Source organism: Amblyomma mixtum, chromosome 2 (genome assembly GCF_055824585.1).
Source record: "Amblyomma mixtum isolate Tamu chromosome 2, ASM5582458v1, whole genome shotgun sequence".
Classification (NCBI taxonomy): Eukaryota; Metazoa; Arthropoda; class Arachnida; order Ixodida; family Ixodidae; genus Amblyomma; species Amblyomma mixtum.
Genome location: NC_143013.1, coordinates 143,978,965 through 144,051,053, shown reverse-complemented (window position 1 = coordinate 144,051,053; position 72,089 = coordinate 143,978,965). Strand labels below are relative to the sequence as shown.

Sequence of the window (72,089 nt, the reverse complement as noted above, 5' to 3'; positions counted from 1 at the left end):
TACATGCAATACTGACACTAAACACACCTTTGCGAACTCGTTTCGTCGCGCTTTTTTTTTCTTTTTTAAGCCATGCGCTCGCTCAGCGGCACGACGTTTATGCGGCCCAACGGCGAATTTTTTTCATCAAAGAAAAAACGTTTTTCTAGTGAATCCAGGACCTCCAGCGACCAAGTAAATCTGCTTACAGGCACAATGCACACATTCACTTATAAACACGTAACCTGAGCGGCATCAAACACATCAATGGGCGCAAGTGAGGTTCGAACCCGGGGCCACGCGGTGAGAGCGGGAGCACTTAGCAGTATACATCACAAACTGACGGACTGAATGAGGTTGTTATTAGTTTTATATATGTTCTCTAGGGTCGAAGAATCACACGATGTGTGAAATGGAAAAGTCATCATCATCATCAGCCTGACTACGCCCACTGCAGGGCTAAGGCCTCTCCCATGTCTTTCAAATTAACCCTGTCCTTTACCAGCTGCGGCCACCGTATTGCCTTCGCGTAACATGCCCTGCGCAAGCCCATTTCTTCCTTTTGAATTTGACCAGGATGTAATTAATCCGCGTTTGTTCTCTCATCCACTGCGCCCGCTACCCGGATACCGTTACCCCGATAATTTTTCTTTCCATAGCTCTTTGCGTTGTCCTTAACTTAAGCTGAACCCTCTTGGTTCGCCTCCACGTTTCTGCCCCATAGGTGAGTATCGGTAATATACAGCGGTTGCATACTCTTCTCTTGAGGGAAATTGGTAAACTGCCATTCATGATCTGAGAGAACCTGCCATATGCGCTCCACCGCATTCTTATTCTTCTAGTTATTTCCTTCACATGACCAGGATCAGCAGCCACTACCTGCCCTAAGTACCCATATTCCCTTACAGCTTCCAGCACCTCGCTACCAACTGCCAAATGCTGTTCTCTTGCGAATCTGTTGAACATTACTTTGGTCTTCTGCATGTTAATTTTAAGACCTACCGTTCTGCTCTGCCTGTCTAACTCATTGATTATGCTTTGCAGCTCATCTCCTGAGTGACTTGATCGCAAATTACTCAGGTATTCTCCACCTACAATGGAAATGTATGAGCACCTTTAATGCTCTAGCATGAATCTAATTCCATGACGTCAATGACGATGCATACCGTGCGTCATGCTCCGTCCATTGGAATATTTGGCGGCATAAACATGGTAGTTGACACAAATCGCATTTTCAACAGCTTTGTGTGCAAATTTTCCTATAGCGGTCGAATGTATTCCACTGCTGATTTCGCCGATGCATACGGAAATGTAAATAAAACGTAAACTCAAGTTATACCGAAAGCGTATTTCTCACGTGAGTTAGGTGAGTTAGCAAAAAAACGCAGATCACAATTTTTTACCGCAATCGCTCCCGCCGCATTCTCCTTCAGTACTGCGCGACATTGTCCACATCTTGTATTTATGAATCAGCGCGCTGTGATGGCATAGCGATGAAAGGGACTCGACTATTAATAACGCATGTATCTTGTGGCGTCATGGGGGGGGGGTGGTGTAAAACATTTATTTATACTATGTACAGGAGACGTATTGCTTGGACCGGGCCTGAAAGACCCGGCCCTCAAAATCACCAAGTGGGATCCCTAGTCCGGGCCTCGACTATTAATAACGCATGTATCGTGTGGCGTCATGGGGGTGGTGGTGGTGTAAAACATTTATTTATACTATGTACAGGAGACGCATTGCTTGGACCGGCCCTGAAGGACCCGGCCCTCACAATCACCAAGAGGGATCCCTAGTCCGGGATTCGGCTATTAATAACGCATGTATCGTGTGGCGTCATGGGGGTGGTGGTGGTGTAAAACATTTATTTATACTATGTACAGGAGACGTATTGCTTGGACCGGGCCTGAAGGGCACGGCCCTCACAATCACCAAGAGGGATCCCTAGTCCGGGACTCGACTATTAATAACGCATGTATCGTGTGGCGTCATGCTGGTGGTGGTGGTGGTGTAAAACTTTTATTTATACTATGTACAGGAGACGTATTGCTTGGACCGGGCCTGAAAGGCCCGGCCCTCACAATCACCAAGAGGGATCCCTAGTCCGGGACTCGACTATTAATAACGCATGTATCGTGTGGCGTCATGGGGGTGGTGGTGGTGTAAAACATTTATTTATACTATGTACAGGAGACGTGTTGCTTGGACTGGGCCTGAACGGCCCGGCTCTCACAATCACTAGGAGGGATCCCTAGTCCGGGACCCCTGTGGTCTCCGCGGCGGCCCGGGCTCTTGTCACCAGGGCTCGTTGGTCCTGGAGAGTTGAGCAGCCGAGCAGGGCAGCCTCCCAGTCCTCTCGGGTGGGGTGGGGGTGGGGTGTGAAAGCAGGATTGACAGGACATGCCCACACCATGTGATACGTGTCCGCAGACACTTCTCCGCAGTGTGGACACTCGCCCGAAAAGGCCGAATTGAAATGTTTGAGCACTGCCGGGCACAGTACCGTGTTTGTGCTGAGGCGAAGAAGCCAACGCTCCTCTGCCTTCTTGAGGCCTTTACAGGGGGGGTGGGTATCGGCAGTGAGCTCTTTGATACAGGAGAGAGATCTCTCGAAAAGTAATAGCCGGCTTAAAATTAGTAGGCGGATCAGGCGGCGAGAGAGGTGATGCCCGGTGGTTAAGCGCGCGGGCGTGGATACCCGCTTCTCCTCTTGGGTTGTGTAATTGATGTGGACGCGGGTGAGTAGGCGGCTACCCGCACGCACGTGTTTTGCTTAACCGCAAGTATTGATTGCTGAGATGAGCGTCGCGCTGATCTGAGCAGCTCCCGAAAGGTGTTCGTCATCCCCAGGCCGAGGAGACGTAGGTTGGATGTTGCAATTGGAAGGTCGAGAGCTCACTTATAGATTTTGCGGAGAATCACTTTGAGAGCGTTCTCATCGCATTTGCGCAGGTGCAGGTACGGTGCCGAATACAGGATTCGGCTGGCTACGAATGCATTGGCCAGCCGCAGGGCGTCTTTGCATCGCAACCTCCCTCGTTTGTTTGATTCCCGGCGGACCATACTGCCCACCTGACACCCCACCTTGCGGAGCTTTTTCAGCGTGGTGTCGATCTTGTGGTTCATTTGTATGCAAAGTCCCAATACTCTGATTTCATCGTGTTCAGGTGTCGGGCCACTAAGCAGGGAGAGGGCAATTTTAGTTGTGCACCTTGGATTAGGACGTAAGTGCACGAATTCCGATTTGCTCAGGGAGCACTCAAGGCCGTAGCGGTGTGCATAATCGTCCACAATAGCCGCCGCTTGCTGCAGGTTTGGCCTCGATTTCTCCAACCGAACAGTGTGTTGTACAGAGGGTGATGTCGTCCGCGTACAGGGCATGCTGCACACCAGGGACCTCACCCAGTAAGGTAGTGAGCTTCATCATGGCCAGATTGAAGAGAAGAGGTGAGAAGACTGCTTCCTGTGGAGTCCCTCGCGTACCAAGTTGGTACGGACCATGTTCACTGTCTTGAAGTCGGATATATGATTGCCTAATTAAAAGCGTACGTTGTTGGGCTAGTCGGTCAATCATGGTGAATACAAGGGGGGTACTGCGCACAAAAAGACAAGGACAAGAAGATAACACAACAAGCGCAGACTCGCGACTAACTTTATTTGAAAACACGACACTCCTTTTATAGTTTCAAAACTGTCACATCACACACATGATGAAACCAAAAACCTGTCTTCATTGTGATACAGTTTGATAGAAGGGTCACTTACGCAATCTGTATCCTTCTGTTTGATGCAAAACGCCTCCGCCAACTCACGCGCCACCTGGTCACGGCTCCTCCTCAAAACTTTTGTATCTGTCAGCAAAGGCAGGCAAGGGTTATTGCGCGTAGCATCCGGGCATGCGCCACAATGCAGGGGTAAATTCGACCCTGTCCCTGATTTCATGGAAAGCTGGTGTTCTCTTAAGCGCTCATTCAGACATCGGCCTGTCTGACCGATGTATACCCTGCCACAGGTGAGGGGAATCTGGTAAACGACACCCGTCTGGCACCTGACAAAACGAGTGGCATGACGCTTCTCGCAGTCCGCTCGCCTCTTCCCTCCGGACATGACCTGAGGGCACAATGAGGCCAACTTGCATGGGGCGGTAAAAACTACCGGCACGCCGTACCGTTTCGCCACGTTCTTCAAGTTGTGGGAAAATCTGTGAATATACGGTAGAACCGCTAGCCTCATTTCCTTAGAACGGCCACTATCCCGGCACGTCCTATTTTTCAGTTTGCGCAGAAGCTTCTCTGCCACTGCAACAATGATTGAAGCAGGAAAACCAGCCTTCGTCATCCTAATTACCTGATTATTGAGGCTCTCGTGCACCAGGTGAGCGCAAGACTTAGACAAGGCGCCCTGCAGGCAATAGGTTCCGATAGCCCGTTTAACATTCTTGGAATGTGCTGACCTGAACGGCAACAGGTCTTTCCGTGCACGTGGTAAGTACATCCAGCAAACGTGATCTGGTGTTAAAGTCAGGTTAATATCTAAAAACTGTAGCTTGTCATGTTCCGGTAACTATAAAAGGAGTGTCGTGTTTTCAAATAAAGTTAGTCGCGAGTCTGCGCTTGTTGTGTTATCTTCTTGTCCTTGTCTTTTTGTGCGCAGTACCCCCTTGTATTCACCATATGATTGCCTATCTATGAGTAATTGCTTAATGTATTGGAATGTGTTGTACCCACAGTTCACTTGGGACAGGTGGGAGAGGATGAAATCACGCGTCACTTTGTCGAAAGCACCCCGCAAGTCTCATGCGAGGACCACCTTGTCGTCGCTAGGGTGCTCGACGGGATCAAGGATATCTCTATGCAGTTGCAGCAGCATATGTTGTGCGGACCGGTGGGGGCGGAACCCGTACATGGTGTCTGCAAAGGCGTTGTGCGTTTCTAGGTAGGTGGATAGTATGTCACGGACCATGGTCTCCATCAACTTCCCCACACAAGAAGTGAGAGATATGGTCCGGAGGTTGTCGGTGTTGAGAGGTTTGCCTGGTTTGGGCATGAATATGACGACAGCCGTCTTCCAATCCACTGGGAGAAGCGTACCTCCCGTACAGATGGCATTGAAGTATTCGAGCAGCCGCTCGTAGGCCGGTTCGGGTAGGTTACCGAGAAGTTTCACCGTTACCATGTCCCTGCCCGGGGTAGTCCCTCGTTTCATTATGGCCAGGGCCGCTTTGAGGACGTGAAGCTGGAACGTTCGATCCAGCTCTGCGTTGTCACAACCTGCATACGAGTACGCCAGACCATGCGAATCCTGGTTTGTGTACAGATATTTGTCTCGGAGTGCGTCAGCCAGTTTGGCTGTGTCTCCATTGAAGGTGTGAATTGCTCGTGGAAGATGTTTTTGTGTTTCGATGCGGGCTTGGGTCGGATCAATGAGGGCGTGGAAAAGGCGCTACGTGCTCCGGTTTGACAGTTGTCTAGCAGCGGTGTTGCATGGGTCTACCCAGTTCGAGTTCGGCGAGTTGGGCAGCACACTCTGCCGCTTGTTGGGTGAGTTCCGCGATGCGGATTTTGAGTTGCCGATTATGCTTCAGCCGGCGCCATCGGCGGACGTGGCTGTGCCGGGCCTCCCGGAGGTGAAGGAAGTGGTTGTCCACCGCCGGGTTCGCCTGTGAGAGCTGAGCGTGATGTTCAGTATTCTTTGAGTTGGCAGATAAGGTGTTGTAACTAGGTAGTGTAACCTTGATCCGCTATAGGGGTAGGTTTAGTGTAGTTGAATCTCAATTTGGTCCAGTCAGGAAGGGTTGCTTTAGTTTGAGGTCTTGTAAGGGGTTTGGTGCGGATTGTGGTCGCAAGAATTCAGTGGTCTCTACCCAGGGTTTCCTTGGTGTTGTGCCATTCTGCATATCTAATATTTTTGGTAAAGGTGAGATCTCGGCACGTGTCGCGTGCCACGGAGTTCCCAATGCGAGTGGGTTGTGTAGGAAGAGTGAGGCCCAACGTTGACGCAAGTTCCGCCAGCTTGCGTCCTCGTTTTTCTTCACGTACGTATCCCCATAAGGGGCTGGGGGCATTAAAGTCCCCAACGATTATGAGCGGGTCCCTGTTCGGCAACCTTGACGCCCGACTGAATAAGTCTGCAGATGTGACGTTTGGAAGTTTGGGAGAGCTGTAAACGTTGAGTACGTGTAATGGGGGGTCCTGTTTGCGTAGCGGAACGATCGTCACCATCACATACTTCATGGGGAGCGGCAGGTTTTGCCGATCTAATTTGTAGACCGTGCGCGTTTTGTAAGAAATATTTATGGAAATGTGCTTTGAAAAAGCGACTGCAACAACGTTGCGACCCAAGGTTCGCAATGCTCTCAGCGCCAAAGTAGTGCCGCATTCAGGCTCTTGTTAAACAAGCATAAAAAGGCGTCTTCGTTGTATCAGCGTGCGTCGCAGAACTCGAGCTAAGAAACATGTTAGACAGTTCTCTTAGGTGATCATTGCGTCCTCCAGGGTAGCTGAGTAGTGGCGGTGCTTACTACTGAGCAAGAGTTAGACGTATCTGGCGCAGGCGCCACGAGAAATTTCGATTGAGGCAGAAGAAAAAAGAATGTGTTCAGGCTTTAGTATGTGGGGAAATAAAAGACCCATGGTGAATGTTTACCGGCATCCCGAAGTGTTTAGCGACTGAAACTCGTGAACGACTCATAACTAGCGAGGAATAAGGCAGCATTTTTGCCATAATCTCAAAACATGCCACAGTAATTTGTACGTATGCTGGCTGCACATAATAATTCACGCCCCTAACCTGCAACCCACCATACTTAGAAAAAAGGATGCATATACAGCAACCGCATGCACATACTGTTTTGCGTCGGTTACGGTTCGCTGTACATCCCTACTGGCAATGCTTCACATTTCATTGGCCCCGAGGCTCAAAACTAAACACTTATATTCACCGGCATTAGCGCCTTAAGGAAACAGTGCCGTTCAACCATATGTAGACATTTTCCACTGTTTACCCAACGAAACACAGGACTTATTCAGACATGTAAGGTTTAGTTACAAATATTATACTTCCATATGCTGCCACCTGTGATTCCTTAAAGGCGTACACTTGACCGAATGTTTACATCGGCTAATCATGCGATCCGTATAGTGCGCATGCTTTGAGGAATATTTATTTTCAATATCAGGGCTGTGAAGCATCTAGCAGTTTAGTTAGAAGAGTTCAAACACCTCTGTAGCGGACGACGCAGTCCCCTAGCGCTGTGATCGACAACTAACAAACCGGACCGGAAATGACGCGCCATTGAGACACCAGCATCGCCGCCTTGCCACTTTCAGGTGTTCTCAACTGAGTGAGCGCCCCTTGTAAGCCTTTTTTCTGGCTCTTTTCTGCCTGTTTTCATCGCGAAGCTCGATGGTCTCCGAGAAACATTAACTGCTGGAAGAATGTCGACGTAATGCGTGACAGCGTAAAGGAATGCGGAAAGCACCAATGTACCCTTTCGGCTACTACCCTTTACACCCGATCTCGAAAGCTGGTGTCAACTCTCTGGAGCTCAGGTTTCAACGTGAATTGCTATCTCTTTTTCAAAAAAGCGATAACATTAGTGAGCGACTGACGCTTCTGCCTCTCGCTAACCCCGTTTTTGGGTAGGCCTTTGTCAATAGACCCTTCCGGTCTACATCATCAGAGCATGTACTGGTACATGCCACGCCACGTACCGAAATGGCTATAATTGGGAGAAGACTGCGAGGCGTCTCTGATCGGGAGAACATAGACGACGAGGGAACGCTAGCCACAAGCCATTTTAGCCTATTCAGAAGATAAACTTCATGGCATTGCTCATCGAAACACGCCCTATTGACGTCACGTTGTTTACACTAGGCAGAAGTCTTAGGAGAGGTCTGATTCATATGAGAAGGAATCAGCATACACGCGTTTATTGCAAGGGCAGCTTTACCCGATGCGCAGTAATGCCTTCGTGCACCGAGTGTATCTGGTGCCACGAGGACTCGCAGGCTGGGCTGAGAATCCTGCAAGGCCACGCGAGCGTTACTGAAAACGCCGAATTTCTTACTTAAGGAAAATAGCGCAAAAAACGAGGACGGAAAGAAAGGACACAACAGGACCAGCGCTTCATAAGCGCTGGTCCTGTTGTGCCTTTTTTTTCTGTCCTCGTGTCTTGCTCTATTTTCCTTAAGTATGTATCACCAACTTGCCCGTTTCGTCACTGCGTTGAATTTCTTACCTACTGCCTCACGCCGTTCATACTTGAGGTCGATTAGAGGAAGCTTCAGCATTACCATCCGAGGCGCATCTCCACGACTTCAATTACCTGAACGCATAAGTTATTTGAATGATGATATTTTCAAAGGAAGACAGCATGTAATGTTGATTTTATGTTTTGCATTATTACTCAGTCGATTCAGATACACTGCCTATTGGCAATTTGTGTTTTGGTCGTATCGTCGACTGGGGTCCGGCAACCACGCCGTTCTGCCAAACTGTGGGGCTGAAGAGATTAAAAAATTCGCTGTGGCTCACCTTGGTTAAGCCCGGTAATTGCGAAAGCAATATCCGTTCCTACGCCATGGTTCAGCTGGTAGTGTAGCTGGTGGTGGTGCTTGTGGTTAGACTTGTGGCGATGCATCTGTTATACAATCCAATCCAATGCAATGCAATGCAATGCAATGCAATCCAATCCAATCCAATGTAATCTAATGTAATCTAATATAATATAATCTATTCTAATCCAATCCAATCCAGTTCAGTCAGGCCGCCGCGTTCATGTGCAAGGCCGTCGCACACGGACGGCGCGAGATCGCGAAGCAATGTTAAGCCGCTGGTGGTTGGCACAGCTGCTGCTTTCTAGCGACGTGAGTCGAGCCTAATCTCTTCAGCGTAACGCCACAATCGCGCTCCTAGCGGAGAGCGCAGGAGTTAGGCGCCGGTGGTGGCACCGCAGCGGCTTGCGACGACACGAGTCGGTAGCCCTTCTCTTCGGCGTGACGTCACAACACCTGTTGCGCTCCTAGCGGAGAGCGCAGGAGTTAGGCGGCGGTGGTGGCACCGCCGCGGCTTGCGACGGCGCGAGTCGGTCGCCCCTCTCTTCGGCGTAACGTCACAACACCTATTACGCTCCTAGCGGAGAGCGCAGGAGTTAGGCGCCGGTGGTGGCACCGCCGCGGCTTGCGACGGCGCGAGTCGGTCGCCCTTCTCTTCGGCGTGATGTCACACATGACGTCACACACAGGCCAACTAAAGGTCAATGGTGGCACCGCCGCGCCACGGCAAAGGCTGAGAGTGGAAGTAGTAAAGCTTTCTCTTTAAAAACTTTTTCGTCCCTGCAGTACACAGGCTTTAATTAGTCCTAGCTAAATAGAGTAATAAACCAAGAGCAAAAAATTTGTTCATCTGTAACAGGTATGCAATTTGCAACGTCCTGTGGCTTGCCCGGTCGAGGTGCGCAAAGATGAACCAGCCCACCATCGGCATCGCATTGATGCCACGTACGGTCCTCGAAGAGAAAAATATATATTTATTTTCTAACACAGATTTCGCTTCTGGCACATTCTTTTCGTTTACACAGCGCTTAATTCTCTACAGCTCCCTTTTTTGACAATCCAGAAGTTTTTATTCATTTACCTCGCGTTTACGGCACCTGTTCCGAATTCCTATGCCCAGGCAGGAATACCTTTTCACATGAGAGAAAATTGAGAAGGAAAAAGATGAGGCAGGTCATTTTATTTCATCAAGAGAATAACCAAATTGCACGCACAGAAAAGCGCATATGTGCTGTTGGCAGGCGAGTGCCCGCTTAAAAAAAGCCGAGTTGATAAACAAGCACTTTTCCCCTTGGCCTTCATTTGAATACGCCTCCTTCCTTCGAGAGATCCGAACTTTGCACAAGCTGTAATCGAATACTGCCAGGTAAAGAACGCTCACTAGCATCGCGGCGCGATCATCTGCGCTGGCTACGGCGAGGTGGTTTCTTGTCTACCACCGGAATTAAAACAGGTTTAAAACGTTTTCTGGGGCGTTTCATCCGATTTAAGATATGTTTGGGGTTTAATACGTTTGTTTTTCATATATAATCAGTATTTATTGAGCAAAGCGCTGCTTGAGCTACCGATACCAGCGCTTTGCACGAGCCTTAAGCAGACGCTCTGAACCTGTCCGGACTCCCGTCTCAAACATGCATCACTTCCGCCGGGTGGTAATGGCGCCTATTTTTCCAGTTTTGGTATTGGAAACTCTGATTTTTGCGTGCCCTTGGGACCAACTGCTTGAAAGTGTAACGTAATGTTTTGCTTGTAACATAATCCGGGGTGGGGGGTGCTGTGAAAAAAAAACAACCTTTTTTACGCTTTGCAAAATTTTGGTCAGTAGGCCTTTAAGGAAACCCGTCAGTGTCGAAACACTTACCTTTGGGGATAGTGGCATACTTTAGGACATTATAGTGATTGCATCCATGTTAAAAATGGTTTAATGCTAGATATGGATTTTATTGTCAGTAGTAAGAATGCTTACACAATCTTAGAGAACACTCCATAGAGTCCAAAGCGAAATCTTACTTTCGCAGGAGTGCACGTGCAGTTGTGATGAATCGGAGGCATAGCAGGTTTCAGTAAATATAAACAAGGAGTGCACGATGGACGTACATTCAGGAAATGCCAGTTCATTTCAAGGCATTGAGAGGACATAGTAGTAGCGCTAAAAAACATCCTTAAATGCCTTACATTTCAAGGCATCCTTAGAACGAAGGTGGGGACGGACAGGATTTTACAACGCGCTTCTAATATGTGAGAAACAATAAACCAAGAAAGGCAACAAACAAAAATCAATGTGTACATGACAGTAGCCAACAGTCACCGAAACCAAGGAGCATTAGGGAATTGTTTTTAAATATATGATGTTCATCAATCAGAGATTAAATGTTAATTTTTTAAAGATAATGTATTAGAAAGCAGAGCAAAAACAACCGCATGGCGCCAGCGGGATCCGAACCCACGGCCTCCGAATTTTGCGTCCGGCGCTCTACCAACCGCGCTACGGCAACAGCTGTCCAGTGTTCTGCTTTCGGGGTTATTTCTGCGTAGTGCAACCGAACCTTGAGAGTGTTCATCAGCGCCACCCTCGTTCGTAGCGGCGAACGTAGTAAGTCCTGTATTACCGCGCGTGCAACGTAGGAACATAGTCGAAGGGTGAGGGCGGAAGCTGTGCAAGAACCCTTTTATGCTGCCTACGGCATCAAGGCTGCCAGATTCGAGGCTCTCGTAAGCTATTGAGCACAGAAGTGAAGGGAAAAGAGGCGCCCGTTATGACGTACATGACGGAAGCCAACAGTCACTGAAACGAAGGAGCATAGGGATTTTTTTTTAATTTGTGGTGTTCATCAGGTGGTTATTATTGGGGTAATTATTCTACAGATACCTGATTAGAAAACAGAAGAAAAAAACGGCTACATGCCACCGGTGGGATCCGAACCCACGAACTGTGAATTTCGAGACTTGTGCTCTACAAACTCCCAAAATCAAAGGGGTTACTCTAGCTTCGTAATTCCTAGCTTCGTAATCAAAGGATGCGCTGACATTTTTGGCCCTGTTTTGGCGCATTTGTTCAACTTATCGTTGTGAACTGGTGTTTTCCCTTGTCATTGGAAGTTGTCAGTAGTTGTTCCTGTATTCAAGTCTGGCAATGCTTGTGATGTAAACAACTTTCGACCTGTGTCACTGATTTGTTCTTTTGCGAAAGTTTTTGAAATGGTTATGTACGAATGCATGGGGTCATACTTCAAACAGAAGATCTCCATTCTGCAGCACGGTTTTTTAAAAGGTCGATCTGTGGAAACGAATTTATGCAGCTTTCTTGATTATACTGGGACACATGTATTTATTCGCGGTCAGGTAGATGCAATCTACTTCGGCATGATTAAAGCCTTCGCTATGGTTTCCCATGAGGTACTTCTGATGAAGATGGCAAAATGCGGACTTTGCCCCATGTACTGCAGGTGGCTCAAAAGCTGCCTCGGCAGCCGCCGTAACATGCTCCGATTTTCCGGCTGTATGTCCAACGAATTTCTGTAATCTTCGGGAATGCCTCAAGGCTCCAACTTAGGACCGCTGTTGTTTTTAGTGTTTGTTAATGATTTGCCGTTACATGTCAAGAACCCGAGAATTTTGCTCTTCGCAGATGGTTTCAAATTATTCCGTTATATTGGAGATATAACGTTATATTGGAGGACTGCCGCCAATTGCAAGCTGACATTAACAACGTCGAGAATTGGTGCTTTATGAATCGCTTAAAACTGAATATTAAGAAGACTTCCATCCTGTCTATAACTAGGAAACGCGACCCAGTGACGTTTGATTATACACTTTTGACGGGTCAAATTTCTCGTGTGGCCCATGTACGAGACCTTGGTGTTGTTGATTCAAGGCTTGGTTTTAGATTGCATGTAAATTCAATTGTGTTGCGCGCATTGAAGCATATTGGTCTTATCTCTAGACTAACAGAAAAATTTCGACGACTACGCACTCTATACTGTGCCCTTGCAAGACCGCGTTTTGAGTTCGCGTCAGTAGCCGGGAAAAGCGAATCTGCCGCCTATTTCACGAAAATTGAAAATGTTCAGCCTAAGTTCATAGAATCTTTTATGATAGATATACTAGTCGCCGTCGTTTCTACGACTATGATTCTCTCTTGGCAGACCTCAATATGTGTACCCTTGGCGACAGACGACTTATACGTGACAAGCAGTTTCTTACAGATGTCGCTGAATTTTCGTGTGCCGCATGCGAAAGCTGCAGAATGTTTCGACACATTTTATCCCGATTTGCACGCCATCTGTCGAATGACTCGTATACAAATCTTATATAACAAAACGTTTATTGACATGGACATATTTGCCTAATTGTTGTTTTCGTGCCTGCTTTTAAATGTTTTGAAGTGGTGATTTTGATGTATCTGACCTAGTGTGCGCTCGTTTAGGCCACTTGGCTGTTGAGGCACACTCAAATAAACATATCTATCTATCTATAGAGTAGTAGAGCTGGCTACTGAGTAATCGTGAATATATTAAATGAACGAAAAGGAGGACAAAAGCAAAACCTTAAAAAGCATCTCGGAAGCTTGCTGAAACACGACAGCGCACGTCAACAGAAAAACTTGGCATCAGTCTGGGCATCAAAGCATGTGATGCTTGCATCGCATTGGCAACACATTAATATTAAGTCCCATCCAGATGTTGTACACGAACTGCATCGCTATCCCAGACAGGATAAACTTCAAGAAACAAATATTCTAGACGTAATACAGCCCGCAGAGCTACCACTTTATGTTCATGCTTTGTCTTGCTATACAAAATACTCCATATAGCTGAAAGGTGACTAGCCCATCTGTGGCAACCACATAAACACGCCAATATTTGAACAGTACGGTCAACTATAGTAACATTTTTAGCCTTAAATCAAAACTATGGCAGCTTGCCTTCCTCAGACTAGCAATGATTTGAGCGTGCTGGCCATGTTTGCATCTTCAATCAGTGAAAAACTCTCATACAACTGGAAGAAAATGATTAGAGCCGATTTAGCTTACTTGGTCCAGCGCGGATCATGTGCGCTAGAATGTCGCGTATAATTTCGCTTCCGGTGGTGGCTAAGGTTCAAAAGTCAGGCTTCACTGACCTTTGAGAGGCGAAATCGGTGACATTGGACCTTTGTGGTAGCGTACTGTAACATTTTGGGACCGCTTAACGCACCTTGTGAGGGCGCTGCGATAGTGGTGTGTTCTGGATCTATTGCGCACGGATGGAAGTTCACGCAGTCCATGACATGCTATGCACAACGCGAGAGAGCGGCAGTTAAAGACCAGGGGGTGATCGGTTGCTGCGATAGCACAGTGCCATTAAGCCTGAGGACATCATAATCATCCGCAGCACAGTGCTCTCGCGCTATGGCGAGTGAACATAATATTTTTTCGCCGCCGCGGGTTCTAAACCCATATTTATTTTATTTCTGCGGGTATAGCTGGCGTCAGACAATCAGGCAACGTTAGATTTAAAAACTGGAGCGAGACATTTTGCGGTAGTTCGAAGGTAAAATTCATGGAGCTGGAGGCGACAAAAAACCGCTCCAGGATCGAGTCAGCAACAAGAGCAATGTTTTTATCCCTTATTTGTAAAACGACTAGGAAATCGTCAACAAATCTAAAAACATGGGCCACACAATCATTGCTCACATTCAGGTTTAGCTCGCGGTCAAATTTTGCAAGAAAAATTTCGCACAAAACAGATGCTACAGAAGAGCCAGTATAAATCCCTCGTTTTTTAACAAAACATTTGCGCTAGAAACTAATAGTAGTGGAATTAAGGTAAAACATAAGAAATTCTAAAAAAGCCTCCACTGTAAGACCGCAACCGTTTGGAAGGCCACTCTACCGGACAGGTAAATGCTCTCATGGGCAGCAACATGAAGTGTTCATCATGGCAGTGAGTAGAACAGTGGAAGCCTTAGAGCTAGCGCACCATTAAAAGCAGCTGTTTGTGTACAGGTATTTAGGTGCGTTCTGCGACGTGAGCTGGTCGCTGCTCCTCCAAACTATACCAAGAAGTGAATTACTTGTTTTGTCAAGGTTTTGTCAACCAAGAACATCGGGCGCCTGTCATGCTGCAGTTTCTGCAATTTGGCAAGAAAAAATATAAATCAACACATTTATGGCAGCAATGCAGCTGGGGCTCAAGTAATGACCACAAAAAGGACATTAAGAAACTGGTGCCTATTAAAGCATAATTCTAGCCATACGTTCTCATCAGATATATTCACTTGGCAAAATGAAATAATACGTTGTATGAAACAAAAAAATTCGCTGTGGCTTAGCTTGGTTAAGCCCAGAAATGGCGAAAGCAATGTCCGTACCTACGCCATGGTTCAGCTGGTAGTGTAGCTGGTGGTGGTGCTTGTGGTTAGACTTGTGGTTAGACTTGTGGCGATGCATCTGTTATACAATCCAATCCAATCCAATCCAATGCAATCTAATCTAATCTATTCTAATCCAGTCCAATCCAATGCAGTCCAGTACAATCCAGTCCAGTCAGGCCGCCGTTCATGTGCACCGCCGTCGCACACGGACGGCGCGAGATCGCGAAGCATTGTTAAGCCCCTGGTGGTTGGCACAGCTGCTGCTTTCTAGCGACGCGAGTCGAGCCTAATCTCTTCGGCGTGACGTCACAACACCTGTTGCGCTCCTAGCGGAGAGCGCAGGAGTTAGGCGCCGGTTGCGACGGCACGAGTCGGTCGCCACATCACACAGTACACGGGCCTCTAGAATTTCTCCTCCAAAGAAATTCGACCACGGTGGCCAGGATCGAACCCGCGTCTTTCGGGTCAGCAGCCGAGCACCGTAGCCACTGAGCCACCGCAACGGCTGAAAACTTCTGTTTATCTGGTCTGAGCTTAGTGGCGCGGCTTGATAACACGGATCGTTTCATCAAAACCTGATTATCACACACCAATATCACATACTGGAACGGCACGGGCAAGCTCCTAACGCAGCCTGACCTCGCACCTTCTGATTTTCTTCTGTTTGGTCCAGTGATGGATGAACTCCGCGAGAAGCACTACAGCAACGGTGAGGAAGTTATTGACCAAGACGTTGGCTGAGACACTGACCTGTAGGGTGGTGTCATGAAGGCATGCATGCTCTCCTAATTAAGTGGCGTAATGCCGTAGACGTGAATGAACATTATATTAAAAAAGAGGGTTTTGTAGCGATAGAAATGCAGAACGATACGGTATATTTAAACCCGGAATGACACGATCTATTTCGAGGGAAAAAAAGTGTTGCATTAATTATTGAATGAGGTGTAATAATAGCATGATGTGTTATAATGTTATGCAGCCATACTAAATTTTATTCTTGGAAGTTCGATTCTCGTCAAAGCTGTCGAGCGAAAAATTCTTGCAAGGCAAAGCGAAAGTGGCAGGCCAAAGCTGCAGTCGAGTTATTGATCAATTCGCTCTCGCCCTACCATAAGCTTGCCGTCGCGGTTAGCTCAGTTGGTAGAGCGACTGCTCCGGTGTAGCGGTGGTCCAGGGTTCGAACCCCGGACCAGGACAAATTTTTCTTTAAAGGGAAACTGCATAGGTTTTAGAAATCAACGAGCTTAAGAGGGTCGAATGTGTGAAACCTGCAGGTAAAGCATGCGAAGTCTTTTTGGGCTAGCACTTGAAATAGTGAAGTAATCGCCGATTAAAATCCGGACGCCATTCCAGCTTCTCCGCAGCGCACAACGCCAAGTGGGGGGCGCATGATGACGTCATCGAAGGTATGGGTACATCTCCAACGCACAAACGCGTGCTTTGAAGGAAAAAAAACCAACGCCACCGAAGGCGAACCCTGCCGAGAGTTGTTTGGCAGCGTCTAACGCGTCAGGGCAGGGTGTGGCTGACGACAGCGGTAATTTGAAATCATACCTTCCATGACGTCACGCTGAGTTTCCCTGCACTTCTCCGGTGCATTGAGGAGAAGCGCAAAATTCAATCGTCGATACGTCACTATTTTAAATGCTAGTGAAAAAACACTTGGCATGCTTTACCTGCAGCCTATAAAGATCTGTATCCTTGAATGTCGCGAAATTCTCAAAAAAGTGCTGCAGTTGCCCTTTAACTACGAAGTTTCTGAGAAAGCTGTATAGCTTTCCTTTGTAGCCGCATGGCTGCGCTTGGGTGGATGCCAATGAGTAATTACTCCCTTATTACAAATTTACTCCACCTTGGGGGATTCCCCTAAACATTTGTCCAGTCACGAGGAAACGTCACTCGGCGGCGCACGTGCCCCCGCAGCACTCGGGCTGTGCTAGCATGGCGGGCCCCGGCATTTGCTGCCGACGAGCCGCCCTAGGAAGCTGTTGAGCATCGTCAGACGAATGCAGTAAGCTCAAGCAATTATCCGCAACAACAGGAGCCGCCAGGCGATATCGGGCGACAGCTTACAGCATCAGTCGGAGGTGACACGTGCGGCGCCGAGTGATGTTCCTTCTGGTATGGGGCTCCGTACGATATTCTGCCCGCTGTTGTGGTTCGCCGCGACCGGAGAGCAAGAATTTCTTGGAGTGCTGCGAAGATGAGACTCGCAGGTTTTAAAACCTAAAAATTGATGTGGAATTCCTGAAATCTTCAAACCAATGAAGCGTCCGACTGCAACAGCTGGAACGCAATTTTTATACTCTTAGTTCGCGATTATCCGCCAACGGGGTTCATCTGCTTCGAACGTATTCGCCTGCTAATACTACAGAATCAGAACGTTTCTAACACTTCAAAACAAATATTCTTAAATATCGCTAAACACCCAGTACGCGGTTGTGCAAAATCAAGAGCGCAGCTTCCTGCGTGGTCGAAGTGGCGTGAATTTCAAAAACGAAGCATATCGCGTGCATCTTGATTTCACAAAAGATGATTCTGTCTTCGTTTATTGCAGATTGCGAGCTTTGGTTAAAGAAAGAAAAGGAGGTTCGACACCAAAGACGCACTTACATGGTCGAAAGTGAGAAGGCGTGCCAGCCAGCGGCTAAGAAGCTTTGTTTAAAATTGGAACTTATATATTTCAAAAGGCTCTGCGATCCGATCTCAGGCTGAAACATCTTGTTTTCATTCTAACTCAGTGCATGGTGTGAACTTGCATTTCTATGCTGCACTTAGACGTCGAGTTGGAATAAAATATTCTTTTAACTACCCCTAATTGAGGTGTCCATGTTGATGAAGCCAGCCATTTGTGATTAAAACGTTTGGCGCATCTATGAACAAGCTCTTGGTATGAAAAGGGGTGTGAATTTTGGTTTATGGTTTATGGGGTTTTAACGTCCCAAAGCGACTGAGGCTATGAGAGACGCCGTAGTGGAGGGCTCCGGAAATTTCGACCACCTGGGGTTCTTTAACGTGCACTGACATCGCACAGTACACGGGCCTCTAGAATTTCTCCTCCAAAGAAATTCAACCGCAGCGGCCGGGATCGAACCCGCGTCTTTTGGGTCAGCAGCCGAGCACCATAACCGCTGAGCCACCGCGGCGGCACTGGGTGTGAATTTTCGACTGATCTCGGTTACACTGAACGCCGAATTCCCGTGTGTTATGAAAACTGTTGCGGGGCGAAAATGTCAGTTTTTGTTTGTACCCACTGGCCTTTCAAGAATTCTTGTGTGTAAAGGAGACATCGAAATTCTTTTTGTTGAATAGCTTGTTGCATTCTGGCAAGATGTTCGAGTTGACCCATCTGAATTCACTCTCCGTGGCAAGGGGCATAAAAATTCACGAGGAAAAACGCAAATTCAAATAAGCTGAAAAGCATAGCACGCATTCCCTGATTTTCAGTACTAAACTCGGAGACATCGCCTGGCTTTCGGCGCCTGTAGAATTTGGCATGCGATAAGGGTCCAACAATGTCAGCACACCAAGCTGGCTTTGCAAGTGGCCTGAAACTGCAGTAAAAACACTCTCCGGGGCATGTTGGTTCATATCTGGCAAGAATAAAAGCGCAACAAGACGACACAAAGAAGGAGGAAAAACGACAGGACACGATAGCGCCTTTCCTGTCGTTTTTCCTCCTTCTTTGTGTCGTCTTGTTGCGCTTTTATTCTTGCCTGAAACTGCAAGGTGCCATTCTGACAGCTCAGTGACAATAACGCGGAACGCCCTGTCGTTCTAATGCGTTTCTTGGTGTTGCTCTGCCCTTTTACCGAGGAGGCTTCAGGCTGAAAGTCGTAGGCTGTCATCACACTTTACTACGTCCCTTTTCATAGAAAATATCTTTTCTATTCGTTTTGAAGTTTGCTGGTTGTTGTACAACGAATTATACTGGTGAAGAGTGGTTTCTTAGGAGATGTAGTATTTCGGTACGTGCTTTTTCGAGCTGCTATCTATTTATCTTGCATCACCCTTTCTTGAATGGAATGGAGGTCGGTTTCTTCAAAAAAGAAAAAAGCAGCTTATGTGTTGGTTCGAAAGTAGCGCCGGCGCATAGCGACGTCGTCCTTTCTATTGGGTTGATACATGTATTGACAAGAACCGCAGCGCCATTCCCCAAACGATGTACAAGTATGTGGACGATTATCTTCTATTATTTGAAATATGTGACTTCCTCAGCGCATTGTCGATGTAATCAAAATTTTCACTCAAAAGCGGTTGGGCTTAGGTTCTCATTAAAAACACCAATAGATCGTCGTTTGCGCTTCCTTGCAATCAAACTGCGTTTCAAGCAGGATCATATACATTTATTATTTTTCCTAGATCTGCATATTCGGTCTTAAATTTTCAGGCGAGATATTGAAAACGTCTGAAATGTAGGATTGCTGTTGCTTGCTTCTGCACTTCACAGTACAGGTTGTTCGTTGACTTACTGAGTAGTATTCCCACCGAAGAAGTGCGTAGACTTTAATAGATGGTACACTAAGCACACGACAACTTGCGATCGCCGGCTCTTTCTGGGTGCTGCCTCCTCACATCTACTCTCCTTCATCAGGTATCTTTTAAAGGACCACTGCCCAAGGGTCTGGACATTTTAGGTAAACAAGTTCAGCGTAAAGATGCCGCGTTGAAGATAACCTCTGCAAAATACTAGAGTCATGCATGCCCCGAAAAGTAGAAAAAAATGCAAATAAAAGCCAGTTCGCTCGTCCTTTCCAGAAGCTAATCTCTTCCTCTACTCTAGCACCCCGAACCTTGCGGTCGACGTCATCCGCCAAACCTTCCCGTCGTTCTGACTGACGGGTGAAGGGTGGGCGCAGCCGATGCATCGCGCCGCCTGCTTAGTTGCTCGAAAGCTTTCTGTCATTCCTTTCATTTTCATATACACACACAAGCACACAAAAACAAGGTTTTTATTTTCTTGTCCCCGTTCATGTATGCTTCAGCGTGTTCTGTGCGTTGTGCCATGTAGCACAGCCTTCCCCTAATTCTCTCCTCATGCCTTCCCCTTGAGTACAGCAGTAGATTAACATTTGGTTTCGCCGTACAGGACCATTTTTACGATGGTCTCCCGCGGTAAACCGGAGAGGTAGACATGACATGTATACAGATAACTATACCTACTCGGCCACATGTGTGTGGCGAAATGAATCATGCGGGAGCAGTGGGTGTGTACTCATGTGAAATTCGCAGCTTCTAAAAAGTGTCAGTTGCTGTGGCACGATAGAAAATCGCAGAAAAGTGTTTTGTGCCTTCTGTCTCGAAAAATATGCTCGTATTTATCTATTTTTGCAGTCAAACTCTCGTTTGCGTCAAGAACTGCAGTTGCTAAATTTTGCTTCAGTGTCCCTTTAAAATTTTAATCAAATCTGAGGATATATTCAGAATTTTGCTTCATATAAGTTAGGTGAAATGGTCTGTGTATTATGTGTCCTAACTGTGTCAAATTCACAGACAAGGTTGTACTGTCAATTCAAAGAGTGTATCAGTTCCAAGACTGTACAAACAGCCTAATTTTTGGCTAGGGAACTATGAAAGCGCCGAAAGTCAGCGTCATAGTCAGAAAGAAAAGCACGCAGGGTATCGGGTACATCGAACGGTATTGCGAGGAGACACCATTTGTCTAACATCTTTATTAAGACATAGTGGCCTTGAAACGCCACATTTTTACATCACCAAACCGGATGCGCTCAACCAATCTCTAACGCGACAATTAATATTTAATATCAGGACCCTCTCTTTCTACAGTAAAAGAGTATCGCAAATTACGCCCACTTGAAACCGGTTATTTGGTTAAAAAGTTATCACTCTTTCATGTCATCAGATAGCCACAAATTGGCGGTAATATTTTTCCCCTTCTTTGCTCCCATGAAAGCCTTGAGAAAGTTAGGCGGCCGGAAAACTCTCCATTTCCTGCGCTTAGAAGCGTCAATTGTGAACACTTCACAGCTTTTCTTTCGCCTGTTGGCGCCCGAACTGAAAAGGAAATAAAAAGCTAAATTAGGGTTGCAATTATTCTGTGTTTTTTGAGCTACTGGGATAGAAAAGCCTACGCTAACTACGCGTGTCTAGTGCCAGAACGATGTGTTCCATTCACTGTCCAAGCCCCGGGCAAAATGTGCTGCACACGAGAAAATGGGGGCGCTATAGGCACCGGTTCCAAAACCAATGCTGTACAAACAGATGCCTTAAAGGATGTGCATCTACAGTTTCCAGAAGCAATACTCGCGTTATGATGTCGGGCTGATAAAAAATACATCTATTTTATGGGGTGTTTCGAAAGATCTCTCGTGGGACAGTCACTCTTTGTAGAACTGCATGAACAGTGTTAAATAGTGCAGCATCACAGTTAGCCAAAACGTCACACCCAAGACCAACACAATCCATTTTAAAGACGTCCCGTTTATTTCGTTACCCTTATCGCTAAAAGAAAAAAAAATAGCATAGCGGCTATCAGCGTGTGACGTAACGTCCACTGTTCGAGGTGGTGAATAATATATTTTTAATGCGAAAGCATGACTAGACTATGCCGGCGGGGTCGTGTCCACAAAATGTGTCGGCAGCAGTTGTGGGCAACTCAGAAGAGGAAGCTTCAAAACGAGTGGTTGTAACCGAAAGTGGATGTTGTGAGGACGCTGCGCAAAAACAAAATCGAAATCGGATGAATAGTTAATTAATTAGAGCCAAAAATGTCCAAAACATAGCAGGGCCAGCGCAAAAATGGAGCCAAATTTGAAAATACCAGAAGTGTGGGTACCACACGACCGGAAGTGTGGGCGGAGTCAACATGCGGCGCCTATTTTGAAAGTCCGGAATGAATACTGAGATAAAACACGGGAAAATCTACAGTTAATCGAAATCTAATCAATAATTAATCATTATAGAAAGTGTCAAGAGTGAAAGAAGGCGAATTCAGGTGCATTCATTGTGAATAAAGGTGGTTTAGTTATAAATTAAGGTGAATTATGGTGATATATATTTCAATTTTTTTAATTGCGCAAATATGCCCTACGGCATCACAGAGTTGGTTATACATAAGCAAGCCGGTAGTGGCGACAAATGACATCAAGGTCCGGTACTGGGGCCCATGAGTCCAGATTCGTGTGTCTGGTTGTCGGCTGGGGTGGTAACCCTCAATGCCGAGGTGTCGCTTGCATGCCTCCCGAAGTCCGGGGCAAATTAGAAGAAAGTGGTCTTATGTTGCGTCTGTGGCAGAAGCATGGCAGAAGGGGCAATTCAGAAGCGGGGTCTGCGATGTCCAGCAGGCCCTAACGGCAGGCGTCAGCGCACCATCCACCCGATTCTCCTCAGTGCCACCTCCTCATGGCGAGTTAAATCGCCGGGAAGGCTGCATCCACGCGGTGCTATTAATGCAGGTGTGGAGCAGCGGAGAAACTCCTTGTTAGGCAGGACGGCGTCTCCTGCGGGCAGTTTCAACAGAGGAAGCGGGTAAGACACTCGCAGTGGACGGGACGCACTGTCCGCTTCCCTAAGACGGTGCGTATTGCGTCCAGCCCACAAAACTCGGATTGGGCATGGATATGATTACACGATGGTGAAAACATAGACAACAATGCCCAGGGGACAGGCTACGCACGTACAGCCTCTACTGCTTGTGGTGAGTTGGTATAGAGGAGAAGACAGTTCGGCGGACTACACAGGAGGTCCTTTAAAGTGGACAAGCCGTCAGGAATGGCAACGAGCTCTGCTATCAAAGTGGGAAGCGGCGCCTCTGTGATGTAAGAACATGTCTGGCGTGCATTAGATAGAGCTGGACACAGGATACTCCTTTGCGATATATAATCTTTTGAGCTTGCGTCCACGTAAGCTTGAAGGGCGCCTATGCAGTCTCCTGGAAGGGGAGGCTCTGTTTCTCTCACTGAACGATCAGCGGTGCGCGTGACATGTAGGGGTCGGTTTCGGTGACCCGGGGATGCTGCCAAAGAGTAGGTTCCAAAGGCGTGTGTAAAGAAGCGGATAAGTGGGGTCAAATTAATTTGCGAGGGCAGATGCCGCAAGGATTGCTGATAATTTCAGGCTGCGCGCATTACGGCGCTGCTCCAAGAGCTCATCACTCGTATTCAGCTGAGCTTCCGCTTGTAATGTGTGAATAGGAGCCAAGCGAGGAAGGCCAGTGATAACTAGCATGGCCTCTCTGTTGACTATTTCCAGTTCGTCCCAATCTCTTAGGGTAAAGCGTTGGAACTGAGCTTGGTAAACGAGCCGAGGCTGCAACACAGAGCGGACTAACGTTCGAGCGGTATTAAAGCATGCACCACCTATTTTCTGGGCAATTTGACGGAACAGATGCAGCGTACTGGCCGCCTTCTGTCGGGCAGATCGAACCCAGGGTGCTGCACAACATGAACTGTCCAGGTCGACAGCTAGCACCCGTATCGACGAGACTAAAGGAGTTGGCCATTCAAGGACAGCTGTATAGGTGTGAGCAAACGGTGGCGTCTACCCCATCGGTTTGTGACCGATATAAAGTTTGTCTTTTCAGCCGACAGCGCCAAGACAGTCTTGGTGCACCACTGAGAGGTCTTGTCCAGAGTGGTCTGAAGGCCTACTTCTTGGCGAATTAAGTGCGTGTGTACTGACCAAACGGTTACATCGTCCGCATACATGAAATAACAGATATGCGGAATGGTAGCCAGTTGCCATGCCAAAGGAAGCAGAGCGATGTCAAATAATATTGGGGCAAGCACAGATCCTTGAAGTATACCCCCTTTACGGTGAAATGGCCAACACGTTCCTTGCCGATGCGTATGGCGATGGAACAGCCTTCCAAGAACGAAGCAGCAAAGTCGCATACTCAGGTAGGGAGCTGAAGCCAACGTAGAATGGTTGAGATCGTTGAGTGGCTGACGTTGTCATACGCCTTGTTAACGTCCATAGAAGTGTTCGGATTTTGCGAGATCTCCCATCGAGCAGCACCATGCTTGATAGGTGGTCCAATCCGTCCTCAGTGCCCAAGTGTGGGCGAAAGCCAATCTGAGCTGGGTGGTACCAGTTATGCCGTTCCAGCCACCATGGCAGCCGCGTAGCTATCACCCGTTCCAGTAGCTTACACAGTGTGGACTTAAGCGCTATCGGGCGAAGGTTACCTAACCTACTAGGATCATTTCCGTTCTTAGCGATCGGCACCACCTCAGCATATTTCGATGATGCTGGGATGTCTCCAGATGTCCAAATTGTGTTCAGGGCTTCAAGTAACCACTCCAATGCCGGGCCTTTCGTATTTTTGAAAACCTTATATGTAAGCCCATCAGCTCAGGAGCTTTACGCAGTTTCATTTGATCTATGGCTCCAAGAAGCTCAGCCTTTGTGAACTGCGTCTGTAAAGCTTCAAGGTATACAGATTCGAGGCATACAGACTTAAGGTATATAGAATTAAATATTTATTAAATGCGACCGTCTTGGCCGCATTTCAATATAGCTGAAATGCGAAAACGCTTGTGTGTTGTGCCACGTCAGCGCATGTGTCCTACATGCACTACACCACTTTGTTGTGCAGTAACTTTATTGCATGAAAGCTTGCTCACGCGAGTGTACGTGTAAGAGTCTCTAAACATTTCTTGTGAAAGCATTGTGTAGGGTGCGTTCAGTTTTATGTGTTGTGTGCCAGAGCTGCCAGTCTTCACTGGGAGCAGTAAGCAGACTCTACCGCATCGACTATAAAGAGATTCCACAAGAAAAACAAAAAGTATGCGCATTGTCATGAGAAAACTGCAATGCGTGATGTGAAATGGGTACCAGAATTGATGTCAGATGTTTCAGGCTTTACCACACGCAATAGGTAGTGCATTTCCTTAATGTTATACATAGCAGCATTGATCGAAATTTGGAGTTGAGGATATATTTCGTTCAATAAACAAATGATTTCAAATTTAGAAGTGAAATAAACACTTGATATTGCCGTGAATTTTTGTAGTGTTTGGTTATTCTTCAAATCTGTCGGCCCGCCGCTTTATCGCCTTGTTTAAGATGCAAGATGCGACCAACTTCATCTCGATGGACGGCACCCAGGCGGAGCCCGCTACGTAACATCTGATAGAGGTGCTAACGGATGTCCTTGTCGCCCTTACCCTTTGGGAGCCGGAAAAGCAGCCCGACCCGTCCCGAAGAAGTGGCTCACGAGAAAGACACAGAAGCCGTCCCAACCGAAGACGAAGTGCGAAGTAGCCGTCGTCTCCATAGGCGTTCACCTGAATACGGACTACTGCCGGACCGCACGCGAGCAAAGAAGGACTCGTCAGCGCCAACGTCAACTATGGGTGCGACTCCAGCTCCCATTATTTTGCGCCAGCCCCGACTGTCGCCCTGACTCACCGGTTCTCCGGTCGAGGGTCCTGAAGAATGGCTGGAACAGTTTGATCGTGTCGCCGAGTTCAACAGTTGGGGTGACAAGCCTAAAGTGAGCCACGTTTTCTTGGCCCTGGAAGGCCCAGCCAGATTTTGGTTCAAAAACCACAAAGCTTCTCTGGCGACGTGGAAGTCGTTCGAGCGAGTGTTCCTCGCGGTATTCACAAGCACCGTAAGGAAAAAAAAAGCTCAGCTGTTTCTACAGTCACGCATCCAGCACCCGAACGAGCCAGTGACCGCATACGTAGAAGACATAAAGCGCCTCTTTCGACTTGTCGATCCTGACATGACAGAAGATGAGAAGGTGGAGCTTTTGATGCGGGGTACTTAAGAGGTACTTTTCGGCGGTGCGACCCGCCCGCAATCCACCGAAGACCGTCGCTAAATTCACCATTGTAGAGACCATCTCTGAGAAAACCTAGGAAGCACGAGCCTGCCATTTGCCTCAACGGCTCCAAGTGACCTCGACAGCCCTTTCGGATGGTACAGCATTCGGAGGCAATCTGCGGGATGTCATTCGCGAAATTGTACAGAGGAGCGGCGTCGCCTGCTACCATCTTCCAACCAGCCTCAAGTAGAGACCCTTAGGAAAAACGTACGCGATGAAGTGCAGCATGCGCTTGGCTCCCCGTCAACGACGCCTCCAGCTGAAGCGCCAGTCATGACCTATGCCGCTGCAGTACGCAGCCCACAGTTCCGACGACACAACCTAAGTCCTCCTCTCGACGTGAACCAGCTGTTCCCGAACGCCGCCACCCTGACCCTGTTCACCCTGCATACGAACGACGCTCAAACCCTAGGAAATGCGACGTCTGGAGGACTTCTGAATACCGCCCGCTGTGCTTACATTGCGGTGAAGCCCGGCCAAAATTCTTAGTCACTGCCCGTACCGACGTATCTGTCTTCGTGGTTTTGTCATTGACGCACCCCGACCGAGCTTCGGCCGACGCCCGCAAGAAATCGACGACTACCTGCATCGAGAGGAACATATGCCTAACCACAAATCACTCTCGCTTCGCGTCGCGTCGCTAAGCCGCAGCTACGCAGCGGCTCTTCGTGGAAGGTCCCGTCCCCGCAGGGGAAACTAAAGAAAGCAACCTTTGGATCACCGGTGAAACGACGAAGGTCTCCACCGACCACATCGTATGACGACGGCCGCACCAGAAAAGCCGATGCTGCGCAAAAATACCAGCTCGACCATGATACGATCCGACTTTACAATGACGCCACCACAAAGAAAAGGACCGATGATACGATCTACCGACGATTCAAATGCACGACGAACCCATGACCCGGCGCCGAGGACGACGCGCAACGCAAGAGCCAGGAAATCTGGCTTAGAGGTGGCTATTGACGGCCTGAAAGTTAGCGCTCTAGTCGACACAGGAGCCTGTTATTCTGGGATGAACTGAACAGTCGCCGCGCAGCTGAGAGAAGTAACGACCGCTTGGGACGGCTCGGAAATTTGCACCGCAGGAGGCCACTCCATTAAAGGGGCCGTGACATGGTCATTCTTTGTATTGCAGTTTTATACTTCAACAACTAATAGAAGTGCATACGATTCAATTTCCAAATATTTGGACACCCAGGACCCGCTCTATGTTCCAAAAATTGCGATCGAAGCTGAGACCGGAAAACTCCACCCACCGGTAGCGACCGCCATATTGAATGCTCTCTTGACGTAAACGGTGATAACAGTGACACAGATTTTTTTTTCGAAATAGGTAGGGTTCGGTCACAATAGGCCGATGCGGCGCCGGTCGATGGTCGGTGGGTCGGTCGGTATGCAGATGATGTCGACACACCGGTTTACCTTGTCATGTTAGACCGAAAACGACGCCAGCGCGAGCAACGACCGTGTATCGTATTAGTGTAAAGAGTGAGCTTAGTGGGAACCAGAAGAGTGTTGTGAGGGGCTAGTACGACGCTAGTAGTAGTAGTTGGTACGACGTTCTATAAACTTAAATATTGTAAAACTTATTGGACCTCATGCTAGCCACGGTGACATAGCGACGTGCGTGCACCAGTGAAGATGCGCTTTCTATTGGTGCCTGCGCATAGAATCGAATGGCGAGGTAAGGACACGGGCAAAAAACATCGCACGACGCTGCCGCTCGTCGCTCCCCGCCGTCGCCTGGGCTTGTGCGGCCGAGCGAAAGCTTCCTGCCCGGTGAGGCGACGGCCTGAAAATCTGCGCTTGTATGTACCTTCTCCGCATAAAAAAAACCGAAACGAGAAGCTGCATTTCACAGCAACTGCTAAATGATAGACGGCGGCGACGATTTGTCAGTGCAGGCAGTCAAACATTAGAGTGGCGTTGGGTTTTGCCAGCGGCTCGGTTCTACAAAAGGTTTCTACGAGTCAAAAGGAATGTGTGTTCTTCTTACACACGCACATATGCAGCATGGAAGCCGTCGCATTCGGCACTTTTCTCTGCTCCTTTCTTGCGGCAAGCTTACTTTAGTGCCACCTTTTATAATTTGCAAGTTTAATTACAGCCGAGAACTTCAGCCAGCGACAGAACGCTACGCCCTTCACGACGCACATCGGCGAAGGTATGCAGAGCATGTGCCGCTTTTCACATACAGGAGCGCTCGGCTGCTCAAAAGAGACCACACTAATAACATATGAATCACGTACTTCTAAGTGTAAATAATAAAGCAGCGTTGCATCTATTGGCGCCAAAAGTAAGTCCGCTAGGATAACTAAACTCGCGTGCTATGCTGAAGGCTTCCGAAAAGGAAACACGGAGAACGCATTTTATTTCGGTAAGCTAAAAAAAACATTTTGAGCGACCGCCGTCCACGGTGGGCATGCAAGCATCTGAACGCAGCCAACAGTGAGTGGGCTCGGCGGCACTACTAGCATGCGGTGCGCTAAACCTTTCGTCTTCACGTCTTCATTGTGCAGGTGAGCAGGCGTTTTGGCAAATGCTTCCGCTCTAGCGACCGTTTTTTGGTAGTGCTGCCGTGCCCGCAGCTGTGTCTTGAAGTGTTTGATGCTGCTTTATTCCTGTGCAAACTCCTCCTGTTGTCAGGGGACGTCGAAACAAATCCCGGCCCTGAAATGGCACAAATCGCTAAACAACTGAAGGATATTGCGGAAGCTATTGAAGAAATAAAGGAAAAACGGCTGACAGACATAGAAAACAAGTTAGATGCCATAACACTTCTAGCAACTAAAGTGCAGTCTTGTCAAACTGAGATTTCTCGCATGAATCACGCAACAGAATTACTGGAAAAAAAATAGATGATCTTGAGAACAGAAGCAGGAGATCCAACTTAATTGTTTATGGATTACCAGAAGATGAAGAAGAATCAACCGAAACTCTGGAGCAGGCTGTCAACAAAAGTATCATTCAAGATACCCTAAAGCTCGATCCAGTTGCCTTTGAACGTATTCACCGGTTAGGCAGGCCGCAGACTAATAAGAATAGACCGGTAATTTTTAAACTACTGGATGCCCGTAACAAGTCGGCAATACTGAAGCAAGGTTTTAAACTTAAAGACACGAAATATGCCATTGGGGAAGATTTCTCTCCGAGAATTTGAGAAATCAGAAAAAAACTGTGCAACAGTGCCATAGAAAATCGACAAAAAGGGGACAGTTTCGCTTGCCTTCGACAAATTATTTATAAACAGCTGTGCCTTTGTTTGGGATGACGAAACGAACGACAAAGTTCCGCTGAAAAAAAACGAAGAGCAGGAGGAGACAGTCGAAAAAAGGAGCCCACCAACGACATGGGGAAGAGCGCGATTAAAGCACTGACCATCATAAATGTAAACGCAAGGAGCATAGTAAACAAAGTTGAATCTTTAGAAAACCTATTAATTGATCGGGAATCTGATATTGTCGCCGTCATGGAGACTTGGCTTTCACCAGACATTTCGAGTCATGGAATCGCACCACCCAACTACTCAGTCATTCGGAAAGACCGAGACTCCCGTGGCGGTGGTGTGGCTCTCTTTATAAAGAAAACCCTGCCGTTTGTTACGCTCCCAGATGTGTCAGGTGCTGGAAGAAAGTGTATTCTGCAGACTTCTCTGCAACAATACTACTGTCTGTGTAGGCTGTCTGTATAGGAGCCCCTCTTCAGGAGATCAGTGCATTTCTGTCATTCATGACTTCCTTCAATAATATGCTTGCAGCACTAGAATCATTCTCATGGGTGACTTTAACCTTCCGGACGTGGACTGGATAACTATGCAACACACATCATCATCTTCAGAAGCTCTTTTTGACTTAATGCTCTCCTTTAATCTCCACCAAATTATCCTAGAACCAACGCGCAAGCAAGGATCAGCAAACAATATCATCGATCTTATACTAATCAGTGATCACTTTCCAGTACACCAAGCGCAGACAAATCATCGAAGGCATCTCTGATCACAACATACCATGATGTTTGTTACCTCTAGACTGCTCAATAAAAAAAACAATCTGATGTAAAGGCAACACTGAACTTCGATAAGGCTGATGATGCCAGCATATTAACCTACCTCGCACATGAATTTGAAGCATTCAGTGAAATGGTCTCCGACCCCTCAATCAATATTAGCAGGGTTTGGCTTCATTTTAAGACTATGGTTTCACACTGCATAACTAATCTTGTTCCACTCAAAACCAAGCGTCCACAAAGAAACAGTCCATGGGTAACAAGGGATGTCATCCACGCTAAACGTCATGTGAAAAGGTTGCGTATTTCTATCAGAAATCATGGTTCATGTCCTTCTAAAACTACAAAACTAGCGTGCGCAATCGCAAAGTTCAGAGAGATAGGCAAACAGGCCAAGAAACACTACTTTAATGTAACGCTACCTAACTTTCTGACAAACAACCCGCATAGATTTTGGAACCATTTCCGCCCAACTAAAAACCCGTTATCCGACTTGTCTCCTGAGGATAGAGCTAACAATGCTAATGCGTACAACACATTTTTTCACTCAAGTTTCACAAAAGATGACGGTAATCTCCCGGACTTTTACGGCAATCAAACATCACGCATTGACCCTTTAATCATACCAGATGCGGGCATTTTTAATCTATTACTCACGCTTGATCCTAAAAAATCACCCGGACCAGACAATATCCCAAACGATTTCTTGAAGCGATACGCAGAATGGTGCAGCAGATACTTGGGTCTGATATTTCGTAAATCTCTCTCGTCATCAACTTTACCCGACGACTGGAAGAAGGCAAAGATTATAGCAATACACAAAACAGGAGACACCACATTACCATCGAATTATAGACCAATATCTCTCACCAGCATGGCTTGCAAGATGCTCGAGCATATCATCCTTAAACACCTAACAAACTTCCTTGATACTCACAATCTGTTATCATCAAACCAACATGGATTCCGTCATGGGCTATCAATCGTCACACAGCTTACAGAGGTTGTGCATGACCTTGCATTCGCCATCAATAACTGTAGCCAGACTGACATTATATTATTGGACTTTTCGAAAGCATTCGATCGCGTCTGCCACAACAAATTAATAGCAAAGTTACGGGGTGCCATCGGGGATGGAGGAATTTTAGATTGGATTTCAGATTACTTATCAAGCCGGACACAATTCGTACTGTTTCAAAACATAGAATCTGCGACAGTACCCGTCATATCAGGTGTACCTCAAGGATCCGTGTTGGGGCCACTGTTATTTCTAGTTTTCATTAACGACATAACCAACAATATCGATTCTAACATCAAACTCTTCGCCGATGATTGCATTATCTATAAAACAATTAACAGCTACGAAGACCACATTTCACTCAGCGATTCACTGAACAAAATAACCGAATGGTGCAAAACATGGGAAATGACGGTAAACACGACTAAATCTGTTTGCATGACGGTAACAAGAAAAAGGCAACCTTATGATTTTCCGTACTTTCTTAATGGCAGAATACTGACGAAAGTTCCCCAGCATAAGTACTTAGGCATCACACTAACTTCTGACCTCAGATGGGACGCGCACATTGCTAGCATAACCTCGAAAGCATTACGCAAACTATTTTTTCTTCGAAGATGCCTGCGCCTTGCACCCACATCGTCAAAGCTTCTCGCATATACTACTTTCGTTCGACAAGTTTTAGAATACGCTAACACAGTTTGGTTCCCCCATTCAGTGACTAATGTAACAAAACTAGAAAAAGTACAGCGTAAAGCATTGCGGTTTATACACAACAAATATAAGCGCACAGATTCACCAACTAACCTCGCGCTATTTCGGGTTTAGCGACGCTATCATCAAGAGCGCAACAAGCACGGCTAAAATTTTTATTTCACCTGATGCACAACTGCTACAAGATAGACGTATCAAAATACACATCTTTCTCGCAATCACGCCCGTCGAGGCATAAACACGCACGCGCGATAACAGAATACTCATGCCATAACGACACGTTCATGTATTCGTACTTTCCCCTCGTGATCAGAGAATGGAATCGCCTTGATCCCTCAATCATAACTGCAACGACATTATCTCAGTTCACGTCACGGATAGAATCCTTATCAATTAACGAATAAAGCAGTTTCACTGACATACTCAACCGCCTCTCATCACTTCTTAGACTGTTAATTAATCGTGAAGAAAGTCTCTCTTATTTTTTTCCGCTGCTGTGTTCCCATGTGCTCTAATTGAATTCCTTATGGCAATGCTCCACCCTACTCCTAGACATGTATTTTGCTTTTTCCTTGCTAATGTTTACCTTTTCTTTTATTTTGCTTGTTCCTTTCTGTTCACCTGTGTTTGATTTGTATTCACTTTTTTTTGAATTACAGAGTGCACTGCTGAAATTTTTATTATGTTTGTCATTTTTGTTCGCCCACCTACTATGGTCCCTGATGGGACTCGCAGTATTGTAAATAAATAAACAGCGCGGAGCAGACGACGCGAGGCGTTTATGCCCTTGTGACGTCAGCGATCAGAGGTTGCCAGACCAGCAAGCAGTTTGCGGGAGGAACGAAAAAAATTCGTTTTAAAAATGTCTAGCGCACAAAATAAATCTGTAATTTAACGTGTTGACAATTAAATGCAATAAGCAGGATATGCGCAAAAATAGGCTGTCATGGTCCCTTTAAGCCATCGGGACGATGCACAGCGCAAGTGACTGTCAAGGGACATACCTATCCTGCGACCTTCCTAGTTTTACAGTAATGTTCCCGCGACGTCATATTGGAGATGGATTTTTTAAATGAACATCAGGCTTTCATCGACCTTCGATCCAAGCTCATCACGCTTTCGGTGAATGAAGTCATCCCTTCGATGAAAACCATGGAGAGGCACGTTGCCCTGAGTGTCCAGGATTAACAAGTTAGCGTCCCACCCCGATCAAGCGCCATGGTCACCGTCGGTGCCAGAGATGCCAAGAACATGGAAGCTTTCATCTAGGGGAACTCGGAGTTGCTTCTATAATGAGGAATCGGTACCGCAAGAGGAACTGCACATTTTAGAAATGGAGAGGCTTAAGTGCTGCTGACGAACTTCAGTGGAAAATACCGGAACGTCAACAAAGGCACCATGATTTATTTCTTAGACGACCTATCCGACGTTCGGGATGCCTTCGCCCCTTCCAGCTGAATCCCAAAAGGTTCACATATGGAAAATCACAAATCCGTCGTCGACGTAAACCTAGCCCTGCCCTGGATCAGACAAGAATACATCCGCATCAAACTAGCGAGTGCTTGTTGTCATCGCCTAAGATCCGACGCAAAAGCACCGAAGTTTGGGCCAGTTGGTATTGATCCATCTTGAAAACGTAGCAGCACGAAAAAACGGAGACAAAATAGACACAGCATACGTCCTGTCGTACTTGTCTATTTTGACCCCGTTTTTTCGTGCTACTACGTTTTTAAGATTCGACATTCGACGATTGCTAAGCATCGCATTATAACCGACCAGCACGCCCGGCCTCTCCGCCAAAACCCCTACCATGTGTCGCCGCGAGAAAGACAAGCCATCCGGAACCAAGTGGAAGAAATGCTTCGCGAAGACGTCATCCAGCCTTCAAAGAGCCCCTTGGCCGCACCGGTTGTTCTAGTGTGAAAGAAAGACGGTGCACTTCGATTCTGCGTTGATTACCGCCGCTTGAACAACATCGCAAAGAAGGACGTCTACCCCCTCCCTCGCTTCGACGACACACTGGACCGGCTCTGCAACGCCAAATATTTCTAATCGATGGACCTCAAGAGCGGCTACCGGCAAACTGAGGTCGATGAAAGAGATCGCGAGGACACCTCATTCTTCACTCCGGACGGCCTCTTCGAGTTCAAGGTGATGCCGTTTGTTCCCCAACAGCGAAGTTTCAGTGAATAATGGATACAGTGCTGCAGGCCTGAAGTGACAAATTTGTCTGGTATACTTAGACGACGTCGTTGTTTTCGCCTCGTACTTTTAAGAGCACCTGAAAAGGCTTCGAACAACACTAGACGCAATCAAATCGTCCGGCCTAACGTTGAAAGCAGAGAAGTGCCACTTCACCTATGAATAGCTGCTATGAAGTTCTCTATCAGCTTTAAACTGAGTGCAGCTGAGTGTGGCAGGCACTCTGTTCAAAGACCGCCTACAACACTTGTTGCGCTGCTGCCGAGTCATTCAGTTCTTTGCGGGCTCAAGTCAGCCCAAATAAAGAGTTACGTTCGAAAGCCGTTCTCGCAGTCTGGCTTAACTTCAGGCACATATGGATTAATAACCATTGGGAAGTTAAATTATTCTGGAGCCCTTCATTCCACTCGCCCATATCCCAGGCGCTGCTTCTAGCACATTAACGCCCCTATACCGTGTGGCAATCAGCGCTACGTGTTTATTCGCCAATGCCGCATAACCAGAAAATGTGCCAACAACAACCTTTCCGTTTAAAGAAATAATAAGTGGTTACTCCCGAACATGTGCTCATATGCCATTTACACAAAGCGCCAAAATCTTAAACGCTTATATTATGCCGTTTCCATCGCGTTCATCCAGGCCTCGTCACGCCCACATTTTGCTCCCATATGCCGCGCGCACAAATTTGTTCAAGCCTTCATTATTTCCGCGAACTATAACAGAATGGAATGATCTGCCTGCGGCAGTTTTTCTTCGGAAAATTTTGAGTGTACTTTAACCACTGTGTTTCAATCTTCGTGCACGCTTCAGGTTTATTCGTGATATAATTGTGATCCTTTTTGCGCAAGCGCAGTTCCGTACTCAACTTTTTTACTGTTTATCGTTTTTTCAAGTAAATATTTGTTACTAATGTATAACTTTATCATAATCTTGCGCTGTTGATGCGCGTGTGTTCTTTTTTGTGCTCTTGATTAAACATTCTGTATGCCATTTTTTGAACCAAACTCACGTTTGGTGTGTGCTTCTGAAAGCACTGCTATGTAAACTTTGTGTCTGTATCCTCCCACCTGCTTGGTCTTTCGAGACTGCAGTATCTCCCAATCAAATAAAATAAAATAAATAAACCTGGAACGCTGCCTGTCTCAAGTGGCCCAGGAGTGCAGAATGCAAATTTACGATGTGTAAAGTTCTGAACAAAACTGGCGGTCTTCTACGTCTCGTAATACTGTTTTTGGGACTGGTACTCATAAGGCCTCCCGCAGTTGCACTCAGAGGCAGCCTGTAGGGAAGCTTTAACAACATTAGCATTATAGCCAAGCAAGGCATCTTTGAACTGAATGCGCAGTGGTTTTCGAACGTCACATGCCATCGCCCATCCCCAGAAACAAGTCTTAATTCTCTGCAGTAGCCGCACGCATTCGCTTCTTTTCCAATGCGCAATGCCGGGCTAAGCTAAAGAAGAATCAAACACGCCCCTCTCATCGTGTGGAGCGTTGTTTAAATTTCACCTCGGTCGTAGAGTATAAAACGGGAAAATTTGAGCACAACAGTCTTAGCGCCCTATGATACGTGTATCCGGCCCAGGAAGGAAACTACAATAAATATTAAACGGAAACAGAGGTGTTCTTACAAAATCTGAGTGAAAAGCTCTATTTGACAAGATTTTTGTCTTGACCGCGAGTATCAAGCACAATTAGAGCTAAAATAACCTATTTTAATTATCCAAATATAAAAGGTAGCTTTAATTTCGCTGGGAAAGTTCAGCGTTGCTTACAACACTCACACTATTTATGCACAGCAACTTATACTCTTAGCATGTAGAATTCAATCTTGTCTCGTGCATTCATTCAGCAAGCTCTTGTTGCGTCATTTCTCTGAGCCGGAGTAGTGTGTCGTGATTTTCGAATAACAAATCATGTATTTTGATTGCCCTATGCTTCTTTTTATGCGGGGAATCTCGACCAACAGACAGCTCCCAAGCAGGGAGTCAGTCTCCTATAAGAGTACATATCTAGCATTAGGACAAATAGCTGGGATTTTTGGTGCCTTGAAATTCAGCGCGACACACGAGGCGAGGTAAGGAAGAGGCAACGAGCGCTGAGCATTAGGAAATGGTGACTTGTGCGATCGTATACGGTTTTATAAAGTCTATAAAAAGGCCTAAGACCAATCTGCTTTCTTCAGCTGAGACAATATAAATTCCATCTAAGCAAACAGCCGAATTACGTTCTGAGATCTTTCAGAAAAACCAAAGTGATTGTTAACTAAGGAATTCTGTTTGTGTTCAAATAGAAGCAATAGCTTTAAAATAGCCTCCTTAAAAGGCATGGAAAGCAGATTAATTATTTATATTGGGCGATAATTCCCCATGGCACTTTTATCGCCTTCCTCTTACCGAATAGACATTCGCGCAACCTGCGTCTTGGACGGAAAGACAGCCTAGCATAGTGTTGTATCGTATCGCGGCGTCTGCTCGTGGCTTGTCGCGTTCGTCATGCCTTGCTGCGCATGCGCCTACATCTCACCAAACGTATTTAACCTCGTGCTGACGCCATGCACGGGAGGAGCGAGCGCGGCTTCGGCAGCTTATGTTTTTTCAGCCAGCGTCCGCTTCGGCGGACGCGGTTGTTGCGACGCGCGTCTTTTTCTCTCTCTTTTTTTTCTTTCCTCATATCTTTCAACTCTCTTCTATCTGCACGTGGCAGCGGTGGTGGCTTGACTCGAGCCAGTAGGCAGGCCCGTGCACTTTCCTTTTCATCCTTCTCTCAGCCACAGCCAACCATGCGCGGTAGTCGTTGGTTGGAGGCTGCTAGTGAGCACCTCGTAATAAAGCATCCCGTTCCCTGGCCGACGTCTGGTTACAACACATAGGCGTAGCCTGGCCTGGCAGGATAGCATAGGTTAAAATATGGGTAAGGCAAGGTGTAAGCACATCTTTAACAATCTCTGTTGAAGCAAGTTGGAAATCATCAACGTCCTTCCTAGTGCTGCTGGTTTAGCTTTTAAACACCGTGTTTTTAACTAATTTGATCATTCCCCATCAATGATAGGACAAGATAAGGATGGCATTGTAATAGAAGTTGTTAAGATCATGAAATAGTGTATATTTCTCATCAGCATTAACCAGATATTCGCTAAACCCATCAGCAAGGGGTTTTCTGGTAACTCCGAGCCATTACTCATCATCTTTGCTGTTTTAACAGTGCCAGCATTTTGATTTTAAGAAGTACAGACACAAAACTCGCGTATGCATGTTTTCTTTCAAATGAAGAGTTAGACGCCACCATACATGAATACCCAGGTGGTATTTCCCTACAACCGCTAAATACTTCATAACTGAACTTCCTCTGGTAGTTAACTATTTCGCTTTTAGCAACCGAATGATGGGTGTGACGTTTAAGGAGTGTATAGGCCACGTGAGGAATGAAAAAAAAACTTCAATATAATCACTGATACGTCGTCTCAATGCAGTACAGCGTTTAAGCCCATCTGCTTCAAGAATTGGAATGAGAGCATAAGACGTGTCCGCGGTTTATACTGAAGTTTTTCATGCCTCACGTGACAAAACACACGTCGCAACCACCGTTCGGTCGACGAAACCGAAAAAGCATGAGTCAAGAATTTAAATTATAAAGAAATCAGTGGTCTTAGACGGATACCACGTGGTGATCCATGCATTCTAACGTCTTATAAATTATTCCAGAGTAGAAAACAAGCAACTAAAATCAGATGTCTGTGTTCTTAAATATTGTAGGGCAACCCCGGGGTTCTTTTAAACATTTTAGGTTGATAATCGCAACACATTTCTTAGAGCCCGCTTTCTCTCACATAAAAAACCATGTTTCACTAAGGGTGCCCGTAGAAATATCCTCGACTGGGGCCACGAAATGGAAAATTTTAAAATTCATTTGCGCTGCAACAAAACATCACGCGGCTGCGATATTTGGCACACAATATCAGAAGGCTGCGGAAAACGTGCCGTAAGTCTGAGCAAAACCCGTGAAGGCACAAAAAACGCTGGAGTTGCCCTTTAACAGGGTTAAGCCTTTTCCACAATACGCTTCTACTTCCAGCAGTAGAGCTGAAATTGACTTAGTTTTCCAAATGAATTCATTATAAGTTTAGTGTGCATCTGTTGCACTGTATATATATGGCATCCGAATATGTAGAAATTAAGTTTTCATGAGAAACTCCGCGCATATCGCGCGCTGCAGGTCTCGGTACACGTATCTCTGAGGTGTATCTTCTGCGCACATACCCCTATTGAGCACATAATCATCGGTAGATGATCACTCAGATAAAATGCATGTACTGAAGCCTCAACTTCATCACAGCCTATGTCTGTAGGAAACACATAAAACAGATTGGATGAAGTCTCAGTTATTATGGTGGGAGGCTAATAAGATTATTGCAAAATGTGGGCCTTAAATACATCTTCCAATTAATCCCAGTGTAGTGTTAGAGTGATAGCTCTACTAGATGCAAAAGTCGACCTCAGTGTCGGTGTGATCTCTGGACTGACCTTGATAAACCACCCTGCAACAGCTTTAAGTTAAACGGCACATGTCCAACCGTAATTCAACGTGCCGGGTCCAATGGCAGCGTAGAAATTTGGCCTGGGCCACCCGCGAAATTTGAGCTTGCAATGGCGACTTCGGAATTCTTTCGCGCTGTAGTCGGTTTAATCATGTTAAAACCATTAGTGTACCATGCGTACCAAAGGTACACAACATGGTGCCTCATGTCCACCATGGTGGCCTGCCCTTTCACCTTAAATAAGTTTCTTGGAGGTGGCGCTACTGTGAGGTCACGTGACGTGACGTCAATGTATAGCGCGCATATGCATGCCACGTAGCCGCGCCTGCTTCATTAGCCATCGAAGTGACGTTGTAAGGAGATATCCATTAAAGGAGTCTAGCGCTGTGCATAAAATCCCGATTCACAATTATCGAACAAACCTATATTTGTCTCTTGATGCACGCAGGCCACAAACTCTGCACCACAGCGCGAAGCATGCCTGTGCTATATTTTAATTACCAGAGCCTTCTCTGTACCAATGGAAGTCTGAAGCGCATTCTTTCTGGAGTCGTTTGTAGTACTCGCAATCTGTACGGACTGCAACGCCAGACGACAAACATTTGCTTCACACTTACAATGCCTATGTGATTGCTTACCGTTACCCATTCAAACGGCTTGAAAGGTAAAGTTGCACTGGTAGCACAAACTATACGCATTAATCACTGCCTGTTTGATAGCCTAGTGGTGACAGCATGAAGGTGAGCTAGTTGGGTTTGCCGACCGAGTTTTATAACCAGTCTGGCGATTTGGCTCACACATGAAGAGTTCAGCAAACGTAAGAAACATACGGTTGTCGTTCCGTAGACTGAACCGCTCCATAGCAATACTACATGGCGGATGGTGCCAAGCATCTGAGCAAGTAGCCTTACGATTTGTAGCGGGCACACTTGGTGGGATAGCCGTATTCAAAACATCTTGTCTTCAGGACGTCGAAAAATGTGACACCTAGGGATACTGATGTAAAGCTGCCGACGTTCATAAAACAGTTGAAGAGCTTCCTGTCTTCGGCGCAGTTAGTCCTGAAAAGTCATAATAAACAAGACCTCAGTTTCCTTGTTCGGAGATGGAAAATTTGCTCTGGCGTCTTCGGGGCACTATAGCTATGGACGAAGGAATAGTCTTCACATAATAATTGAGAACAAAGCGTTAAACATTGCCCCCTGGCGCGGTAGAAATCTTTAGCAGGGATCCTACTACTTGTCCCCAAACCCTATCGGCCACGCACTTCCACACTGTCATAAACACTGGCCTGTGTAGTATTACAGAAGTATTTCTTCCTGTTCTATCAATAATATGAACCCGTGCCCGTACGGCCGTAGTGAAGGGCCCAAAGCCAAATCTCACCGATCGCAACCATACATGAAACAAACAGGAGCACGTGCACAAAATTGCACGATTATAATATCTTATTATCGTCTCATATATCTCCCTAATAGCTTTTAATGTAGTGGAGAGAACAGGTATAAGAAAATTTTTTTTCGCACTGAGCCAAACGCACCCAAACGCAAACCGAGAAAAACGCGAAATTCGCTATCCGCACAAGCCACAGCGCGATCCAAGTAGTTATATGATATACTTAACTTGTTATATAAAATAAACACCATGTTGTAATGAAAATATATCCAAAAAATTGAGGGGGCACATAGTTTAACTAAAGTGCGATGAGGTGGAAGCCTCAAGCGCGGTGTTGCTGCTTGTGTCACTGATGTGTGGTTAAGATGTTAAGCTCCGCCTCTAAGAGTGGAACGCGACAGAGTCTTGGAACGCTGCCAGGGAGTCCACAGAACGCCATCGCCCGTTCGGCTCCATGCCTTGCTCGTCGGTAAATTGGTTTTTGAGGAAAGGAAATTTATCTGTCTCGCATATCTCGGTGGATACCTGAACCTCGCCGTAAGAGAAGGGAGGATAATGGGAGTGAACGTAGCCACCGTATTCACTAGACGCGCCTTTGTTCATTCCAAACCATTGAGCTGACATGCCTGAATTGAAAGGCACCAGCCTTTCAATTTTCGCCAGAGCTACAGTCTGCAATCTTTTTTAGAGCGCAGCTCTTTGGCGTCCGTTCCTGGGTTTCGCGTCGTCGTCGGCGTTGTCGTCGGCCTCGTAACCAGCTCCGCCCCCCTTTCATCCCCCCAGCGCTATCGGCGTCAGCGGCATCAGTCAGTCGCTGCTATCTCTTCCCTCCTCCCTTTATCGTGTTGTCCGCTTGCTGCGCGCGCTTCTGCCCCCATCGTTTGCCGCTGGGTGTACACGCCGCCCCCCTCCCCCCTCTTCCTGCGAGTCTCCGGTTGTCAAAGCGCCGGCTCGAACTTAATTCCTTTCTTCGCTCCTCCTCCAATGCAACCCCTGTTCGGTGGCAATCAGAGAGCCAGATCGGTGGCGGCGGATCTGTATATGTGCACCGCCCGAGCCGAAATTGCGAATACGTGTGAAAAAAAAAAAAATCTGTGATAGCGCATACATGTGTTGCTCGATTTCTTTGCCTCAATCTATCGAAAAGGTGAAACAGCTTATTTGCTGCGCTCAAATTTCGCATTAGGAAGTAACGTAATCGTCGGTAATTTTTTTATTAGCAAACTCTGGTATGTGATGCAGGTTTTGCATTGCTCGCGTGTGAACGTTCAGAAGCTACACAGGATTTTTGCAGTTTTCATACGGGCGTCCGAATGGGAACGTTGTAGCAGAACGAACCTGTTCCGGCCGGTGAAAGACGGGGGGCTAGGGCTAGGGCACCTCTTTTTAAGGCAGCTGGTGAACCGTTTTTTGTTTTTTTGCGACGTCACAGACCCGTTCTTGCGCACCGTGTGCCAAGTGAAGCTGCGGCGATTGCTGCCGGAGTTTGTGGTATCCACAGAAGAGCTCTCTGGTGGAACTTTTGGTTACTACAAAGAGATTGTAGCAAGCGTTCGGTTTCTTTCGGCACGTTTTTCTACCGATTATTTGTGGAAAAGCAAAAGGAAAAAGTTGTACAATGATCTTTGTGATATTGTTTTCCCAGTGCCCCTGTACAGGGCCTTGTACAGTGGAGGCCCGGGAGGGGATGTTTTAAAAAGGGTGAAGGAAATGCAGGTGCCACCAGGAGTAAAGACTTTCTTTTTTAAGTTACACACCGGGACGTTACCAGTTAAAAAGTTTCTACAGGGAAAGGATTTCTTTTTACCGTGGGGATCGAACTGCTTAATTTGTAAACAGCCTGAAACAATAGACCATGTTTTTTTGCATTGCTGGGAAGGGGTTTATTTTTGGGACGTGTTACAAAGGACCATAAAGAAAGAGCTACCACTTGACGCGCACGGAATTCGCTATTTAAGCACTGATAATGAGGATGGGGCACCTTTTGATCTCATAATGCTCTTGGGCCTCCACTGTATATGGCGCTCCAGAATGGCAGGCTACCATTGTGACCAAGACGCACGACCGGCCCGAATTTATTTTCGGGAAAGCATGGACTGGTTTCTTGCAATCCAAAAAGCAGCTGCGGAGCCTCCCGAGTGGCTCTCAAGACTAGAGCTGTTGTGTATGTTGCGGGAATTTTAAGCTGACGAAGCCAGTCTCGTGCTGGCTGACCACGACAGTGTCGTATGTATATAGCGTTGTGTGTATTTTTGTTGTGCAATGTCATAAGCCAAAGACAGGCAATAAAGAAAAAAAAAAGCTGACATGGCGGAGTGGTTAGCATGCTCGTCTCGCACTCCGGAGACCTTGGTTCGATTCCCCAACTCGGCTGATTTCCTACTCGGTTTTATTTATCTGCTTTGACTAGAAAGGTTAATTACGCTAATTGGTTAATTAACTAAACTCAGTCTCACTTACATGGAGCATCACTATACCACCCCTTTCATTGGTTGCATGGTTACTAGCCAAAGTACAATTTACCCCGTTTGAATTCGCGCACTTTGACGTCACGACCATTTCGATCAATTGAAAAGCGTGAAATTTCTGTCGACAACTCCTGCTTAAAACGATGACGCATTAAAGGCTTCCGTCTTAATAATTTAGTCGAAAATAGCATGTAAACTTTGGGTTTGATTGTTTTAGAGGCTAAACTCTAGATTTAACCAAGTTTTGTTCAGAAAAATTCATTGTTAAGTTATGTTAAAGTTGTGTTTATGTTAAAATGATTATGCTGTGAATACAGCATAAAAATCGTTGGAAGATTCTTTGTATGCAATTGGAGGCACTGTTGCCCTTAAACACGAGCAAGTAAACGCGAACAGCAGACTTCTGTCGCAAGCACTGACGTGACAGCCTTCTATTCAGGTGACTAAACTTCAGCTGCGCAAAAATAAACGACATATTTGCGCCGTTATTAAAAAGCGACTTATAATGCATAGGTGTTAGCAGGATCTTTGCAGCGCAACGGGATGGCACAAAAAGAGGATGCGCAGGATCATAGGGTGGAGGAAATATTTTGCCTCACAGTAGCATTTAAACTCATGAGCAGTAACGAAATGGTCGAGATGTACAGAACGCAAAACAGCAAAAAAACTGCCGGCATTGTCGTTTCCTTTCTGCCTCTGCTATTTTGCTTGTAATAATGAATTCAGAAAGCCAACGCCAACTAGCCGAACTAACCGCTTTAACGCTCATAACGACGGGGATAATGATCCCGTTGTTAGTGTCTTCTGGGTTCAGATCCTCTACCTACCTCCTCATATCCTGCGCGGTCGATGAGAAGGTAGCGCTGAGGAAGCAATAAACGAAACCATGCCCGAAGGTATCCGACCTATGAGGCTGAAAATTGCAAACTTGCAAACAAGGCTCTCGCGAGTTGATTTGGTTCATTTTTATCTGTGCATTGGAAAGATCTGGCTAGATTTTTTTCGAAACAGTACCTGCGTGCAGGTTTTGAAGGTGTTAATGTGCACCTTTAGTTTTCGCAGTAAATGAAGAGAGAAAGAGGTGCCGCTGTGGAGGGCTCCTTATTTATTTCGGTCAGCGTAGTTTATTTAACGTGCACTTGCATCGTGCAGCATCGCGTTCCTTAACACCTCGAAACTCATTTTTAGACAGATAGGTGGCAGACCTGAGACGTCATACTAATGTCGTGTAAGCCTGTGCGAATCACCGAAACGCATTTCGGTTGTTTCGGACTCTTGTCGGTCGCTATAAGCGTTCCGTCAAAAAGTATGTTTTTCTTTTGAGCGCAGTGCAAACATTATCTCTACATCTGGCACTGCGTCATCCAAACGATGCTCTGAATGCTGCTGTGGAACGTTCTTTCCGAGAATTAAAGCATAACGAATGCATTGCTCGCATCCTGCGTTACAAAATGAAAAAAAGAAAACATTAATTTTTGATTCTTATTCATAAACTTACATTGTGTAAAATCGGAGGTTCCTTATCCCGTGTTTTTTTCTGAAGGCTGGTATGACGTCTTTAGAATGATCGTGGTCCCGGCAGCACATGTCGCTATCTCGTGCTTTTCCCAAATCAAAGTCGTTCGTTGCAACGTTCCCAGCTCCACACCATTTAGTGCCTGCAAAAAGGAATTGCAAAAATTTTCTTTTCCGCTGTAGCGCACGGCAAATATCTGTGCGTCGCGGTCGAGGAGACGTGCAGCCTCCTTGCCATGAAGTGCTCCGCTCGTGCAAATTAATGCGAAGTATGTATTCGGATTTACTGGCAGCATTCGTGAAACGACGGCGAGATAAGCACGAAACACATTGGTGGGAATATTTTGTTTCGAGAGCGCGATTCCGACTTGGCGAAACTCAAAATTCTCGTCGGTCACCTTTGGCGCAGTCTACTATGTTGTGCAAATGCTCGCCGAATTCCTGTCGACGAGCATCTGCAACACCAAGCGGCAAGGCTTAGCAGTTTTCATAACTGTGTAGCAGAAGTTGATCCGATATCCACCTCGTTACACATATTACCGTTACACTCTCTCTTGCAACAAAACCTGTCATTATATACCAGGCTGTTGAGATAGATATCTCCATTCGTATTTTTATATCGTCTCTAGTTCAAAAAGAACACCAGGTTTGAAAGTAAGATTTTACTTCCCAAAGTCAACATTAATTATGGAAGGTATACAGTCTATGTTAGGAATGCATTTGTTTGGAATCTATGCCATAATTCAATAAAAACATGCTCCTCAGCATATATGTTCAATCCAAACACCACATTCATTTCACCAACATGCTCTCATCGACTCAAGTACGGCTTTAATGAAGCCGCTTCGGTGGCTCAGTGCTTATGATGCCCAGCCGCTGACCAGAAATACGCGGGTTCGAATCACGACGGCAGCGGTCGCATTTCGATGGAAGCGAAATGATAGATACCCGTGCACTGTGCGATGTCAGCGCACGTTGAAGAGCACCAGGTGGTCGAAATTTAGTGCACGAATTAGTGCACTTAACCGGTCGAAACTGCCCAAATTTGTTGGGCCACAGCGCCGAGGGTAACCATGTTTACGAAACTCTAAAAACGCATATGGATATTACTTACGGTGCACTACGCGCCTCTCAATAATTAAGGAGTCTAATAGTAATAGTTAAAAGGTAACTATCCAATATTCGAGCTTGGGACATGATGGCCTCAGTTGCCTATGTGCCATAAAACCCAACAAACAAATCAATATTACTTGACCACCCTGCTAGTTAGCATGTAATAGCTGTATTCTGATGTAGTGCACCGCTGACACGGTCGTTAGCTACCCTGTAAGGTGGAAGCGGAGAGTTGCCGTGGAAGTAGTAGGGTACAACGAGTGCGAGGTATTAGCAACCGGAGGGTGGCTGACACGTGAACCTACCGAAGAGCCATAGGAAGAGGGTGAGTATGGCGAGAGCGGAATAATGTAGCCCGGTCTGTCTACCTCTTTCCAACTGCGCTATTCAGCGATCGCTACAAGAGCATTGCAGCAGTTGGGAGTGCTCTAAGATTCGTGATGATTGTAATTTCCCGATCTTCACCAGGTTTACCTAGAAATACGTGCCTACAGGTTTTGTTATCTGTACGATACCGGCAGCGGCGGTCGAATTTCGATGAAGGCGAAATTCTAGAAGCTTGTGTACTGTGCGGTGTAAGTGCGCGTTAAAGAACCTAAGGTTGTCGAAATTTTCCGGGGCCCTCCACTACGGCGTCCCTCATAGCATGGCTCACTACAACCAATTAACTAGCCACTACTGTAATGAAACTGTACCGTTACTCTATTTTACATAATTTTATTCTATTGTTAACCTGATCTGTATATTATATTTATGCATGCCTTCGAAGAGACAGAAGTAGTGCATGCACTAGTAGAGGAAGAAGTTGTTTGTCTCTCGCGTGCGCGCTCGAACCACTGAGGAACCGCCGCAGGTTTTTCGGCTCTGCGCCGGTGTTCTATTTTCGCGTTGCACGCTACAGTTTGGTGGAGGTGCTGTGTACGCTTCCCGACCTGCACACTCCGTACAGCATCACTACGGATCTCACCCCGGTTCACCAGCGACCCAGCCGCCGTCTCCGCGCAAAGTCGCCTGAATTTGGGCCCCTTCCCCCGCCAACAAGGACGACGCAGCCTCGACCGCCGAGTCCAACTGACATGGCCACTGATACCAGGCCCCCGCCCTCGATCCAGCCTCAACCATCGAGTCCAACTGCCATGACCGCTGACACCAGGCCCCTGGCGCCGATCCTTTGCCACCCACCGCGAACACTCCATCTTTTCACGGTGACGTGTTCGAAGACGCTGAGGATTGGCTGGAGACATTCGAGCGGGAAGCATGCTACAACGGTTGGTGCGACGAGCGCAAGCTAAATAACGTCTACTTTGTCCTTGAAGAGTCTGCCAGGATGTGGTTTGAGAACCACGAGGCTACACGTCCTACCTGGGAGTCGTTTGGCCGGAGTCTCCTGGCCACGTTCCCCAACGCTGACCGCCGGGAAAAGGCTGAAGCTGCTCTGCACTCCCGAAATCAGCGCACGAACGAACGTGTGCGCATGTATACCGAAGATATGGCCCGTCTCTTCAAGCGCGCCGACCCCAACATGACAGAGGAGAAGAAGCTGCGCCATCTCATGCGTGGGGTTAAGCAGGAGCTGTTCGCGGGCCTCGTGCGCAGCCCACACCGCACGGTCGCGGAATTTCTAACCGAGGCGACCACGATGGACACTACGCTGCAACAACGGGACCGCCAGTACAACCGGGACATCAACAGCATGGTGCCCGACGGCTTTTCTTCGTGTCTGGGCGGCAGTGCAGACACCTTGCGCGAACTAATTTCCTGAGTTGTCCGGGAGGAACTTCAACGGATCCATCTGCCCCAGGTTACACCTGCGCCGCTGGCAGCGCTGGCCGAAGTCGTCAGGGACGAGGTGCGACAGGTTGCGCAGGCACCTCCTGTCACCGAAGCGCCGCCCCGGTTCGATGAGAGACCCACGTACGCATCCGTTGTACGTCGCACGACTGGCTACGGTCCCATTACCCCGACGCCTGGCGTGAGCAACATCGGCACGTGTCACGCGAACATGCCTGGCTACGGTATGACCCCTACGACCCCCGTGAGTAACATCACCGCATATTCCGCAACCGCATCTGCTGCAGCTGGGCCACGCCCTCGCAAGTCGGATTTGTGGCGTACACCGGACCGCAGGCCTCTTTGCTACCACTGTGGGGAGCCCGGTCATCTCTACCGCGCATGTCCGTACCGCCAAGTGGGCCTTCGCGATTTCCATCCCGACGCACCTTACCCTAAGAACGGCGAACGACCGCATGAGATTGCGCAGCATCTCTGGGCACGCCAGAACCCATTCTACTCTGGAAGGCGCGGGTCCCGTTCGCCTTCGCCTCTCCGTTATCGCTCTTCCAGCCCTGGCCGCCAGAGTAGCTCTGCTGGCCGTCGCTGGCCGAGTCCGCGTCGGGAAAACTAACGCCAGCGACCTCCGGAGGCAAGGCCGCTGACGTCGGGACGTGTCAAGACCCTCCATCGTGCGACCCTCCAGCCGACGATACCTCGACAGTGAGAGGCAGCGACAGTATCAGATACGCTGCATCCGATTTGCGTGTGACAATTGATAGCACTGAGATTACCGCGCTGCTCGATACCGGTGCTGATAATTCTGCTATGAGCCGTGCCTTTGCTGGATAACTCAAGAAGGTTCTGACACCTTGGACGGGGACCCCCATTCGCACCGCCGGTGGCCACCTAATTTCCCCTGCGGGCAAGTGCACGGCTAGAATTGTGATTAGTGGTTTCACGTACGTTGCGAATTTGTCGTACTCCCCGAGTGTTCCAGAGACTTGATTCTGGGGATCGACTTCCTGCAGTCGAACGGCGCTGCAGGTGATTGACTTTCAGGAGGCACGTGTCGCGTCCTCGACCAAACAGGCAGTAACGTGCTTTGACTCCCGCGATCCCTGCAGCAACGCTCTGCGCATTGTCGAGAACGACGTTACGGTACCGCCGCGGTGCAGTGTTCTGGTGCTAGTGCGTAACGACCTCTTTCACAACTACGAGGGTCTAGCGGACAGCCATACTCCACAGCTGCTTAAGCGGGGACTTGCCGTTGCAAGAGGTTTCGTCCAACTACGTGACGGCCGTACCCACGTCCTCCTAACTTTGCCAACGAATATCAGCACGTGGCCAAAGGCATGGCTATTGCCTTCCTCCACGACGTTGCTGAGGTTCCAGGTTTGTGCACCGCGGGAGGACCCACTCCGGAGTATGCTGGCCCACATCACGTTCTTCAGTCAGTCAGAATAAATCCTGCACTGCCGTCGGTTCAGAAGGATCTTCTGTAGAACCTCTTGGCAGACTTTGCGGACTATTTCGCTACGTGCTCGAAGGTCGGCCGAACTCCGCTCGCCAAGCATCGTATCATCACTGATGAGACTACGCGACCCGTCTGCTAGCGCCCATATCGTGTTTCCCCGATGGAGCGAGAAGCCATGCAGAATCAGGTTGCCGAGATGCTAGCAGACGATGGCATTCAGCCGTCCACCAGTCCATGGGCATCGCCTGTGGTTCTTGTAAAAAAAAAAGGACAATACTCTGCGTTTCTGTGTTGACTACAGAAAACTTAACAACGTGACTAAAAAGGACGTTTACCCGCTGCCCAGAATAGATGACGCACTCGACCGATTGCGGAACGCCCGATGCTTTTCGTCATTAGATCTTAAAAGTGGGTACTGGCAAATCGAAGTGGACGAGAGAGACCGCGAGAAGACGGCTTTCGTGACGCCTGACGGCCTCTATGAGTTTAAAGTGCTCCCATTTGGTCTGTGCTCAGCACCGGCCACGTTCCAACGCATGATGGACACTGTTCTCTCCGGCTTAAAGTGGCAGTCTTGCTTGGTGTACCTGGACGATGTCGTTATATTTTCGACCACCTTTGACCAACATTTGGAGCGGTTGCGCATTGTGCTACAAGCGCTCAAATCCGCGCAACTCACCATCAAAGCAGAGAAATGCCATTTTGGCTTTGAGGAACTTTGCTTTCTTGGTCACGTTGTCAGCGCACAAGGTGTTCGCCCGGACCCTGACAAGACTGCTGCCGTTCCAGGTTTTCCACGCCCGACTGACAAGAAGGCCGTTCACCGGTTTTTGGGCCTGTGCTCCTATTATAGGCGCTTTATTCAAGATTTCTCGAAAATCGCGGAACCGTTAAACGCACTGACCAGTGACGACACACCCTTCCTGTGGGGGACCAACGAAGAGGCTGCATTTGTCGAGCTTCGCAGCCGTCTGCAGAGCACTCCGATACTCGGCCATTTCGACGAGCATGCTGCCACGGACATCCACACTGATGCCAGCAATGTTGGCCTTGGTGCAGTACTGATCCAGTGGCAAGACGGTGCAGAACGGGTCATCAGTTATGCTAGTCGAACACTTACGCGCTCCGAGACTAATTATTCTACGACGGAGAAAGAATGTCATGCAGTGATATGGGCCATCTGCAAGTTCCGACCATACCTCTACGGACGACCCTTCCGTGTGGTAAGCGACCACCACTCCTTATGCTGGCTGGCGAGCCTCAAAGACCCCTCAGGACGCTTGGCTAGATGGAGCTTACGCTTGCAAGAATACGACTTAAAGGTGCACTGAAGAGGATTCTGAACTTGTCTTTTTGCCGCGGGAACTCGATCTACACGTTCCTAGCATTCTTAGAAACTGCAACTTATTGCCCTGTATGGCCGATTTCCCTAATTAAATCGAGTTAACGTCCGGCTCCCGCCCTTTTTTTTGAATTCTGCCTCGTACGATGGGCGGAGTCGACCAACGCGTGAAGTTCCTTCCAGCCAGCTCCGTGGAGGCTTTGGTTTCGCTTTATTTTGTTTTTTAGCTTTCCATGAATAAATAGTTTCATTCGCAGATAATATAGCCGCAAAATAAGCCCGGAGAAATAAAAATACGCGCGGACTGTTTGCTACTACGGACTACTACGTATTACTCCGCCGATGGCAGAGCGGCAAGCCGCCACGGGACAGGGTGAAAGGCACTCCACGCGTTGGTCGACTCCGCCCACCGTACGAGGCGGAATTAAAAAAAAAAGGGCGGGAGCCGGTCGTTAATTCGATATAATTTGGGAAATCGGCCATACAGGGCAATAAGTCGCAGTTTCTAAGAATGCTAGGAACGTGTAGATCGAGTTCCCGCGGCAAAAAGACAAGTTCAGATTCCTCTTCAGTGCACCTTTAACAGTAGTTTAGAAGTCTGGCCGTAAGCATCAGGATGCGGATTGTTCAGAGGGCGGACTCGAAGTTCGCGCCACTCATCGATTACCTCGAAGGCATTGAAGCACCCATTCCGCGTGTTTTTCCTCACGCTACAATACTGTGGTTTATCATCCCTAACATTATGTTTCCCTCTCTCTAATACATGGTCCTTTATTAACATCGGCATCCTGGTCCTGGAGTTTCGGGGTCCTGCGTCAGCCACGTTCATTGGCCGTGAGTTCTTGGCCTGCGTTGGCCGGCCGTACCTGCAGTCTTTCAGACCTGAACCAACCTCTCCGCCCGCCCCAGCCTCGACCAGAAGACATGACGCAATGACGACGCTGCCGAGACCAGAACTTATGAACCTATGATGTGACGACACCTTTCCTCTGCTCAAGCCATTTAGCGCGTCCTGGGGCCTCAGCCGTCGGTTCCTGGCAACCTGCGGCCTGAAACCTTCGTGGACCGAAACTCATTCGCTCATCGTGGTAGCCAGCACTTCACCCCTTTCCCCTTACGGTTCAAGCCCATCACCATTTCGCGCGTCTCCCTGTCAACGATCGGGACAATCGCTCGGTGGCCCCGGTTAGTGTGACGAAGAAGACAAAGATGGTTTTGGCGCGGTACGAAGAGCTCGCGCTAGGACAGTGGACCTCAGTAAACTCGTCTCATTCTTCGGCTGGCCCCCAGATAATAGTGGGAATATTGTAAGGTATTTTCATCGAAATATTGAAGGTAATGGTCGTTTCTTGCGATGTGTAGCGAAACCTTTGTTTTAAAGTTTGTCCATCCCTTGCGTAAAGTAGTGTCCATCCCTCGCGTAAAAAAATGCAAGCATACCGAGCGGAGATCAGTGGATATACGGATTTTTATTGTGAAAGCTTATGATATATGAAAAATCGCGTTCATAAAATGCGCTTTTCCAGAATTTATGGGTAGGAGTACCATGAAAACATTATGGAAGTGTATTTGATTCAAGAGCTACAGTAGTGTACCCAGGCACAAAAAAAATAGGATCAAATGCTTTGTTTCGTACCGATTCATTTCGCAGTTCATTCATTTTTCCCCCTCCGATTCATCAGCCGCGCCTTTCACAACCGAGAACAGCAGTTAAATCATACCCTATACTTCAATGCTGAGTCGCAGGCACCAGATTTCAGTCTCAAAGATTTAAAAAAGGTTCAAAAATTGGTCATTACAAAATGAGTTCCTAGATCCGTACCTCACCTGACCGTAAGCGACGCAAAAAAAAAATACAAAAATACCTGGGTCTTAAAACACGTTTTCTGTTTTCGGCCCCTCGGTGAGTTGCGTCTGCCACGCGTTTTCTATTGGCCGTATGTTACCTGGGAATATCGATAGGTTCCGAAGGGAGTGATTCGACGGCCGCGGATATTCGGGTCTCCTGCTGTTCGGTGGCAGGTTCAGACACAGGTGCAGCAGGCGGTTCATCTCATGCGGGGTAGCATGAATCACAGCGGGCGAACGTGCAGACTTCAAGAAATGGCCGATGAGAAACCTGGTGAGAGAAATCAGGCTGCTTTTAAAAAAATGCTGGAAACGAGAGAGTTTCGCGGTTTAAATTTTACTCCGACTCTACAATCTCTGCGCAGGTAGCATTTCATACTACTGGTGCCTTAAAAATTCACCGCAAATTTGCTGGGTCAAGGAACTTTAGTGCAACGCATACAGATGCTTTTTGTTGAAACGACCAGCAGTCGAACATTTCAGAACGCTTCATCGTAAAATTACAGCATGCAATGCATTATTCATTGAATGGTGAATATTTCTTAAATATTTCTCCTCTCCTCCATTATGAATCGGCACGTGCAGATCAAGGTTGGATCTATCAGCAGTACTGCTTGCAGCTTGCGGAACTATTTTTCGTCCAAAAATAAGCCCTCAGTGAAACCATGCGGTTTGCATTGCACGGAGGCCAGCTTGCAATGCACGTTTTGTACTTCTTTAAAAGTGACGCAATATTGTACTTTCAGAGGTCTGTCTCACAACCATTATCTTTTGTTTATTTCCCCGTTACAACAGCCATTTACGCAGCTGGTTTGAACACGCAGTCTTACCTATTTCTTTTTTTCCTATGGCATGGCTGGTATTCGTTCGACCCATTTGTGTACACAAATCGCACTATTGCGTTCATCAGACACGTGGTACATCATTGTGTTCTGATTCCCTGTGCTATGTTTCTCTTCGATCATTTGAATATCTTTTTGGTCCGAATTATGACCTTTTACCTCCTTTACGAAGTATAAGGAAATTTGAAGATTCGGTATACGCTTTCGTTTATTTTGTTCATATATATTGACACGCCGCATATAATTTATTTCCTATCTGTATGTGGAGGCTCCGAAGTAGTTACAGTTACGTACCGTCACGTGCTCATCATCGTCATCAGCCTGACTACGCCCACTGCAGGGCAAAGGCCTCTCCCATGTCTCCAATTAACCCTGTCCTTTGCCAACAACGGTCACCGTATCCCCGCAAACTCCTTAATCTCATCCGCCCACCTAACTTTCTGCCGCCCCCTGCTACGCTTGCCTTCTCTTGGAATCCACTCCGTTACCCTTAAGGACCAGCGGTTATCTTGCATTCGCACTGGATGCCCTACCCAAGCCCATTTTTTCCCCTTGATTTCGACTAGCATGTCATTAACCCGCGTTTGTTCCCTCACCCGCTCTGCACTTTTCCAGTCTCTTAGCGCTACACCTATTATTTTCCTTGCCATGGCCCGCTGCGTGGTTCTCAATTTGAGTTGGGCCCTTTTTTCAGTGGTTATGGCGCTCTGATGCTGACCCAAAGGCGCAGGTTCGATCCCGGCCACGGCAGTCAAATTTCGATAGAGACGAAATTCTAGAGGCCCGTGTGTTGGACTCAGACGCCGTGAAGTCAAGTATTTATTCGGGCAGCAACACCAACACAACATACAAACAATTCAGTGGCTTCGCCTTATAGACAGCCTGGGTGCAACTGAGGCATAACATTGGCCAGCTATGCAAGTGCACACGTGAGCAGTAATCGTGAACATCAGATACGCGGGGCACAGTAGCATAGTGCAGCACACTTGATAAGCGCTACGCCGATACAACACCGTGTACTGTACGATGTCAGTGCACGTTAGGGAACCCCAGGTGATCGAAATTTCTAGAGCCCTCCACTACGGCGTCCCTCATAGCCTGAGTCGCTTTGGGACGTTAAACCCCTATAAACCTAAATGTTATCCTCCACGTTTCTGCCCCGTAGGCGAGTACCGGCAAGATACAGCTGTTGTACACTTTTCTCCTGAGGGATATTGGTAAACTGCCATCAATGATCTGAAAGAACGTGTCTTATGCGCTCCACCCTATTCTTACTCATTTAGTTCTTTCTCTTTCATGATCCCGATCAGCGGCCACTACCTATCCTAAGTAGGCATATTCCCTTACCACTTCCAGCACCTCGCTGCCATTTGTGAACTGGTGTTCTCTTGCGGGTACGTTGAACTTTACTCTGGTCTTCTTAATTTTCAGGCCAGCCATTCTTCTCTGCCTGTCTAACTTATTGATCATGCTTCGCAGCTCATCACCTGAGTGATTTAACGCAGTAATGCCATCAGCGAATCGCAAATTACTTATCCACTCTTCACTGACTCGTATCCTCAACTGTTCTGAATCCAGCCCTCGGTACACCTCCTGTAAAGAGGCAGTGAATAGCATTGGCAATATGTGTCTCCCTGTCTGACACCCTTCCTTATTGGCATTTTATCGCTGACTTTATAAAGTAATATGGTAGCTGTGCTGCCGTTATAGACATCTTTCAGTATTTTCACATGACTCTTGTACACCGCGATTCCGCAATGCCTGCATGACTGCTGAGGTTTCAACTGTGTCAAATGCTTTCACGTAATCCATGAATGCTATATATAGGGGTTGGTTACATTCTGCGGATTTCTCCATCATCTGATTGATATCGTGAATATGGGCTACTGTAACGTACTGTTATCAACTAATGAAACGCGAACAAGAGAATTGCAATGCCAAAACATAAAGATGAGAGCTTCTGCGGAGGAAATGTAAGTGAGGTTGATTAACACTTCAAATGTAACGTTTTTGCACTTTTGAAGCCATGTGAAGCTCCTCCGGTGTAAAGCTCCCCCCACTTAAAATTTTCTCATTTTGCTGTTCGTGCACCTTGTGTATTGTTCGCGTTTCATTTGTTGCTGATAGTGGCTACTATTGGCAGGAAAAGTTTACGGGATGCAGATGTGTGGAAGAATAACATCTGCCTATATGAGGGGAGCTACATGCCCCATGCACTGGCGACAATATCAGGTGATTAAGTCGCGAGGCATCTACCTTACATTATTTTCTGCGAACACGCATTCCGTAGTCTTTTGCTGCCTATAGTACATGAGACAATCACGTAGGTGCTTGTTCAGGTATAGTGCTCTGGGAAGTTCGCACTGCCTCCAAATATGGCACAAATTAACATTGAAATGTATTAAAACAATCGACAATGTAACAAATAACCTCTTGAATGACGCGAAATGCTTTTGTTTTCATCCACGATTTGATGTTGTTTCCTTACAAATCATTTGTAATTAGTTGGTTTGTGTCTGGCCCTATAGTTTGTGTATTGCAAGGAGCCAGAAGTGCTGGCCATTGTATTTTCTGCGCAATGTCTCGTTTTTCTTCCTTTTCTGCTTTTTTCTTTTTTTTTCACCACCCAACTGCTACTGAAGGAACATGGGGATTGGGAACTATGTCAAGCCACAATTGCGGCTTTTTTCCCTTCTCCTCAGCCATGTACCTGACTGAAAATTAACCTTGAAACTTGAACGAAGCCATCAACTACGAGCTCGAAAATTACGAAAAATAACGCACCTAAAACATACCCTGCAATGAATGAAACAGAGAAACATTGCAGCCTTTACTAGTCGTGATGACTGATCGGAGACCGTTGTCAGGAATTGTTATAGCTCTCTAAAAGATTAACCACAGTAACAGCCAAGCTGGACAAAAACACAGGCAATTAGGTGCAGTGAAGCACACCTCAAGCTACCATTCAGAGAAGAAAAAATGCAGTGCATGCGCTCCCGAGACTAAGAGCAGTAGTGACACGTTGCTTCTCTCACTTTAAAGCAGTTCCAGTGTCTGCCTTATGCTTTTTGACAGTTGTGGGGCCACAGCTCTTTCTTTGTGAATACTTTCGAATAAATACAAACAGTACAGTTTGCGTTCTGCTTTTAGTTACGCTTTTGTATTCTTGCATGCATAAAGCGTAGCATAAAGCTTGACGTAATTCCAATTGTGAATGCGGTATGGAGTTTTGTCGTGACTTACCTGTCGCCGAGCACGTTGCAGTGCAGCAAGCTACCGGTGTATCTGTCCACGAATACCTCTGCCATGCGGTGGCCTCCATAGTTGACATCCGTAATTATGCGACTGCGGAGGGAAGATTCATTTACTTTAGTACTTAATTGAGTGTACTATTCGCCTCATACTTGAAGCTGCAATAAAATATGGGACAAAGAGTGGAGCGCAATAGGAGTTTGTTCTGGGCAGGATAAAAATAAAAAAATAGCCATCATGGTTTCAAGAGAAAGATTGGTTTCATGGGCTTTTAACGTCCCAGAGCGACTAAGGCTATGAGAGAAGCCGTAGTGGAGGGCTCCGGAAAGTTCGACCACCTGGGGTTCTTTAACATGCAATGACATCGCACAGTACACGGGCCTCTAGAATTTCTCCTACAAAGAAATTCGACCGCCGCGGCCGGGATCGAACGCGCGTCTTTCGGGTCAGCAGCCGAGCACCATAACCACTGAGCCACCCCGGCGAGAGGAAGAGTTAAGAAATCAACCAAATTATGCACTATGTTATGAGGAAAAGGTTTTTTACGAAATTTCTAGCACGCGCAGCGTTAGATTAGTAGCGATTCCGCATGATAACGCGTTTATGCTATCTGGAGATTGTACATATTTTTTACGTACGACAGTTCCTTGTTTCGAATCATTCACAGACAGGGCCGCCGCGGTGGCTCAGTGGCTATGGTGCTCGGCTGCTGACCCGAAAGACGCGGGTTCGATCCCGGCCGCGGCGGTTCAATTTCTGTGGAGGAGAAATTCTAGAGGCCCGTGTACTGTGCGATGTCAGTGCACGTTAAAGAACACCAGGTGGTCGAAATTTCCGGAGCCCTCCACTACGGCGTCTCTCATAGCCTTAGTCGCTTTGGGACGTTAAACCCCATAAACCAAACCAAACCATTCGCAGACAGATGGTGTCATGTCATTTCAAAAATATTACTCATTTTCTCTGCCAGTCCGTCGACTCTTAACGCTATACCAAATTCCAGTGAATTAAATTTTCCCTCCCCTTTATTATCAGCCCTTTTGGATATGCTTTGAGTGACGAGTGAAATGCAGCCGTAGGTTGTAACTATCTCAATGTTTACATCTCAGTGTTTACGTAATGACTGACTTTGGCACTGACTGGTTACCTGCTCCATTAACAACTGTTATCAAAATGGCGTTTGCTTGATTTGATACTTCAATATACTTCAGTACAGTAGAAACGTCCTAATTTGCTGCTGCATGTAAGACATCCGTAGAAAGCTTTAATATATATCACCGATATGTTATCGCGTTAATTTACATCGCGTAATCGAATCAAATTCGATCAGCATGTTTCGCTCTCTGACTGTTTTCGTGCCGTTAATGCATTTTAATGCCGTTAATGCATTTGGTAAATGGTACTAAAATGGACGTCTGGGGGAGGTGTCTAATGTCCAGCGCATATATCTCGCTGACATCCTTGTAACGTTTTATGATTTACTGGGAGGGAACGAATTCTCGAGCGGTAAGGATTGCCGCAGAATATGATGTAGCTAAAATCGAGTTAACTGCTGTGAAGAGCGTTGAAAGAAGTTTCTGAAATCTAGAACAGTCATGGCCTCTTACTTCGATACAGACCTCTTCAACAACCTTACAAGTAGGAACAAATATCCCCTTCATCGAACACTTTGTACCACTTAAATGCGCAGAGCCTCAAAAACAAAACCGATGAAATCGAGGTGAATCTGGATCAAATACAGTGGCGCTTTGACATTACTGGCTTCACAGAGACATGTCACAGATCAGATAAGCATATCAGGCACTTTTCTGAGTACAGCAACATTTCTATGTACCGTGAAAACAAACGTGGAGGCGGCGTCGCTCTCTACATCAAGAAGAACCTAGTTTGTGAAATTATTCGGGAGTACACCGTTGTCAACGAACCATATGAATCTATTCGAATTTTCAGCAGCACAGTTGCCGTTCTTTTGCTATATCGTCCCTCCCCCCCCCCCCCCCCCCACACACACACACACCACGAGCAATCAGTTTTTGCATTTGTTGAGTCGTTTGTCGAATTTGCCGCTCTCGACAAATGACCTGTAATATTATTTGGGGATCTAAATATAGACCTCCTGGCAAACAGCAACGTGAAGAAAAATCTGACTGAACTAATGTCATCTTGTGGGTGTGAAAATATCGTTGATCAACCCACAAGGGTGACTGAATCCTCTGCAACATTAATTGATGTACGCTTCACAAGTTTTCATTCTCAAAATATTCTTTCTTCAGTGTTTTCTTCTGCAGTGAGTGACCATCTGCCCTTTTTTGCTCTATTTATTAAAAAAAGAAGTTTCAAAGAACGCCTACACTCGTTGGATAGTAAATTTTGAGAGCATTGCCGCTTTTGCACCTTGATAAAGGAAACTATTTGGGAAGAGGTGTATCACGAAACCGATCCTTCAAAAGCCAATGACATTTTCTTACAAAAATAATTAAAAAATACAGTTGTGCCTTCCATAAAAAAAATCGAAGCACGAACATGTGAAAAAAAAAGGTAACCAGGGGCAGTGGAAGCAGTAGTAAATAGGAAAGCCAGAAAAGAATAGATCACACTATCACTGTTCAAACGCATAAAAGAAAAAACTGCATGTTTATTTATTTATATATTTATTTGTACCTCACAGGCCCCGAAGAGCATTGGGTGAGGGGGCATATGGAAAAAAAAATATGCGGATGGAAAAAATCATAATAACGATACAACGAACGCAGTACAAGGCAAATACAAGAAAGGAACACAAAGTTAATACAAAACGGAGTTAAAATAGCATCAAACACGAAAATAGAAAAAAAAACGAAACACGAACATGTGAAAAAAAAGGTAACCCGGGGCAACAGAAGCAGCGGTCAATGGGAAAATAACGTTAAGAGCAAATGAAACTGTCGTACATTTCGAACATTACTGGGGCAATAAATGCATACATAGATGTTTTTTAAACTCTCCAGGATCAATGTAAGAGATAATCTTGTCAGGAAGATCATTCCAGAGCTTAATCGCTCTATGTAATGCAGAAGAATGTAATGTTCTCTCGCTTCCTAGAAACGAAGAATCAGACCGATCTAATAGAGTTTACGAAATATAGACAAAAGTTAAGCGTGGACCTCAAGCAGGCAAAGAATTTTGTTAGCAGCTCTTTGGGGAGCTGTTAACAAAATAATAGGAAATGAACGATCGAGTATACCTACTGAACTGGACATAAATGTAGCAGTCAACTCCGGCGTGACGCTTGAAAATCAGTTTAACACTCATTTCTTGTCTTCGGCCATCTTTAATGGGCCCAAAACAACACATGCCTCAAAATCTGCTACTTTATACGTTCCGTCGGCTTACAGCGATTTTTTGTTCCTGGCGCCTACTTCAGACGAAGAAATAGCACAGATTGTAAATGCGCTGAAAGACACCTGTTCGCCCGGCAATGATGAAATCAGCGTATTTCCTATTAAAGCAGCTATCTCTTATATGTCTGGAGCACTTAACACATTTCTAACAGAATGTTAGTGACAGGTATGTTCCCTGATAAAATGAAAGTAGCACGAGTTACAGCTGTATTTAAAGGTGGTAGCAAAAATGGCCTCAATTATTCTAGACCAGTATCGGTACTGTCGCTTTTCTCTAAAATAGCGAAGTGTGTTATCTATAAAAGATTGTATGAGTTTATACAAGCGAGAAAAATAATCATTTAACATCGATTTGGATTTCAGTCCGAAAAATCGACTGAATCTGCATTACTGCAAATAAAATAAAAGGTTTGGTTTGGTTCATTGGGGTTTAACGTCCCAAAGCAACTGAGGTTATGAGAGACGCTGTAGTGAAGGGCTCCGGAAATTTCGACCACCTGGGGTTCTTTAACGTGCACTGGCATCGCACAGTACACGGGCCTCTAGAATTTCGCCTTCATCGAAATTCAGCCGCCGCGGCCGGAATCGAACCCGCGTCTTTCGGGTCAGCAGCCGAGCGCCGTAACCACTGTGCCACCGCGGCGGGCCAAATAAAATAAAACATTCTTGACGACTTTAAACAGCGGCTTTTTGCAGTGGGAATTTTTCTTGACTTGCGAAAGGCGTTTGATTCTATTCAACACCGAATCTTGCTTCAAAAGTTAACCGCATACGGTATTCGTGGGCTGCCACTTTCATTAATTAAGAGCTACCTTGCAGGCAGAATGCAATACACACAGCTTCACGAATTCAGGTCGAGTTTGGGGGATATAAAGTTTGAAGTCCCACAAGAATCAATTTTGGGTCCCTCGCTTTTTCTTTTATACATCAACGATATTGAAAATATTCTTTTAACCCCTGCCATTGCTATGTACGCCGATGACACTAACGTCTTCTTTACAAGTGCCGACCTTTACTTAATAGAGCAGCGTGCTAACATCTGGCTTAACGAGCTTCACATTTAGCTGAATGTGAATGAGATCAACTTAAACGTAAAGAAAACTCAGTTCATAATGTTCCGTCCAAAAAACAAACCACTACTTTATGATATAAAGTTAAGCAATCATAATTCAAAAATAGTGCCTGCAAACCCATATGGATTTCTATAATAGGAGTCTCTTTCAAGTTTGACCTTAGTTGGTCTGAGCACATAAATCATATCCGAGAGAAGATATCTAGGTCTCTTGGCATGATATACAGAGTAAAAGATTTTTGCCTTTAAGTGATAGAAAACAACAGCATTTCTCATTTATCCCACTCTTAACTGACATACTGCCATCTAGTCTAGGGAACGTGCAACAACGCAGACTGCAATAAAATGGAGAGTTGAGCTAGTTGGTACATACTGCTGTGAAAAAAAGGCGCTGAGACGAGGGACAAAGAACGAAGAAGACAACAGGACCGGCGCTGACTACGAACTGAGAGTTTATTAGAAACAACACGCAATATATACTCCATCGACCACCAAGAGCGCATGGCAACACCAAAACCAATAGTGATACATCAATCACCTGGATCAAGATACTTTAGTTGACAGTCATGAACTGTTACAGAGGGGGTGCTCACGCACGAATGAATGTTTTTGTGGATACGAAACGCTTCGCTGATTACCCTTGTTAGTTTATCTTTGTGTTTGTACAGGATTCTAGTTTCATTGAAAATAATGGTACATGATTTTTCAGAAGATGCAGGTTGCTTATTCCGGGGACATTTCCTGTAATGCAAGGCTAAATTTGACGACGGAGCCCCTCTCAAAGAAGTGTTGTGGTCTCTCAGGCGGGTGTTCAAGCACCTTCCTGTCTGACCTATATAGGTCTTCCCGCACATGAACGGCACTCCATACACAACCCCTTCAGCACAAGGGACAGAGCTCAGGTCATGCTTAATCTGGCAACCTTCTTTGCTTCTCTTCGTTTCTTTTTCTCTTCCCTGGCCCTTCTGTCTACAGCGGCGCACAATTTGCCGAGCTCCTTTGGGGCAGAAAAAAGAACATCAATGCCATATCTGCTGCCCACTTGCTTCAAACGGGGTGACACTTGGTGAACGTACAGTAGAACAACGAATTTCTTTATTTTTCCTTTTTTGAAGGTTCCAGAGTTTCTTGCCTTTTGACCTTTTTAATTTTCTTACTGCAAGCAAGTACTAAGGGATCACCTGGAAAGCCCGCAATTCTTAGCCACTGAACCTGCTAATTAAAACTTGTACTGATAGCATGCATTCATGATTTGGCAATGGCAGTACCTATTGAATGGGAAGGGAGTTTGCACACTCAAAAACATGGGGTGCGCATCAGTTCCAAAGTGGTTCCGGTACTAAGTAATATCTTTCTCAGTTATGTAGATAAAGCTATTAAAATTAATTTGAGTGTCAGTACACAATGCGTCTTCAGATATGTGGATGAGTATCTTGTTTTTGTCGAACATGATGACTTCAGCAGGCAGGTCGATGAGGTGTTAAAGATTTTTGATCAAAATGAACACGGCCTAACTTTCACCCTTAAAAAACCTCACGGGAATGAGCTACAGTTTTTAGATATAAGATTGGCAACGAAGCAAGATCACGTGTGCTGGTCCTTCCTTCAGAGATCAAAGAAGCCTTTGCTCAGTTTTCGTTCGGCGCATTCGAAGGTGGTTAAATGTTACATAACAGTTTCTTGCCTAGGTGCTGCCTTTCCCAAATCATGCGTGCATGCTATCAGTACAAGTTTTAATCAGCAGGTTCAGAGGCTAAGAATTGCGGAATTGGCAGATGATGTCTTAGTGCTCGCTGGAAGTCAGATAATTAAAAAGGTCAAAAGGCAGGAAATACAGGAATCCTGAAAAAAGGAAAAAAAGAAATTATTTGTTCTACCGTACGTTCACCAAATGTCACACCATTTGAAGCAAGTAGGCAGCAGATATGGCATTGATGTTCTTTTTTCTGCACCAAACAAGCTCGGCAAATTGTGCGCCGCTGTAGACAGAAGGGCCAGGGAAGAGGAAAAGAAACGAAGAAAAACAAACAAAGGTTGCCAGATTAAGCATGACCTGCGCTTTCTCCCCGGAATAACCAACCTGCATCTTCTGAAAAATCATGTACCCCCGTCTTGGTTCAGGTGATTGATGTATCGCTATGGCTTTTGGTGTTGCCATGCGCTCTTGGTTGTCGATAGAGTATATATTGCGTGTTGTTTCTAATAAACTTTCAGTTGATAGTCAGCGCCAGTTCTGTTGTCTTCTTCTTTCCTTGTACCTCGTCTCAGCACTGCTTTTTTCCCAACAAGGTAGACCCTGAGCGTTTTTCTTCGTTGCAAAACAGAGCCTTGAAAATGATATCATTTCATCAACCCTCATCAACAAACTCCGTATACGATAAGTTGAACATATTACCATTTCCACAGCTCTATAATTTTCATTTAGCCACATTGATTTTCCGCAAAATTAAACTTGACTATGCCGCCTTTTCAAACACAGACTTAAACGGAGACGTAGCGTACAACTTACGCACTATTTTATCGACGAGGTTAAAAAAAGAATAATATATGGTACTAAAGCTATACATAATAAAATAATTTCGCTGTGCAATGCATATCCATACTTAGTTACACTCGCCAAAGAAAGCGTAACTATGCCTCTTTTAAAAAACAATTAAAGCTATTTCTTCATTCAAACGTATAATAGTGCCGCGAATCTTTGTAGCGTTTGTTTGTTGTGTTTATTTGTTCATGCTTCAAGGCTGCCGGCACGCCGCTTTATCGCTTCGTTTGTGACGCAAGACGCGCCTAGAATTATCACGATTGATCGCATCCAGGCGGAGCCCATTCTACTTTGTGCCAGAAAGTTCTAGAACCTTCCACACTTTATCTCGAAGGTTCGCTATCAGCTTTAAAGGGAGCTCGGCCGACAGTGGCGGGCATTCTATCCGACGACCGCCGAGCACGCCTGTTGCTACGCCGCCGCCGAGTGATTCAGTTCTTTGCGGGCGCAAGTCAGCCCGAATAAAGAGTTCCGTTTCGAAGACATCCTCGTTGTTTTCCTGTTCGCCGGACTGCAGTCACCACTACGTGACATCTGGTGGAGGTGCTAACGGATGTCACTATCGCCCTCACCCCCTGGTAGCCGTCAGAGCAGCCCGAGCCGTCTCGAAGAAGATCCCGCGAAAGCCGCAGAAGCCGTCCCCTCCGCAGGCGAAGGGCGAAGCAGCCTTCGTCTCCAGAGGTGTCCACCAGAATTCAGACTGCTACCGGACCGCACGCGAACGAAGAAGGACCCCTCAATTTCGACTTCAGCTATGGCTACGACACCAGCCCCCATTATTTTACACCAGCCCCGACTCCCCCCTCGTTCAACGCTTCACCGGGCGAGGATCCCGAGGAATGGTTAGAACAGTTTGAGCGTGCCGCCGTGTTCAACAGTTGGGACGACCAGACTAAGATGAGCCATGTTTTCTTCGCCTTGGAAGGACCAGCGAGAATCTGGTTCGAGAACAACTAACCTTCTCTAGCGACGTGAGAATTATTCAAACGGCACTTCCTGAAGGCCTTCACGAGCATCATCAAGAAAGAAAGAGCTCAGCTGCTCCTACAGTCACGCATCCAACACCCGAACGAGTCAGTGACCGCATATGTAGAAGGTATGAAGCGCCTTTTTCGACGAGTCGACCCTGACATGGCAGAGGAGAAGAAGGTGGAGCTTCTGATGCGTGGTGCTAAAGAGGCACTTTTCGGCGGTCTGACCCGCAATCCACCGACGACGGTCGCGGAATTCACCACTCAAGCAGCCGCCATTGAGAAAACCTTGGAAGCACGTGCCCGTCATTTTCCTCGACAGCCCCAAGTGACCTCGTCTGCCCTCTGGGATGGTCCAGCATTCGGAGGCCACCTGCGGGATGTTATCCGCGAAATTGTACGGGAAGAGCTGCGTCGCCTGCTACCATCTCCCAACCAGCCTCAAGCAGCGACCCTTGAGGAAATCGTACGCGAAGAAGTGCTGCATGCGCTTGGCACTCTGTCATCTTCGCCTCCTGCTGAAGCTCCAGCATTAACCTACGCCGCTGCACTACGCAGTCCTCAGCCCCAACGCGTGAGCCGAAGTCCGCCTCTTCGACTTGAACCAGCTGTTCCCGAACGCCGCCTCCGTGCCCCCGCCCGCCCAGTCTATGAACGACGCCCAAGCCCCAGGAAGTGCCACGCCTGGAGGACTTCCAACAACCGCCCGCTGTGCTTCCATTGCGGCGAAGCCGGTCATGTACATCGCCACTGCCCGTACAGACGCATCGGCCTGCGTTTCGCTATCGACGCCCCACGACCAATCCCCGGCCAGCGACCACGGGAAATCGACGACTATCTGCACAGAGGGGAGTACGTGTCGTCAAGCCGTCTTTGCCGCTCCCCGTCACCGTCCACCGCACGCTTTGCATCACCGGGCCGCAGCTACGCCGCGGCAGTCCAAGGAAGCTCCCCTAGCCCCCGTAGGGGAAACTAAACAAAGCAACCTGTGGAGGTCAGGTTGCTTGCCGAGGAAACGACGAAGATCCTACAGCGACCACGCCGTATGAAGACGCCGCACCCACTACGCCGACGCCGCATACAAAGACAACCTCTACCACGACGCGAACCACCTTCAAAACTACGCCGCCATCAAGCAAAGCTTCGACCACACGCCCCACCCACGATTCACATACCCGACGAAGCCGAGACCCGACGCCGAGGACGACATTCAACTCCAGAGCCAGGACATTCGACTTAGAAGCCGTTATCGACGGCCGGAAAGTCACCGCTCTAGTCGACACAGGCACCGATTATTCGGTGATGAATGGACCATTCGCTGCGCAGCTGAGGAAAGTAACGACCGTTTGGGACGGCCCACAAATCCGCACCGCAAGGGGGCCACCTCATTACGCCATCAGGACGATGCACAGCGCGAGTAACTCTGAAGGGACATACCTATCCCGCGACCTTTGCAGTGCTACGGCAATGTTCCCGCGAGGTGATCTTGGGCATGGATTTCCTTACTGAGCATCAAGCGATCATCGACCTGCGATTCAAGATTATCACACTTTCCATGGACGAGGCCATCCCGTCGATGAGAACTACGGAACATCACGTCGCGCTCAGTGTCCTGGAAGAACAAGTGAGTGTCCCACCCCGCTCAGGCGTCATCGTCACCGTAGGCGCCACAAAAGCGGGTGACACTGAAGCCATTATCGAGGGGAACATGCAGTTGCTTCTCGACTGAGGAATCGGCATCGCAAGAGGCATCGCACATTTCCGCAAAGGCCAAGCCGAAGTACTGCTGACTAACTTTAGCGAAGAATATCGGCACATTAACAAAGGAACGAGGATTGCATTCCTCGACGAAATATCCGCCGTACGAGACTTCTTCACGCTCTCGGACCCATCCGTAGAAGATTCAACCAAGAGAACTCGCCCACTTTCGACATAAACCCAGCCCTGCCCCGAAACAGACAAGACCAGATTCGCAATCTCCTTCGAAGCTACAGCGAGTGCTTCTCGTCATCTCCGAAGGTCCGACAAACGCCGATTGCCAAACATCGCATTATAACCGACCAGCACGCCCGACCTCTCCGCCAGAGCCCCTACCGAGTGTCGCCGCGAGAACGACAAGCCATCCGGGACCAAGTGGAAGAAATGCTGCGCGACGACGTTATTCAGCCTTCGAAGAGCCCCTGGGTGGCACCTGTTGTTCTAGTGAGAAAGAAAGACGGTGCACTTCGATTTTGCGTTGATTACCGCCGCTTGAACAACATCACAAAGAAGGACGTCTTCCCCCTCCCTCGCATCGACGACACACTGGACCGGCTCTGCAATGCCAGGCATTTCTCATCAATGGACCTCAAGAGCGGCTACTGGCAAATTGAGGTCGATGAACGAGATCGCGAGAAGACCGCATTCATCACACCAGATGGCTTCTTCGAGTTCAAGGTTATGCCATTTGGTCTCTGTTCCTCACCAGCCACATTTCAGCGAGTAATGGATACAGTGCTGGCAGGCCTGAAGTGGCAGATTTGTCTGGTATATTTAGATGACGTCGTTGTCGTCGCCTCGAACTTTTAGGAGTACCTAAAAAGACTTCGAACCGTACTAGACGCAATAAAATCGTCCGGCCTAACTTTGAAAGCAGAGAAATGCCACTTTGCCTATGAAGAGCTGCTGTTTCTAGGCCACATCGTTAGCAAGGAGGGAGTACGGCCAGACCCGCAGAAAACCGCTGGTATCGCAATTTTTCCACGACCGGCCGACAAGAAAGCTGCGCGCAGATTCCTCGGACTGTGCGCGTACTACCGACGGTTTGTGAAGAACTTTTCGCGCATCGCCGAGCCACTGACCCACTTTACAAAAGCAGACGTGCCATTTAAATGGGAAGCGCTGCAGGTGGAAGCCTTCAAGGAACTTCAGCGTCGTTTACAGACCCCACCGATCCTCGCGCACTTCGACGAAAACGCTGAGACTGAAATTCACACCGACGCAAGTAGTGTGGGCCTAGGCGCTGTCCTCGTTCAGAAAATTGACGGAATGGAGAAGGTCATCGCGTACGCTAGCCGTTCCCTGTCCAAACCTGAAGCTAATTATTCGACAACTGAGAAGAAGTGCCTTGCCATCATCTGGGCTACGTCGAAATTCCGCCCCTACCTGTACGGTCGACCGTTCAAGGTGGTCAGCGATCACCATGCACTGTGCTGGCTCGCCAGTTTGAAGGACCCCTCCGGCCGCCTCGCTCGCTGGAGCCTGCGGCTTCAGGAGTTTGATGTAACCGTCTTTTACAAGTCCGGACGCAAGCTCTCTGACGCCGACTGCCTGTCCCGAGCCCCTGTAGATGCACCGCCGCCGGACGACGATGAGGACGCCTTCCTGGGACCCATCAGCTCCAGCTCTTTTGCACAACAGCGACGCTCGGACCCCGACATAAAATGCCTCATCGAATACTTCGAAGGCAAGGTTTGTTCACCCCCCGCGTCGTTCAAGCGAGGATTGTCCTCGTTCTGCTTACGGAACGATGTCCTCGTGAAGAAGACCTTTGCAGCGAACAAGACAGCCTACCTCCTTGTTGTACCTGTAAGTCTGCGTGGAGACTTACTGGTACAACAAGGTCTTCAGGTCTCACACGACGAGCCGTCAGCTGGACATCTCGGGTTTTCTCGCACCCTCCGCCGCATTCAAGACAAGTATTACTGGCCCCGAACGTTGCCGAACGTTACCGAAGAAGATAACGTCGACGTCGCCGCCTACCTACAACGCGCAGAAGAAGCCCGAAGACTTGCCCGATTAAGGATAAAAGACCTGCAGAGGACCGACGCCACACGCTACAACCTACGAAGACGCAACGCGGAATACAAGCCAGGAGACCGAGTCTGGGTTTGGACACCCATTCGCTGCCGAGGATTGAGTGAAAAGCTGTTGCGACGCTATTTCGGCCCGTACAAGGTTCTTCGTCGGCTAGGTGAATTGGACTATGAAGTCGTCCCTGACCAAATGACTGGATCCCAGCGACGCCGCGTGCGACCAGAAGTAGTCCATGTCGTACGCCTAAAGCCCTATAATGCACGCTAAAGGACGCCGTGTTTCCACATTCGGTGTTTATTTTTGCACAATCTGTTTTTGATTGTTAATACCCGCATTATGTTCTAAAGCGTCGAGTCGATGCTTCTTTGAGAGAGGAGTAATGCTGCGAATCTTTGTAGCGTTTGTTTGTTGTGTTTATTTGTTCATGCTTCAAGGCTGCCGGCACGCCGCTTTATCGCTTCGTTTGTGACGCAAGACGCGCCTAGAATTATCTCGATTGATCGCATCCAGGCGGAGCCCATTCTACTTTGTGCCAGAAAGTTCTACAACCTTCCACGCTTTATCTCGAAGGTTCGCTATCAGCTTTAAAGGGAGCTCGGCCGACAGTGGCGGGCATTCTATCCGACGACCGCCGAGCACGCCTGTTGCTACGCCGCCGCCGAGTGATTCAGTTCTTTGCGGGCGCAAGTCAGCCCGAATAAAGAGTTCCGTTTCGAAGACATCCTCGTTGTTTTCCTGTTCGCCGGACTGCAGTCACCACTACGTGACAATAGCTTTCTCCTGATGTCTCATTGAAGTTTCCACTAATTTCCCCTGTGGTTTAAATGGCTTGATTGTAGTTTATGTATTGTTGGTTCGTGAAATACTTGAGTAAGGATTGTTACGAACACTGTTAGGAACTGTATAACCTTCTTCACAAATAATTCTGTCTCAATGTCATCATATACGTTCATTTTTGGGCGCATACCTGTGTAGTTAGCTTTGTAAATTTTCATTGTGTCCAACATATTTTTAATGATTCTGTGCCAGCTGTCAGATGTGTACGTCCGGGGCAGTGGTCCGGGGTGAAGGCCTCGTCAAGAGACACAGGAGTCTCTATTTGCCTTACCTCAGGGGCATATTTCACATCGTGTATTTATGTCCGAAGTAAATTGGAATTGAAAAATTGAACTTAATCATTGCCGATTCGACGACTTCATAGAAAGTTTCGACTATTCCATCATCATGACTGGATGTCAGTACGTACGCCTGTACAACTTTCAATTTGTACCTCTTATTAAGCTCAAGTAATGACAATAACTGCCACCCTCTATTTAATGCTGTAAACTCCTCTATGTTGCCAGCTTTGTCATTATTAGGGCCCGGAAATTTAGGCATTTGCCTAAACATGCCTATAAATGCCTAAACGGGGGATTTTTGCACTTTCCTGCCTTTTTGTCATTTTTTAGCAAATAATACCTATTTTACCGCATTTTTTGCCTATAAATGCCTAAATCCGGCACTTTGGTCCTCGGTGCCGTTTTTCAATTTTGAGACGTGTCGAAGTGCGGTGAAGGGCGCGCGCCGATGCACGCACAGAAGGCGGGGGTCTCGCTGAACGTTTTTCTCGAATTGTAACTTGAACGCAGTGTAACGAAGTGTTTATCTCGAAGTGTAGCAAGAGGCGAGCTTGGAAAGAGACCTGAAATACATTAGTGCAAGCTTCTCAAAATTGACGGAAAGGATGACAAAGTTGGAAAAGGCTGGACTCCCAATAGATGAATTGTTGAAGGTAGTGGCAAGAGTACCAGCAGCCCCTCGGGGACTGAAAGGAAAGGGATCTACTGCTTCTACGAAGATGCAACAATTGGTAGAAAAAAAAAAGATGCCTAGAAACAATTTCCCAAATCGGAGACTTTCTATGCGGAGATGATACGGCCACATCACCTGAAGGCCTAAGCCTTTATCAACGCTCATGTTTTCGGTTCGCGCCACTAACTTCATGTGATGTCAAAATATGCCTTTTAAAGTGCAAAGCTATGCTTAGCGAAAACCGAAGGCGCTTAAACTTCGAAAACCTGAGAATGCGCTTTATTGCTTCAGTTGAGGACTGCGTACGCTCTGTGCTTGACTTACAAATCTTGTACATATGAATAAAGAGTATTATTCAAAGCGCCTATTTTTGCTTTATAGCGCCTATTTTAATATTTTTTAGAGCCTAGATGCCTGCCTATTCCGGGGTTATTTAGTGCCTAAATTTCCGGGCCCTAGTCATTATTGATCAAGAATCTCACACCTAACGCTCGCACGTCTGCTAAGCAGCGACAGCTGAGTACGTGCCCACCTTTCAACACAGTATATGCTTCATCTGATCTCATAACCTCGCTAAGCCCTATGGACTCCCATTTATCACTCGCTAGTTCCGCTAACAGTACCTCTAGGCTAGCCTCACTCGATAAGGTTCTAGTGTTAAGCGTTGCCAGTGTAAATATGCAATGGTGGCCTTACCAGGTCCAGAGATTCGTAGCGCTTTCGGCTGCGTAACAGATCTACCACCTTCGTCAGTTTGTTCGCAGCCTCTGGTAAATGAGAGCCGGGGTTTGATTGTGTACTCATATAGGAGCTGGTGGCTAAGCACTAAACCAAGGTGGTCATATCCTGTTCTAGTGATAGGGTGCGCTGTCGGCTCTGGTCGCACGGATCAGACCGCACCTTGCTCCTAGTTGGTCAATTTCATGAATATTGGGAGGTTTTTAATGCAACGGAGAATTGTGCAGCACCGAGACTGAATCCGCGGTCCTCCGGCACGCGAAGCGGATGCTGTACTTCGAAGCCATTGCTAATGTGGCGTTTGTTGGGTCGCAAATCAGAAAAAGCCAACAGTCACTGAAACTCTGGAAAGTATTATGAAACGTTCCTTTTTTATGCTGCTGAGTAGGCGCGGAAATAATGCCGCAATAATTTTTAAATAGGAGAAAATTTTGCAGAAAGTATAAGAAGAAAACAGGTACATGCAGGAGATGTTATTTGAACCCGCCACTTCCGCGAGTCGCGCGCACTGCTCCATCAGCTCAGGTACGACGTAGCCGGACTTTCCTTCTACTTTCGAATCTATTTAGGTTTCATGCATAGTAACCTTAAGAGTGCTCACCAGCTGCGCACCCATCCAAAGGGGCGGTCGTCATGCATTCGGCCCTATGACGTGTTTCAGCTAAACTGTGCCAATCTTTCAAATGATGTCCCGTTCTACGAATATTCGTGCAGTGTAGGGTTGTACGCAGTTGTCGTTACCAGTCTGCATGTTCTTTCAGTAAACCTGATTTGCCAACCCAGGCAAAAAAAAAAACCATCGGGTCGAATTGGAGTTTCCAGTTGGATCAAAATGTAATGTCCAATCGGCTCGAATTGTGTATTTGGAACCAATTGGTTTCAGTTAGGCCCTCCAATTAGGAGCAATCGGACATTCCAGTTAGAAATCCCAATTGTACCAGTTGTCTTTTTTTTTGCCTGGGACTCGACAAATATATACTCGCGAAACTTTTATCGTTAACAGTAGAACAAAATTTTCATTGTAAAGGTCGTAGAGTTGTAGAGCATATTCAGAAACACTTGTAGTTTTCGTTGACGTACAGTACCTTTGACGTGATCTGTAAAAATTTCCGTGACATTTAAAAACTGTCACGTGAATATGTGCTTCCGCAACGCGAGGTTAGCAGTCTAAAACGAAATAATCAGAAGGCCACCGGCCACAGCAACGTTTCCCAGAATAGCACGGGCAATTTGTTTTCCGAGAATCGTGATGCAGCTGGATGAGTGTGACCGTGCCGTCACCGTCTGGCGGCATAGCGCCGTTAAGTTCTTGCAGTCCAACGTAGTCGGGCCCATGCTACAGTGTAATTATTCTAGTAAAACGAAGCACCCGCGCTCACTGCAGAACCAGCGCCGTGACGGTGGCCTGTTTATTCTCTCTGTTCTCTCTGTATTCGTTATGATTAAAAAGTATTATTCTCCTATGCCTTCCTTGGTTTCAGCCACTACTGGATTTTCTGTATAATCATCTCAGACCCCTCGTGTATTATAGCCGGGTCATTATTGTCCCATCCGTGGAGTTTAGAGCCACCTAATGCGCAAATAATTAACTGGTGCCTTTTGCGCCCAAATTTAATAAATGCTACTGAGTAGGGACGCTTTCTTTGTTACGAAGATACTCCAACGCTGTTTCTCTGCGCACTAAATTGAAAGGCAGTGCTTCCAATGACAAAAGTATCGCGTTTGTCAGAGGAAGCAAATCAACCTGAACGCCCAGCTTCAAAATAGACCTACGGGCGAAAGAGGACTAAATCGAAGGTTCACAAAACTCTCTGGGAATAGAAAACGTGTTTATCGTCCGTGACAATGCTGTGTGCGGAGCAAACAGCACCTTCTCTTGGTGTCTACAATGCTCATTTGAAGCATCGAACAGGCAAGAATGCTCCCGAGTTTAATGACCTCGTTAGTAACTTACGGGTTTCGCGTGAGCGATCCAGCATTGTGCGGCGTAGTCCATGTTCCTCCTATACCCTCTGGAATGGGGCGAACACCACTGGTGACGAGTAGGAGGCAAGAGGCGACGCAAATTGGGACCGGCACTGTCACACTAGGCGCCATCGCTGAAAAAGCAGCTTTGTTAAACCCTACAAGATTCAATAATTATCCGCAACGGCCGATATACCCGCACCGTCGACTGCGTTGCTTTAGTGACGAAACCTCATTCGTAAAGTACTTATGTACTTGGCTCAAATGCGGGCTAATAAAAACCTTTCCAATTGTATACGTCGTTTGCGTTGTTCTCTTTATCTAACAATGAGGAGGTACCCGCGCGCTTTCGAATGCAAGGTCCTTACCAGTGGCCACGTGCGCGGTTCTTGTCTCGATGTTGTCGCCGCCAGCCTGCTGCTCACAATGAACAAAGGAGGGATTGAGTTCAGCGAACAATGAGGTCCACACACCGTTGGAAGCAAAGCTTTCGCATTTCATCGCGGGCCGACAACACGGTCTTTGTCACTTTGATGCTTAACATCGCGTTTGGAGGTTAAAACGAGAAAGGAAGAAGCAGTATTGTATAGTTAGCGCTATCACTTCTTGCTCTCGAGTCTTTTTGCAGACTGCTGCTAAAGCCAGTGTGGTCTTT

At 47.0% G+C, this 72,089-nt stretch overlaps 1 protein-coding gene and 1 pseudogene across 1 annotated transcript; one reads left to right on the top strand and one right to left on the bottom strand.

Moving 5' to 3' along the window:
* The first annotated feature begins 25,956 nt into the window (after positions 1-25,956).
* LOC149361132 (uncharacterized) lies at positions 25,957-29,063 on the top strand (annotated as a pseudogene).
* Positions 29,064-39,068: 10,005 nt separating this feature from the next.
* On the bottom strand, positions 39,069-71,773 carry LOC149361131 (uncharacterized). Its single transcript, XM_089568002.1, has 5 exons — positions 71,424-71,773; positions 55,175-55,276; positions 51,188-51,360; positions 43,523-43,682; positions 39,069-39,222 (listed from the first exon to the last, which is right to left on the bottom strand). Exons 1-5 carry the CDS (start codon positions 71,564-71,566, stop codon positions 39,069-39,071), a joined length of 732 nt encoding a protein of 243 aa, XP_089424128.1. The 5' UTR covers positions 71,567-71,773.
* Positions 71,774-72,089: the final 316 nt, after the last annotated feature.

Coding starts and splice junctions, on each gene's coding strand:
- LOC149361131 (XM_089568002.1), bottom strand. CDS start 71,566: ATGGCGCCTAGTGTGACAGTGCCGGTCCCAATTTGCGTCGCCTCTTGC. Junction 55,277..71,423: donor GGATCGCTCACGCGAAACCC/GTAAGTTACTAA, acceptor TTCCCTCCGCAG/TCGCATAATTACGGATGTCA. Junction 39,223..43,522: donor AACCTCCGATTTTACACAAT/GTAAGTTTATGA, acceptor ATGACTTTTCAG/GACTAACTGCGCCGAAGACA.